Raw genomic sequence first — 64,736 nt, 5'->3', positions numbered from 1 at the left:
CTCCCACTTAGTTATTTAAAGTGAGGAATTTTGACTATGCTAGCCTAATTAACATGCATACTAACAAGCACACACAGCACAACATAAAAAGAAATAAATAGAAAAACTAATTTTCAACTATTAATCTATTGCTGTCCTCCGTGTGTCGCCATCCCTAGCCGCTACCATCTTTGGCCACCGCCATCGGGTCTAGTTGTCGCATCCATCTTGCTCCTTGTTCCGCTGTGCCTCTGATCCTCAAAAGGTTCCACACTTTGCAAGATTCGATCCGCGACATAAATATAATTTTATATTTTTTGATCCTATATTCCTCAAAGGAATGTACATGTATCTAGATCAAAAATAAAATCCTAATAAAACTAAATACAGCTCCTGCTGTATTTTATAATACAATCATGCACACACAATAAAATGCCCTTGACATGTCCAAGGGTCCAATGACACACACAATATCTATAAGCCATAATAGTTGGATCCTGCATCTACAAAGTTAGCACATCCTACTATTATCCTGCCTAAATTATGTATGACATGTGCATAATTAAACTAATACCAAATACACAGAGGCAAAACCCTAGCTCTGATACCAATTGTTGGTTGCTACTCGGAAAGCCTAATGGTTCCACTGTACAAAAATTTTGTACAAAGGTCTGAACCTTTTCCTAGCTACCATGTGTTCTTTTAAATTAAACTTGGATCGCCTGCGGAACTTAACACGTTTGATCCAAAGTTTAATTTATTTGTTCTTTTAGGTTTAGACTTGGATCTCCTGCAGAACTTAACACTTTCGATCCAAATCACGTAGGTTATTAATTTCATTAAATATTAATTTCCAAAATTGGCTTCCAGGACTGCATGGTGAGGCACATGGCCTTCTTGGATATGAGAACAACCACCACCGTATAGACAAAGTCTTTTAAGGAAAGATAATATTTAATTTCCTTAAATAACTTTAGGTCAACCGAAAAGAACAATCAAATCACAAGGAAAAGAAAAACAAAAGAACACAACATCGAAAATAAATTCGAAATACTAGAATCGCATGCCTCTTGTATTTGGTATTTTTACATTGAGATAAAACTAACATGATGCGGAAAACTATATTAGTTATACCTTCCTTTGTGAACTTTTAATGACCTCTTGATCTTCTACCGTATTCCTCTTCTAATCTCGGATGTTGTGTGGGCAACGATCTTCCAAGACGAGAACCACCAAGCACCTTCTTCTTCCTTGCAAGTTTCGGCCATCAAAACTTCTCCTAGGATGAAGACGTTCGGCCACCACCACCATGCTCCAAGGGATGCTAGAAACAAAGCTTTCTTTCTCTCCTTCTTCTTCTTCTTCTCTAAACTTGATCCGGCCACCATATGAATCTCCACAAGAAGGATGAGGTTCGGCCATCAAAGAGAAGAGATGAGGAGAGGATGGTCGGCCACACCAAGGAAGAAAAAGAGGGAGAAAAATAGAATAGAGTTCTTGTCATAAAGGCACCTCTACCCCCTCTTTTATAATCCTTGGTCTTGGCAAATAAGGAAATTTTAATAAAAACTTCCTTAATTCCTTTGCCATGAAAAATAAATTTAATTGATATAAAATCAATTTCTCTTTTATTAATCAACATGGCCGGCCACAATAATCTAAGCAAAGGAAATTTAATTCAATCAAGAATTAAAACTTTCCTAATTTGTTTCCGGAAAATAAAATTTCTCTAATAATTTTTATCCCTTCATGATTGGTTTATAAAAAGGAAATTTAATAAATTAAAATCTTTCTTTTAAACATGTGGATAAAAAGAAAGTTATCTCTAAAAATTAAAATCTCTTTTAATCTACAAATAAGGAAAGATATCAAATCTTTTCTTAATCTCTTATAGAAACTTATAAAAGAGAATATTTAATTTTTAAACTCTCTTTTAAATCATGAACATGGTTAAAAGGAAAGTTTTCTTAAAATTTAAAATCCACCTTTTAATCAACAAATAAGGAAAGATTTCAAATTTTATACAAATAAGGAAAGTTTTTACCAAAAATTAAAACCATCCTTTTTAATCTGCAAATAAGGAAAGAGATTAATCTCTTCTCTTAATCTTTTGTAGAAAGCTATAAAAGGAAATTTTTAATTTTTAAACTCTCTTTTAAAAACATGATATCCACATAAGAAATAATTTTAATAAAAATCCTTTTTAATATTCTAGTGGCTGGCCACCTAAGCTTTGGCCGGCCACCAACTTGGCTCATCCACTTGGTCTTGGCCGGCCCTAGCTTGGGTTCCAAGCTAGCTTGGCCGACCCCATTGGATGGGTAAGAAGGTGGGTATGAGGTGGGTATAAATCTCTATATATAAGAGGCTACGATAGGGACCGAGAGGAGGAATTGGTTTTGGTCTCCCGATGAAATTAAGCATCCCGTGTTCGCCCCCAACACATAACTTAATTTCATCAATAATAATTCATTCCACTAGAGAACTATTATTGAACTACCACACCAATCCCAAATTATATTTTGGGCTCCTTCTTATTATGAGTGTGTTAGTCTCCCTGTGTTTAAGATAACAAATGTCCACTAATTAAGTAAGTTACTGATAACTCACTTAATTAATATCTAGCTCCAAGAGTAGTACCACTCAACTTCATCGTCATGTCGGACTAAGTCCACCTGTAGGGTTTAACATGACAATCCTTATGAGCTCCTCTTGGGGATATTCTCAACCTAGATTACTAGGACACAGTTTCTTTCTATAATCAACAACACACACTATAAGTGATATAATTTCCCAACTTATCGGGCTTATTGATTTATCGAACTAAATCTCACTTATTGATAAATTAAAGAAATAAATATCAAATATATGTGTTTGTTATTATATTAGGATTAAGAGCACACACTTACATAATAACTGAGGTCTTTGTTCCTTTATAAAGTCAGTATAAAAGAAACGACCTCTAATGGTCCTACTCAATACACTCTAAGTGTACTAGTGTAATTATATAGTTAAGATAAACTAATACCTAATTACACTACGACCTTCCAATGGTTTGTTCCTTTCCATTTTGGTCGTGAGCTACTGTTTATAATTTATAAGGTACTGATAACATGATCCCCTGTGTGTGACACCACACACCATGTTATCTACAATATAAATTAATTGAACAATTACATTTATCATAAATGTAGACATTTGACCAATGTGATTTTTATTTCTAGATAAATGTTTATACCAAAAGCTAGACTTTTAGTATACATCCTAACATAATCAACAATTGGTATCAGAGCTAGGGTTTGCCTCTGTGTGTTTTGGTTTTAAAATAGATTATGCACATGTCATACATAATTTAGGCAGGATAATAGTAGGATGTGCTAACTTTGTGTGCAGGCTCCAACTATTATGGCATATAGATATTGTGTGTGATTGGACCCTTGGACATGTCAAGGGCATTATTTTGTGTGTGCATGATTGTATGTATTAAATACAGTAGGAGCTGTATTAGTTTTAGAATTTTACTTTTTTGTTCGATCTAGAATACATGTACATTCCTTCGTGGAATATAGGATCGATATATGTAAATTTCTATTTTTGTCGCGGATCGTATCTTTGCGAAGCGTGGTGCTATTGGAGGACCAGAGGTGCAGCGGAATAAGATGCAAGATAGATGCGACAACTTGACCCGACGACGATGGTTAAAGATGGCAGCAACTAGGGTTAGAGCACACGGAGAACAGTGACGAAAAATGTCATAATAGTTGGGAAATTAATTTCCATATTTATTGCTTTTATTTACTGTGATGTGTGTGTGTACATGTGATGTATGCTAGCATAGGTTAAAATTCCTCACCTTAAATAACTAAGTGGGAGAGGGATTTTTAAATAAATTCCACGGTCTCCATTACTAGTTTGTAAGTGATGCAACAAACTTGCGTGTTGGCTCTGAGTACCTCCCTCCACAACGGATGGGTTTGTTGCGGATCACTAGATCAAACTTCCTTTATGGATGGTTATAGGAAATTATTTAGGAGCGTGTGATCTTCTTCAACTGAAGGGGCACAATCCTATTTATGTATCAAGTAATGGTATAGACTTAGACGCATTCAATAGTATCCTCCCTAACGGAGTCACTGCTATTATTTTGTGTGACCAAAGGAAAATCAACTATTAATTTTATTTGTCATAAAGTTAGGATGACGAGATAATAAAATTAATGGGTTACACCCTCCTCTTACAAATGTTGAATTTGTATACGTCCACACTAACGTGGCATGCAATATTCACGGTGTTTTGAGGTGTTGGTAAATTTAAATAGTATTGTTTGAGGAATCAATATTATTTTAAATTTAGAGTCCTGACCAAAGTTTATTTTGTGATTCTTAGGATGTCTTCAACCCATTGGCTATTATACTGAAAGAGAATAAACTTACTGGTCAAAACTATATAGATTGGAAAAGAAACCTGGACATTGTTCTAACTACTGAAAGCTATAAGTTTGTACTGTCAGAGGTATGCCCAGATACACCTAATGGTGATTCTACCCCAGAGGAGATTGAGTATCATAAGAAATGGGTAAAAGCAGATGAGATGATGCGGTGTTACATTTTGGCTTCAATGCCAAATGTATTGCAACATCAGCATCAAGATTTACCAACTGCTTATGATATAATGAACAATATCAAAGAACTCTTTGGGCACCAGAGTCGGACTGCTAGGCAAGAGGCAATGAGAAAGTTAATGACAGCCACCATGTCAGAGGGGACACCCGTAAGGGATCATATCCTCAAAATGATGGCTTATCTGAACGAAATACAAGTCATTGGAGGTGAAATCGATGGGGAAACCCAGGTCGATATAATTCTCCAAACGCTACCCAGAAGTTTTGAGCAGTTCCGCCTGAACTATAACATGAATAAAAGGGAGTATACGTTGGCGGAACTTCTGACAGAACTACAGGCAGCAGAAGGTATATTTCGTCACAGTTCTCAGATTCACTATGCTGAAAATGGTTCTACTTCTAAGTCGAAAGGTAAGAAGAAGAAGAAACAGGTCTTTTAAGCAAATAAGGTGGATAAACCTCAGGGTACAAGACAAAAAGCTAGAATGAAGAAGCCGAAGGGAAAGTGCTTCATCTGCAAGCAGTCAGGACATTGGAAGGCGGACTGTCCTCGTAGGAATCAGAACAATAAAGGTATATCTCATTCTCTAGTAGTTGAAACATGTTTAGCGGTGTTATCTACCAACACCTGGTGTGTAGATATGGGAGCCACTGATCATGTCTGTAACTCTTTGCAGGGGTTCCAGGAAACCCGACGACTATTTGAAGGAGAGATAACCATCTACATGGGCAATGCTACTAAGGTGGCGGCTGTTGCAGTGGGAGACGTCTACTTATCTTTTGATAGGAATAGAAGTTTGGTTTTAAGAAATTGTCTTTATGTACCCAGTTTTAGAAAGAATTTAATTTTAGTTTCTAAACTGTATTTGGATGGATATTCTGTTTCTTTCAGTAACAATGTAGTTATAAAGAGAAATAGAGTTATTATCTGTTTTAGTGCATTGGTTGACAATTTATATACATTAAATCCAATTTCTCCCATAAAGCAATAAATGGAAATTAATAACGCATCTTTTAACTCTAATAAGAGAAAAGAACCTTCGAAATAAACCAAATATATCTTTGGCATCTAAGCCTTGGTCATATTAACTTAAGTAGAATTCAAAGGCTTATAGCCGATGGACTCTTGGGTACATTAGAGTTAGAAAACTTTCCAACCTGTGAATCTTGCTTGGAAGGTAAAATGACCAAGAGACCTTTTAAGGCCAGGGGTATAGAGCCAAAGATGCGTTAGAACTGGTTCATTCTGATTTGTGTGGTCCTATGTCTATCCAGGCAAGAGGTGGTTATGAATATTTCGTCTCCTTTATAGATGATTATTCAAGATACGGATACATTTACTTGATACGCCACAAGTCTGAATGCTTTGATAAGTTCAAAGAATATAGGGCTGATGTGGAGAAACGTTTTGGTAAAAGTATCAAGACACTACAGTCTGACCGTGGTGGCAAATACCTCTTTAGAGAGTTTAGGAATTAGTTATCAGAAGCCGGGATTCAATCCCAATTATCTGCACCTGGTACACCCCAACAGAATGGTGTGGCAGAATGAAGGAATATGACTCTTATGGAAATGGTTAGATCGATGATAAGTTATTCAGAATTACCAAATTCGTTTTGGGGATATGCTCTAGAAACAGCAGTGTACATTCTGAATATGGTACATTCTAAAATAGTTCCTTCTACACCCATGGAATTATAGAATGAACGTAAGCCTAGTCTGAATCATATCCGAATATGGGGTAGTCCAGCACATGTGCTGAAGGGAGATACTGACAAGTTAGAATCACGTACAGAAGTTTGTCTGTTTGTGGGATATCCTAAGGGAATGAAAGGTGGTTTGTTTTATAATCCTAAAAATTAGAAGATCATTGTTAGCACCAATGCTCGATTTTTAGAGGAAGATTATGTAATGAACCATAAGCCCATGAGTGAAATTGTTCTAGAAGAAATAAAAGAGGACACGTCTACTTTAGTACCAACAGTACAAGATGAAGTACCACAAGAGACTGCAACACGTGTCACAGATGATGCACAGTTACAGACAGTGCCTCGTCGTAGTGGGAGGGTTGTGAGACAACCTGAGAGATTCATGTTTTTGGGAGAATCTTCGGATTTGATCCCGGGTAAACATGAACCTGATCCCCGGACATATGACGAAGCATTCCAAGATAAAGATGCAGTATCTTGGCAAAAGGCAGTAAATTCTGAAATAGAATCTATGTATTCTAATAAGGTCTAGGAGCTTGTAGAACCACCAGATAGTGTAAAAGCCGTTGGATGCAAGTGGATCTACAAACGGAAAAGAGGGACAGACGGGAAGGTAGAAACCTTCAAGGCAAGGCTTATTGCTAAAAGGTACACTCAGAAAGAGGGAATCGACTATGAGGAGACCTTTTCGCCGGTACCTATGTTAAAGTCTATCCGGATACTCTTATCCATTGCTACTCATATGGATTATGAGATTTGGCAAATGGATGTCAAGACAGCTTTCCTTAACGGAAGTCTTGTAAAAAAATCCATATGAAGCAACTAGAGGGGTTCATTGAAAAGGGCAAATAACATCTAGTGTGTAAGCTCAATCGGTCCATTTATGGACTGAAGCAAGCTTGAAGATCTTGGAACATCCGGTTTAATGAAGTAATCCAGTCATATGAATTTATTCAATGTTCGGATGAGTCTTGTGTATACAAGAAGTGTAACAGAAACGTGGTGGTATTTCTTGTACTATACGTAGATGATATTTTGTTAATTGGCAACAATGTCAAAGTGTTATCGGACGTAAGGGTATAATTGTCCAAACAATTTGATATGAAGGACTTAGGAGAATGTGCACACATTCTTGGGATCAAAGTCATAAGGGATCGTAAGAAAAGGATGTTGTGCCTATCTCAATCTTCATATATAGATACAATCCTTACTCGTTATATCATGCAGAACTCCAAGAAAAGTTTCTTACCTTTTAGGCATGGAGTAGCTTTATCTAAAGAGATATCTCTGAAGACATCAAAAGAGATAGAGGACATGAAGGCAGTTCCTTATGCTTCGGCTGTGGGAAGCCTAATATATGCAATGCTGTGTACGATATTTGATATCTGTTTTACCGTGGGCATGGTTAGCAGATATCAGAGTAACCCTGGACAAGGACATTGGACTGCTGTAAAACATATATTAAAGTACCTGAGAAGGACTAGAGATTATATGCTAATTTACCAAGCAGACAATTTTGTAACACCCACTAAGCTTTTAAGATAAGCATATGAATGTAGGATTTTGCCTTAGAAAAATAAAAGGAAGTGGGTTGAAGCAAAAAGAAATAAAATGAAATAAAAAGAAGAGGAGGACAAGGATTGAACCTTGAACCTCTTATATTATAATTTATAGAATTAATTAGTGGAAACCAATTGGGATAGAGAGAAGATATTGATAGCAAAGAAGAGAAACTCATGATAAGGGTGAGAGTAAAAGCTAGCCAAAAGAAAACAAGAAAAGAGCAAGAGAAAGGCAACTTGCCTTCCTTCCTTCTCTCCCTCTTTCTCTCTTCTCTTGCCGAAAATAAAAGAGGCTAATTAAGGGGATTCATTCCCCCTTATTTCATCATGAATGATGAGAATAAATTAGGAAATAAAATAAATTAAAGAAAATAGAAAATGGGTTAAGGGAGAAGGAAAACAAAAACCAATTTTGCTACCTCTTCCCCCTTAACATAAAAGGGAGCAAGAAAAGAGAAGAATTCTAATTTTTCTCTCATTTCTCTCATTCTTCCCTCTCCATCACCGAAACCTCAGCCCCCTCTCCTCCATCTTCGGCCCCAAGCCAAGGTTTTCTCCTAAGAAAGCCTAAGATACAAGGAGGACTTAGCAAGAGAAACAAGGGAAGGGAACTAGAAGAAGAAGCTACTTCTTCCATCACCATACCTTAGATCCACAAGCGAAAAGGATGTAAGCTTCCCCTCACCTGTGGTACAAGGATTTTTATGTGATTTTTGGATTTTATGAGGATTATAAAACCTAGAATAGAATTTAAGAAAATTCGGCCAAAGAAGAGTTTTCAAGTCTAGGAAGGTTTGAACAAGTCCTCATTTCGTGATATTTTTCTATGCTATGTAGGAAGGTTTTCCTCCATGTTTTTATACCTATATGATGCTTGGTCAGAGGAGTACCTAACCCTAGAATTTCGGCCAAAAATATTTTAAAGAGGTTAGGGAAATCATTGTTTAACCAAACTAGTACAAGATTCCCTCCATGAATTACTAAGGATCTTTTATTGGTTTTCTTGCTTGAAAGTTACTTGGAACCAAAGGAAATCCCCTCATATGTTTCGGCCAAGAAAAGAGCTTAGGGTTAGGAAGACCTTTAAATTTAAGTAACCATGTTTATATGATAGAATATAGAGTTCTCTTAAAGAATTGCATGTTGAATATTGCTAGAAATTCATGAACTCTTTATTAAGATTTTCGGCCATGTTAAGATGGATAGCTTAGGAAAGCTTAAACCAAATTTTAACATGCTCAAGACCTCTGTGATATTAAGATATGAAAGTGGTTTAATGCTCTCATGCTTAATTAGGGTATAGAGAATTTAGTTACATGATATATGACTTGTAAGGTCACAAGGGTCCTAGCTTGTTTATGAACCAAATTTGTATATGATGTTCTTAGTAATTTTTGCCATGAAACTTACTTAGGTTTTCCATGCTTTAGGCCACTTAAAACCTAGTTTAGAGAATGGTAGGTTTCGGCCATGAGGAAAAATAAAAGAAAAAGGAAAGAAACCTAGGAAGCCTAAGACACAATGCACATGTATGTTTATTATGCTTGTCTTTATACATGCTATGAAACTTGTATGACTTCCTATGCTTTTAGACTATTTGAAGCAAAGTTAACCACTGATGGGTCTCGGCCAAGTAGGGTTTAAATGACCTAGAGGCCTTAGAATTTAAACCAATTGTGTTAAAAATGCTTCTTATGGAAATATGATAATGTGTTGATTGTGTCACATGTTTGTATAATTTTTTCATGACCTAAATGGACCATTGTAGGTATCAGCCATGAAGGGATAGATGCCCTAGAAACCCTAGAACAAAAATTAAATATGCTCATGTCACTCTACATGAAATATGATAAGTAGAAATCCAAAGTTCTCATGCTATATGTTGTTTAATGACCTAGAATGAGGCTAGGGTAAGTTTCGGCCATACCCTTTGTATGATGCCTTATTATAAATTTATACATGATGTTAGTTTAAGTTCACATGCTTGTATGCTTGTTTTTAGCCCTAATGAATACTTGTTAAATTTTGGCCATGACATATGTTAAGGGCTTGAAGAACTTAGGAACTAGCTCAAATATGCTTACTATGTTACTTGGAAAAAATGCTATAAACATGGTTTAAGGTTTCCATGCTTTCATGACATTTGGGACCTTGTTTCACACCTGATAGGGTTCGGCCACATGAAGTTTAGGGACTTGGAGAACTTAGAAACCAAGTTAATCATGCTTATAATGCTTCCTATGAAATTGATGTGATGATAATTTAGGTTCCACATGCTTGGAGGTTGTTTTTACCTAAATTGAGATCTAAGGGGGTTCGGCCATGATAAGAACCCCAGGGATTAGGAAGCTTAGAACCCAAGTTAACTATGTTACCATGTTTCTTATGATAGTATAATCACATGATACACCCTTATGCTTAAACATGTATGCTTGTGATTTATGCTTTCCATGATATGATATGTGCTTAGAAATATGCATGCTTTTATGATATACTATGTGGATAGAAATATGCATGCTTTGATGATATGCTATGTGCTTAAAATATGCATGCTTTTATGATATGCTATGTGGTGAAAATATGCATGCTTTTATGACATGATGTATGCCTAAGTGATGCATACCTTTATGATATGATGTATGCCTAAGTGATGCATACTTTTATGACATGATGTATGCCTAAGTGATGCATACTTTTATGATATGATGTATGCCTAAGTGATGCATACTTTTATGATATGATGTGTGCCTAAATGATGCATGCTTTTATGATGTGTGATATATATAAGTATGACATGTACTTTACTTTATGTGGCTTGTACCAAGGGTGGGCTCCATAAGCGCCCCGGGGTCGATGGAATAGGACTCGGGCCTCGTTAGGGATGGACTCCTAAGTGCCCCTAGGTCGATGGAGTAAGACTCGGGACTAGTATGTTTGCCTTGTAGGGTTCAGGACTTGCTACCTTGGACCTACATAGGTTGCGCGCAATATGTAAGTGGTACATAGCCGGGATCCCCTTTAAGTTGATAATATGTTCAAGTATATATGTAAGAAGAAATGATTTTAAAGATCATGAGACATACACATGTTTTTCGGATACATGTTTTCAAAATCATATTGCATATACTTTATGATCATGTTGTGATGATGCTATGATTTATGATATGCCATGATTAGATATGATTATGTTATGTTTCATGCTATGCTTTAAGAGCTTGATATGTCATGCTACCTTATGATGATGCTATGATATGCCATGATTAGATATGATTATGTTATGTATCATGCTATGCTTTAAGAGATGATATGCCATGACTAGTTATAATTTTGTTACGTTGCATGATATGCTTAAAGAGTATGATATGTTATGCCATGACTAGTTGTGATCATGTTATGTTGAGACATTCTTTGATCATGTGATGATTTTCGGTTTTAGTGAGTAGGAAAGGAACTTACTGAGCCATGAGTGCTCATAGCTTACTTTCCTTGTACCACAGATAAAGGAAAAAGCTGGATGAGCTAAAGGAGCAGCAGGAGAGGCAAGGAGATGTGTGTGGCGGTGGCTAGGCAACCAAATAAGAACCTGCTTTAAGAACTTTTTAAGAATTACGCTTTGGTTTCGTAAATTGTAGTACTATATGGGTGACTTGATGTTATATTTCTATTTATCTTGTTATCATGTTATGGAAACCATATTAGTGTAGTTCGGATTTGAAAACAAAAGAAAAGTTTTATTAAACTAAGAAAATTATTTTTAAGTCTTCCACTGTAATATGTACGTAGAGTATCGTAGCCCCGTCCCTTAGGGTTAGCAGGGAGGGCGGGCGTTACAAATTTGCTCCCTGTGGGTTACACAGATTCAGATTTCCAATCAGATAGGGACAACAATAAGTCTACATCAGGCTATGTGTTTACTTTAGGAGGTGGAGCCATTGCATGGAAGAGTGTTAAACAGAAATGCGTTTCAGACTCAACCATGGAAGCTGAGTATGTGGCAGCCTCTGAGGCAGCCAAAGAAGCTGTATGGCTCAGGAACTTCCTAATGAACTTAGTGTGATTCCTGGTTTGCCCAAAATCATCACAATTTATTGTGATAATAGCGGTGTAGTTGCAAACTCGAAGGAACCACGAGCCCATAAAGCAAGTAAACAAATAGAGTGCAAGTACCACCTGATACGAGACATCGTCAAGCGAGGAGAAGTTGTCGTCGCCAAGATTGCATCAACAGATAACCTGGCAGATCCTTTCACTAAGGCCCTTCTGGCGAAAGCTTTTGATCGACATGTGGAGGGGATGAGAATCAGATGTATGGCAACAGATATGGCAGCTTAGTCTTTTAGTATAAGTGGGAGATTGTTAGAGTGTATACTAAAAGCTTAACTTTTGTAAACATTTATTTATGAAATAAAAGCATCACATTGGTCAAATGTCTACATTTTATTTGTTAAGTGTAGTTGTTCAATTAATTTATATTGTAGATAACATGATGTGTGGTGTCACACACAGAAGATCATGTTATCAGTTCTTTATAAATTATAAATAGTTGCTCACGACTAAGATGGAAAGGAACAAACCATTGGAATAGTCATAGTGTAATTAGGTATTAGTTTATCTTGACTAATAAATTACACCAGTACACTCTAAGTGTATTGAGTAGGATCATTTTAGGTAAGTTCTTTTTATACTGACTTAATAAAAGAACTAGACCTTAGTTATTATGGAAGTGTATGCTCTTAATCCTAATATAATAACAAGCACATATATTTAGTATTTATTTCTTTAACTTATCAAAGGGTGAGATTTAGTTCGATAAATCAATAGGCCCGATAAGTTGGGAAATGATATTACTTATAGTGTGTGTTGTTGATTATAGAAGGAATCTATGTCCTAGCTATCTAGGTTGAGAATGTCTCCAAGAGGAGCTCATAAGGATTGTCATGTTAAACCTTGCAGGTGGACTTAGTCCAACATGACAATGAAGTTGAATGGTACTACTTTTGGAGCTAGATATTAATTAAGTGAGTTGTTAGTAACTTACTTAATTAGTGGACATTCATTATCTTAAATATAGGGAGACTAACACACTCATATATGAAGGATCCCATAATGTAATTTGGGATTGGTGCGGTAGTGCAATAATAACTCTCTAGTGGAATGAGTTATTATTGATGAACTTGAGTTGTGTGTTCGGGGCGAACATGGGATACTCAAGCTCATCGGAAGGCCAAAACCAATTTCTCCTCTAGGTCCCTGCCGTAACCTCATTAAAGCCTCAAGTCCATCCAAATAAAAGCCCTTCTTGGTGTCCAAGAGAGGGCCGACCCAAGGCTTGGTGACCAAGCCAAGGGCCGACCACCATCTTCTCTTAATGGGCCGACCCCTTGCTTGGTGCCCAAGCAAGAAGGGGTCAACCATATTAATTCAAAAGTGAAGGGGTATTTTAAAATTTTAAAATCTTCTCTTTGTAGAAAACTATAAGTTTTAAAAGAGAAATTTTAAAATGAAAAACTTTCCTTATTTGAATTAGGCCACATGGTTTAATAGAGAGTTTTAAAAGTTTTAAAACTTTCCTTTTTTAACCATCCTCAAGGTTTTAGAAAAAAAAGGAAGAGAAGTTTTAAAATTAAAATTTTTTATTTTTGTAACCATGTTAAAAAAGGAAATTTTTAGAAGAGAAGTTTTAAATTTTAAAACATGGTTTTAATTTTTAAAACTTTCCTTTTTTAACATCCACTTTAAGAAAGAGAGCTTGTAAAAATTTTATAAGAGGATTTCTTCTTTTATAAAATTTTATAAAATTTATTTTTCCTTCTTGATGATGTGGCCGACCACCCTTGCTTGGTGCCCAAGCAAGGGCCAACCAATCAAGCCAATCATTCCATGATTGATGATTGATTCAATCAAGAGGAAAGAAAAGGAAAAATAAAAAGGGAAAAGGAAAAACAAGAAGAAGATTTTATTTTTTGTAAAAAGTCTTTCCTTATTTGCCTTGGGCAAGTAATATAAAAGAAGGGGAGAGGAGGCCTCATGAGATAACAATTCTTATTCTCTTGTTGGTGATCCTCTTGTGGCCAACCCTCTCTCCCTCTCCTTTCCCCTTGCTCTCTTTTCTTTGGTGGTGGTGGTGGCCGGATTTTAGAGAAGAAGGAGAAGCTCTTTGGGCGGTGTTCATCTTGGAGGTTCATCACCCACACGACGTCCAAGGCTAGGAGAGGAATACGACAGAAGATCTCGAGGTCATTAGCATATAAAGAGAAGGTATAAATGTAAGATACCGTAAAATTAAATAATAAATGTTATTAGACGAAAAATCTTATTGGATTTTTCAGGAATTTTTAGAAATTTTTCGGAAATTAAACGGAGTCTGTATGACTTGTTTTGAGGGGATGGATTCGGGGTACAGTGGAAGCCTATTTGGAATACCCAATTAAAGTGGGATTTGATTGAGGAATTAACTTAGGTTTTAATTACCAAACCTAAGTTATATATTTTAATTAAATCTAATTTTTCTCTCTTCTACCGATTCTTCCCCCAACTTCTTCCTCGATTCATTTCGTCCCGAGCTTTCCAACGACCGATGATTTCGCCTCTTCTCTCGGTGTCGCCGGCGAGGAGTCGATCTGGAGCATTGAGGAGGGAAGGCAAGCTACAAGCATTCCTCTTCTTCCTCTCCCACTTGATTTCTCCTTGCAGACTACTGACGCTGATGGAGGGCGGTTCTGCTTCGACAATCTCAGTCTCACCGTGTCACTCGAGCGTCGTCGGAGGACGGTGGTTGGAATCTTGAAGGTACCATCGTTGTTCAAGCGTTCCTTGGTGAAGTGATCGTGAACGGTTGTTGCTCGGCTTCTAGGGCACGACGGAGCTAGGGCACAGCGGGGAGGAGTTGATTCGTGTCGTCCTCAGCTGATCGAGCCCTTTCTCTTCTCCTATACGATCTGCTCACTAGAGGGCATTTCGGATTATCATCGGCTGAAACGCAGCATGCGACACCAACTGTTGGCGTCCGATTGAGGTAAGGAGTTGCTGGGGAAGATCTTGTAGATTCAAGGATCGGTTCTATTGATTTCCAATTATGATATTCCTCCTATTTTGGACCAGGAGAAGGCATTGGATCAGCTAGTGATGGTTTTTCTTGAGTAGATCCTTATCTTCTTCATTCTTGCGTCATATTGAGGTTTTGGTTTCAGATCTGGGTTTGTTTGAGGTGAGTGTTACTTTGTTTGTTAGGAGTCCAGCAAATTCAATGCTGTGAAATTGTTTCCTGGACTGATCTTGGGCTGGATTGATGTAGGAATTCTTGGTGGTTGTGTGCAGAGGTTAGTATAGGGTTGTTGAGCTATTGGATTTGTTGCCTCCCTCAAGGTAAGTGTGTTTCTTCTGATCTATTATTGATCTGTTTTGTTAGGATTGCTAATGGTTATTTGATTTTGTCTAATTTAGATTACAAAGAAGCATGTGGAAGGATTATGAATAGGGATGATGGTGTTAGGTTTAGTAGTAAATGAGTTACTAATTATAGATGTGAATTGGAGGAGAAAATGATTTTTGTGGATTGAGGATTATTGGAATTGTAGGATGATGTATTGAGTTTTGATTTGTAATTAATTTGTGGGGATTAAGGAATTAGGTTAATCATTTCGATTAGGGCTTCCCTAATTAGATTTGGGAGTTTATTTAGCTATTTGCTATCTATGTAATTAGCTAAGTATATTATGTGATCACAGAATTTTGTTTCGAGGCGAGCGTCTCGACGGGGGATTGGTTTATCTGATACGGTCGACAGATAAAGGCGGATATTTCTTCCTTGGCCTCTATGTAGATTTTCTTGTGCTTAGTGCATGGTTGTTATTGGATAAATTAGGCTGCTTTATCTTATATCATGATCGGTTGCTGTTTTTCCTGCATGATACTTATGTTTGACCCTTGTGATGATCTATTTAATTCATATACAGTCTCCACTCTTGATATCTATTCTGTTGTGATTACACGTGTAGAGTATGTATTGTAGGGATTGTCGGGTTATTGGTATTCCCATGCTGATTGAGTATATGGTGTGGACTGTACATAGGTGGGTATGAGTCATCTTATTAACCGTGCATTTACATGTGGTGTGTACATACGTATTTGTCATGTACTTTTGGAGGAGTTGTGTTGATTGTATGTTTGGGGTATATACACATGTCTGTTGTGTTTTTACTGGAGGATACATGTTGATTGTACTTATATTTTGTGTACATGTGTCTGGTTGGATTATTGGAGATTTTTGGTTGATTATACATGTGTAGTGTGTACATATGTTTGGTGGGATACGTGGAGGTATCATGACGATTATACTCGTGTTGGAGGTATTTATAAGGTTTGGGGTGTTGCATGGATGATGATTATATATATATATATATATATCATGTTCATCATTCATTGCATCTGATGACCATTGTCTCCCTTGTGGTTGAGAGAGTCATCGGTTTGGTTTAGCGCCGCACACTCGGCCACTCATGGGTAGTGGTAGCTGGAGCAGTTGCCGCTCGTCCTGTCGTGCCACCCGGTCACGAGGTTTAGTGAGATCCGGCATTATGAGCAGTCAGGGACCCTGATGCTATGTAGTTAGATAACTTAGATAACTACTTAGCATTCCGTCTGCCTTAGTTGCTTTATAGCAGTTTAGAGTATGAGGATTGTACGGTTGTCACGGACCCAAGCCTCTCGGCCATACTGGGGTCGTGGTATCTGGAGAGGTGTCAGGGGTGACCATGGAGCATGCATACGCAGTTATTATTCTTGCATTTGATGCGCGGTGCATCTGCATTTGCATACATGCCTAGTAGATACTAGTTGCATGTGATTGTGATATGTTACACTTGTTTGAGATATGATTGTTGCATATGGTTGTCATGTTACATACATGTCATTTATTTTACATGTATATGCAGTCGTATTTATATTGCACAGGTGTCACGGGTATATCTATTGCAGATCCGGTGAGTTTACTGATCATTGTACCATATGTTGATTCCAGATTTGGTATGTATCTGTCATTATGTTAGTTGTGGTTTGTACGGTTTATATGTCAGGTTATTATGTCAGATATGTTTAGGTTCATTGATTATGATAGTATGATCATGTTCTTTATTCCCTACTGAGACTGTATACTTGTGATCTCCATATTTGTTTATGGACCGTGCACTGTCTTGTCTATTACCCGCTGAGTTACCTATACTCACCACCGCATGCATACATTTATGTTTTCAGGTAGCTTGTAGATGGTTGGTGTCGCTCGGAGTATCCTGTCTGCCGGGTCCTACGTCACATCCGAAGACCGTTTCAGGTTTTGTATATGTTTTACTTGTATTTGGTAATTGCTGTATTTGTGTGTTGTTGTATTTGTAGTTGTGGTTGTTGTATTAAGCCTAGCCGGCTAGCAGTGTGTTGATTGTGTTGTATTGGGCTTTTCGTTATCATTTTTCCACTGTGTTGGTTTTTATTGTAGCCGAGTGAGCTGTTCGTTGTATATATATAACTGCGGGGTTGTTGTTATATTTATCCAGCCGTGTAGGCTAAGATTATTAACTGCATGGTTGTGTATATATTTCAGTTGCATGTGGCTGATGTATATTTTGTTTGTAGTGATACTTCATATTGTCACCGATACAGGGGAGATGCTGCCGGATTTTTGTCTGGCAGGGACTCCTTTGGGGGCGTGACAATTTTTGGTATTAGAGCGGGTATGATGCCTGTTTTGTTTTTGTTTTAGATTTTCGAGAATTATCTGACACCGATTTTTGGTATCAGAGCAGGTATGATGCCTGTTATTTGTGTTTTTAGATTTCATGTTTCGATTTTCTTGATGTGACTTTTCGGGTTTTGGGACCAGGCAGCAGCAGGACATCTCCAAGCTATAGGAGGTATGTTTGCATATTGCTATCCTACATTTCTGTTAGTTCATGCATAGTTATGATGTGTGTTAGTACTCTCTTGTTAGTACTTGTCTAGTTGATTGTATCATGCATTTCATGTGTTGGATCAATTACTGATCACGGTTGATCCTATTGGTGATCAAGGATTACAGTCTCAAGGGATTCCTCATATCATACTACCAGTAGTGTTAGTGTCTGTTACTACTAGTTGGTTGAGAGTCAGAGTCACATACCAGTCTCTATTATTATTAGCTGGATAGTGGATGATATCTGTATACATATGTTGACTCAGTTTGTATTACTCCGGTTGGTTAGATCAGTTTAGGATTGATTTACCTGATCGACTTGTGCAGTTGTGGATTGATTTATCTTAGTTGGTTTCGTACTCCTGTTATTTTGATTAGTAGAGTATTGATTTACTCCTGTTGGTTAGGTTTGTAGATTACCCTCATTGACTTGGGTAGTGGTGGATCGATTTTACCTTAGTTGCTTTTGACGAGGATTGATTTACCCTTATTAGATCAGTTAGTTGACGACCGATTTAATTAGCAGTTCGATCATTAGGGTATCGTCATACTCTATTTTTAGAGATTCTGATCTTTGGGGTTACTTGTGCTTGGTTAGATATTTGGGAGATACATTTGAGTACATGACTTGTACCATCGTGGAAAAGACTGATGTTAGCCGTATACCATTGTCGGCTTGGTCAGCCTGTAGAGGATTGTCGTATCCTATTCCATGGGGACTTTGACCATAGGCTGTCTATACCTGGTAGGATGACTTAGAAGGTACATTCGGATAGGATACTCCACTGATGTGGAAAAGTGTAAAGCTACCTGCTCAACACTTATGAGATATAATCGTTACTAGGGTGTATGAGTTGGAGAGTACATTTGGATATATGATTTGTACTGACGTAAGAGAGTTGGAGTTAGCTGCTTAACCTTTACGTGGCCCAGTATCACGTGAAGGAAGAAGCAGAGAATGCTTTCTGGAGATCAGGTCATCACTTAGTGATTTCCTTGAGGTGTTTGGAGAGAGAGTAGTTATCTACTTCTTTCGTTAGCATGATGTATTTTAAGGCGATGACTAGTCGACTCGCCTAACGCTGTTCCATGGGAGATCCTGACTCATGGGACTATTGGATATGGTTAGATATCCATGATGTACCTAGTGATATATACCTCACAATGGTGCGGAGGAAGTGGTGTTAGTTGAGTAATACCTAGGAGGTCCGACCGTAACTAGGTATAATTTCAGATGATGATCTTCGAGGGGTAGAGCATCGATTGATAGATATTTTGATCAGCTATTTTGCTGTAGCGTTCTTCTATCTTTGTGTTCATTGCTTGATACTGGAGGTTGCTGAACCTCAGGGTGGAGCAATCACAGTATGATGGGGTACAAGACAATGGTTAGACGACTCAGCTAACATTATCTTTATCAGGTGGTTCAAGACCTTAACCACGTGATCATTTTACCAGATCTTGTGGTCTATATCTCATATTAGAGGGTTGACCTTTTATCAGCATTTGTCGAGGGACATATATAGGATGATTGGAGATTGGTGGATATTGTGAGATTAGGTATGGCGATATGATGTCTTTTGATGATTTATTAGTGGATATATGATTTGATGATCTATTATTTGATATTTGATGTTGATAGCGACATGAGGAGAAACACTTGTGTGATAATTATGGATTTGGTGATTTATAGTTGGTGATCAGATCATAGATTTGTTGGGGATCTTATGGTTGAGAGTGTCTGTTGTATGGATATTATGAGTCCTTGGTGTTACCATTTAGGCATATCGTGCCCTAGATGTTTTTATGGACTCGATGTATTTAGTATTCCTAGGGTGTTTGGATCAGTTTTCATTGTCTTTATTGGCAATGTTATGATCTATTCCCGATTTGAGGTAGATTACGTACACTATCTTTACATAGTTCTAGAGATGTTTCGACGGGAACATCTATATGTAAAGTTAGTAGTACGTATTGTGATTGTCTTTTATGAGTTTTTGGGACACGTTGTGTTTAGTAGAGGATATCGGTGGATCCACAGGAGATAGAGGTTGTTATCAGTTGGGAGTAGTCGTAGTCTATACAGGAGACTCGCAGCTTCCTTGATCTGGCTAGATGTTATCGGAGATTGATTGAGGGTTTCTCCAGTATTGTTATGCCGTTGACTGGACTATTCAGGATGAGTATGGAATTTTCCTGGATAGACGCTTACGAGATCAGTTTCAGGAGTTGAAACGAGAAGTTGTTAACTGCACTGTCTTAGTTGTACTTTCTAGTGTAGACGGATTTATACTTTACACAGATGTATCGTATCTGGGAGTCGGTGCAGTTCCGATATAGTATGAGCGGAGTAGTCTCGTGCTAGTAGTGGGAATTCTCATGTAATGAGAATGAGATTCTTTATTTTCGTGGGAGATCATGTGTGTTCTTGAGTCACTTATTATTCGGGAGAAGTGACCACCAGAAACACATTGGTCTAGATTTGTGATACATCCGGGTGACACCTAATGTATGGAGATTTGGAGCGTTCTTATTGGTGGATTGACATGAAGGAAGACATCGCGGATTTTGTAGTTTGATATCTAGTGTGTCAGCACATGGAGGTTGAATATCAGAGACTAGCAGGATTATCTCCGTTGATTTAGATAGTGGAATGGAATTGGGAGCATGATATGATGAACTTTGTTGTGAGATTACTTGAGATATGGAGAGGATATGGTGCATTGGGTAATCATTGATTGGTTGATGATTTTGCTCCCTAGCTAACGATTGGTAGGACGGATTCTTGTGGATTGAGTAGCAGGATTATACTCTAGAGAGATTACCGGACTTAATGGTATATTTCTGAGGGTTATATTGGATGGACATCAACGATTTCACCTCATGGTTTTGACTGTGGTTACAACATATTTTGGGTTAGGAGATTCGCTTTAGTATAGATTTTTACCCTCAAACTGATGGATAGTTTGACCGCCCTACACAGATGTTGGAGGATCTGATGATAGTGGATGATGGATTTCAGAGGTAGTTGATTTATCTGCAATGGGTTAGATAGTAGTGTGGAAGTAGCGGAAGCAGGGTGAGCTCATAACCCACAGAGTCATCCTTCAGGGTTGGAGATACGTTCATATTACTTGGATGATTGGCATATGAGTATGTTGATTGGTAGTTACCTTGGAGGAGGGTCCCTGAGTTTACCAGTAAATTTGGGGACCAAATTTTTATTAGTGGGGGAGAATGTAAGATACCGTAAAATTAAATAATAAATGTTATTAGACGAAAAATCTTATTGGATTTTTCAGGAATTTTTAGAAATTTTTAGAAATTTTTCGAAAATTAAATGGAGTCTGTATGACTTGTTTTGAGGGGATGGATTGGGGTACAGTGGAAGCCTGTTTGGAATACCCAATTAAAGTGGGATTTGATTGAGGAATTAACTTAGGTTTTAATTACCAAACCTAAGTTATATATTTTAATTAAATCTAATTTTTCTCTCTTCTACTAATTCTTCCCCCAACTTCTTCCCCGATTCATTTCGTCCCGAGCTTACCAGCGACCGACGATTTCGCCTCTTCTCTCGGTGTCGCTGGTGAGGAGTCGATCTGGAGCATTGAGGAGGGAAGGCAAGCTACAAGCGTTCCTCTTCTTCCTCTCCCCCTCGATTTCTCCTTGCAGACTACCGACGCTGATGGAGGGCGGTTCTGCTTCGAGAATCTCAGTCTCACCGCGTCACTCGAGCGTCGTCAGAGGACGGTGGCTGGAATCTTGAAGGTACCATCGTTGTTCAAGCGTTCCTTGGTGGAGTGATCGTGATCGGTTGTTGCTCGGCTTCTAGGGCACGGTGGAGCTAGGGCACGACGGAGCTAGGGCATAGCGGGGAGGAGTTGATTTGTGTCATCCTCGGCTGATCGAGCCCTTTCTCTTCTCCTATACGATCTGCTCACTAGAGGGAATTTCGGATTATTATCAGCTGAAACGCAGCATGCGACACCAACTGTAGGCGTCCGATTGAGGTAAGGAGTTGCTGGGGAAGATCTTGTAGATGCAAGGATCGGTTCTATTGATTTCCAATTATGATATTCCTACTATTTTGGACCAGGAGAAGGCATTGGATCAGCTAGTGATGGTTTTTCTTGAGCAGATCCTTATCTTCTTCATTCTTGCGTCATATTGAGGTTTTGGTTTCAGATCTGGGTTTGTTTGAGGTGAGTGTTGCTTTGTTTGTTAGGAGTCCAACAAATTCAATGTTGTGAAATTGTTTCCTGGACTGATCTTGGGCTGAATTGATGTAGGAATTCTTGGTGGTTGTGTGCATAGGTTAGTAGAGGGCTGTTGAGCTATTGGATTTGTTGCCTCCCTCAAGGTAAGTGTGTTTCTTCTGATCTATTATTGATCTGTTTTGTTAGGATTGCTAATGGTTATTTGATTTTGTCTAATTTAGATTACAAAGAAGCATGTGGAAGGATTATGAATAGGGATGATGGTGTTAGGTTTAGTAGTAAATGAGTTACTAATTATAGATGTGAATTGGAGGAGAAAATGATTTTTGTGGATTGAGGATTATTGGAATTGTAGGATGATGTATTGAGTTTTGATTAGTAATTAATTTGTGGGGATTAAGGAATTATGTTAATCATTTCGATTAGGGCTTCCCTAATTAGATTTGGGAGTTTATTTAGCTATTTGCTACCTATGTAATTAGCTAAGTATATTATGTGATCACAGGATTTTGTTTCAAGGCGAGCGTCTCGACGGGGGATTGGTTTATTTGATACGGTCGATAGATAAAGGCGGGTATTTCTTCCTTGGCCTCTATGTAGATTTTCTTGTACTTAGTGCATGGTTATTATTGGATAAATTAGGCTGCTTTATCTTATATCATGATCGGTTGCTGTTTTTCCTGCATGATACTTATGTTTGACCCTTGTGATGATCTATTTAATTCATATACAGTCTCCACTCTTGATATCTATTCTGTTGTGATTACACGTGTAGAGTATGTATTGTAGGGATTGTCGGGTTGTTGGTATTCCCATGCTGATTGAGTATATGATGTGGACTGTACATAGGTGGGTATGAGTCATCTTGTTGACCGTGCATTTACATGTGGTGTGTACATACGTATTTGTCATGTACTTTTGGAGGAGTTGTGTTGATTGTATGTTTGGGGTATATACACATGTCTGCTGTGTTTTAACTAGAGGATACATGTTGATTGTACTTATATTTTGTGTACATGTGTCTGGTGGGATTATTGGAGATTTTTGGTTGATTATACATGTGTAGTGTGTACATATGTTTGGTGGGATACGTGGAGGTATCATGACAATTATACTCGTGTTGGAGGTATTTATGAGGTTTGGGGTGTTGCATGGATGATGATTATATATATATCATGTTCATCATTCATTGCATCTGATGACCATTGTCTCCCTTGTGGTTGAGAGACTCATCGGTTTGGTTTAACGCCGCACACTCGGCCACTCATGGGTAGTGGTAGCTGGAGCAGTTGCCGCTTGTCCTGTCGTGCCACCCGGTCACGAGGTTTAGTGAGATCCGGCGTTGTGAGCAGTAAGGGACCCTGATGCTATGTAGTTAGATAACTACTTAGCATTCCGTCTGCCTCAGCTGCTTTATAGCAGTTTGGAGTATGAGGCTTGTACGGTTGTCACGGACCTAAGCCTCTCGGCCATACTGGGGTCGTGGTGTCTGGAGAGGTGTCGGGGGTGACCATGGAGCATGCATACGCAGTTATTATTCTTGCATTTGATGCGCGGTGCATCTGCATTTGCATACATGCCTAGTAGATACTAGTTGCATGTGATTATGATATGTTACACTTGTTTGAGATATGATTGTTGCATATGGTTGTCATGCTGCATACATGTCATTTATTTTACATATATATGCACTCGTATTTATATTGCACAGGTGTCACGGGTATATCTGTTGCAGATCCGGTGAGTTTACTGATCATTGTACCATATGTTGATTCCAGATTTGGTATGTATCTGTCATTATGTTAGTTGTGGTTTGTACGGTTTATATGTAACGACCCGCCTTCTACTAACTAGGCTGTAAGGCCGATCGCTACAGTTATGCTGAGCTAACTGTGCGGAAAAGTGATCTAATTTAAATTTTAGTTGCTAACTGATAACTATTCTTGGTTCTACATGTACTGAAGGATGTACTCTAGGGAATACCAGGTGTATCCTACATCCCCTATGAACTAGAAGCTGATCTACTAAGTTTCTGGGTCGAAACTGAACTTCCCAATCGATCCAGACTGAACTGGGCCGATTGCTCTCTGTTGGATCGATCCATGGATCGATCCAGACTGCTACTGTGCTCGGGTGATAATCTGGATCGATCGGCTGATCGATCCAGACTCACTGATCGATCCAGTGATCGATCCAGCGTGCTTCTGTGCACGGGACTTTATTTGGATCGATCGGCTGATCGATCCAACACAGGTCAATCGATCTAATGATCGATCAAAAACCTTTCTGTTCGTGGGGGATAGCTTGGGTCGATCGACCGATCGATCCAGAGGCCTTCTGTTCGCGACACAATGTGACTGGATCGATCGGATGATCGATCCAGAAGCCTTCTGTTCGCGGAATCAGCCCCCAATCGATCCATGGATCGATCGGGGACCCCAGATCGATCCACGGATCGATCGGAGTTTCTGATTTCGCACTGAAACTCTGATTTCAGCAGATTTCGTGCCAAAATCGGTGAAACAACTCCACAAATGCTAATAACTATTCTATCATGCATTGGGCAACATTCAAGACATAATATAATGCATGTTCACTAGTTCATACCATTAACCATACTAGAATGCGAAGCATAAGGGAAAGAGAACAAGACTTTAATAACTAGACTTGCTACAAGTTCTAATGCGTAGTAAAATAAAACTAGATCCCTAGGATCTTTATTCCAGTTCCTGCCACACACATCCTCATCTGCACTGACATCCAGCCTCCACTGCTAGTCCATCTTTCCTTTACCTTTGTCTGCAGTATAAGGGAAAGAAGTATCTATAAGCTTTCGCTTAGTAAGAAACCATCTACCTCACTAAATCATGCATACGATGCAAATATGATTTTAAATCATGCTGTTTGAAAGGATATGCTAAGTATACTGACTAGGCTAAACATGGCATGGCATGTGATCATACAAGCGTAGCAATCAAGAACTGAACATAAGCTATCATACTTGCAAAAATAGAGCTGAGCATGAAAACTGAAACTGAAAACAAATCATGGAACTGAACTAAACTGATCATGATCCGTACTAAACTAACTGAGCTGGTACCGAAACTAAGCTGAACTCACATAACTGATTGTGAATTTGAAAAGCTATACATATAATAAGTGAAAATACTAAACATGCTGCTGATGGGCCCTGGCAACTGTACTTGCTATGCGCGCATCCCTATCCAAACCTGGGGTTGCAAGTTTCGAATCTAGTAGGGTTTACTAGGTTAGCTAAACCTAGGGACGACTATGGGAGTCCAGCCCAGTGTGCCACTGCTGAAAGTAAAATACTGAATGCTATATACTTATTTTGCTGAATCTAGGTTATCTGAACCTAGAACTAGGTTGTCTGAACCTAGAGGCGACTGTGGGAGCCCATCCATTGGACTGTAGTCCTACATAAGTTGAATTAAACTAATTTGCTGTTTTAAATGCTTCTAGTGCATTTAATAAGTTATTTAAACTGTCTATTTCTGAGCTAGACATTTAATCGAGCCCCTAGGATGCTCTAACTCTTCTCCCTATTAGGGAGACCACCTCTAGGCACCCGACAACATCTAACCTCCTATCTGAAGAGGGAAGACGTGCCTAGCCCATCTAGAGGTGCTCAACTAAATCCCTAATATGCGAAGAGAGTTAAATACACCCTAGATATCGATAAAAATCCGCATACATCCCAACTAAAGCATAAAACTCGAACGGAAGCTATTATACTGCAGGTGAGGGGTTTCTTACATTGTGTGCTAGATTTCTTACAAATCTAATCGCTAGAAATTCCGGTGGAGACGACTTCTCGACGATTCGCTCGCGTCCACGTGTTCTACTCGCGGAGGGGAACGTCCTTGTGCTGAAATCGTCGCCGGAAAGTGACCTTGGGACCCTAGGGATGGAACCCTAGTTCTCCTTGTGGTTGGCGCCGAAAGAGGGAGGAGAGGGTGAGGTGTTCGGCGTGAGGGTTTGGAGGGGAAGAGGTTGCCGAACCAAACTCCAAAATAACCCAAACCAACTTAAGTTTTTAATTTATATTAAGTGGGTAACTAGGCCCAACTCCAATATAAATATAAATGTTTCCCTTTTCTTTCAGCACGGCCCTGCTGGGTTCACCGGTTACTAACATTATCCCAAAGCCATAGGTCTCGGGTTCAATCCCCGCTTAGGCTATCTTGCTTTTCTAATTATTTTTGCTACTTCCGCTACTCTAAAAATTCCGGAAAAATACCTAATAATTCCAGAATAATTACACTATATTTCTAAAATAGTTTTGAGAATTTTTGGGCGTTACAATCCCCCATACCTTATAAAAAGTTCGTCCTCGAACTTAGAACAATTCTGGGTACTTCTTTCTCATGCTGGCTTCTGTCTCCCAAGATGCCTCTTCTGCTGTGTGACTGTGCCAAATGACTTTGACTAATGGTACTTCCTTGTTCCGTAATTTCTTAACTGTCCGGTCTATTATCTGAATAGGCCAACTATCATAGCTGAGGTCTTCGCGGATCTGTACCGACTGGGGCTCAATCACCTGGGTGGCATCTGGGGTATGCTTCTTCAGCATAGAGACATGAAATACGTTGTGAACAGCTGACATTTCCTGGGGTAGCTCTAGCTCATATGCTACCTTGCCCACTCTTCTGCTGATAAGGTATGGTCCCACATATCTGGGGCTAAGCTTGCCCTTCTTCCCAAAACGCATCACTCCCTTCATGGGAGCTACTCTGAGGAACACTGTATCCCCAACTGAAAACTCTAAGGGTCTGCGCCGTGTATCAGCATAGCTTTTCTGGCGGCTCTGAGCTGTCTCTATCCTCTGGCGGATCTGCTGTATAGCTGCTGTGGTATCTGCTACTAGATCTGTCTGAAGTTCTAGTTCTTTCTGTTCACCACTCTCATACCAGCAGATTGGAGATCTACACCTCCGCCCATAGAGAGCCTCATAAGGTGCCATGCCGATAGTAGCCTGATAACTGTTGTTGTATGCAAATTCTGCTAAGCTCAGATATTTGCACCAACTTCCCTTGAAGTCTAGGGCGCACTCTCGGAGCATATCTTCGAGTACCTGATTTACTCGCTCTGTCTGACTATCTGTCTGCGGATGGAATGCTGTGCTGAACTTTAACTTTGTGCCCAATGCTGACTGTACACACTCCCAGAAGTGTGATGTGAACCTGCTGTCTCTGTCTGAAATGATGGTTCGTGGGACTCCATGTAGCCTGACAATCTCCTGAAGATACAATTGAGCTAGCTTCTCCATGGAGTAGGATATCTTGATAGCTAAGAAGTGGGCTGATTTAGTCAACCTGTCGACTATTACCCAGATGGCGTCAAAACCATTCGTGGTTCTAGGCAGTCCCACTATAAAATCCATAGAGATATCCTCCCACTTCCATTCTGGAATCTGTATAGGCTGCAGAACTCCTCCTGGTCGTTGATGTTCTGCCTTGACCCTCTGAAAGGTGAGGCAGATGCTAACATATCTGGCGATGTCTCGCTTCATCCCGGGCCACCAAAAATGTTTCTTCAGGTCTTGATACATTTTGGTGGAACCTGGATGCATCGCATAGGGAGTCTTGTGAGCCTCATCTAAAATCTGTCTCCGTAGCTCCTCCTGATCTGGAACACAGAGTCTGTCACCAAAATACAACACCCCGCTATCGGACACTCTGAATTCTCTACTTTCTGATTCTGCTAGCCCTTGCTTGATTTTCTGAATTTCAGGGTCCTGCTCCTGAGCTAACTGAATATCACCAAGCAAGGTAGACTCTAAGGTCATAGTAGAGAGCTGTCCAACGATGAGTTCGAGACCGAAATCTACAATTTCCTTCTGTAGGGGTGGTGACACGGCTGTAAGAGATAATAAGGTAGCACTAAATTTTCTGCTAAGTGCGTCGGCTACCTTATTTGCTTTCCCTGGGTGGTAGAGGATGTCTATATCGTAATCCTTGACCAGCTCTAACCATCTGCGCTGTCGCATATTCAGATCCTTCTGAGTGAAGAAATACTTCAGACTCTGATGATCTATATACACTCTGCACTGAGCTCCATATAAGTAAGGCCTCCAAATTTTGAGAGCGAACACTACTGCTGCAAGCTCAAGGTCATGAGTAGGGTAATTCTTCTCATAGTCCTTGAGTTGTCTGGAGGCATAGGCGATCACCTTACCGTCTTGCATCAGCACTGCTCCTAGTCCCAATTTAGAGGCATCACTATAGATGTCAAAGCTGCTGGTGTGGTCGGGTAGAGCCAAAATGGGAGCACTGGTCAATCTCCTTTTTAGTTCGCTGAAGCTGTTCTCACAGTTCTCTGTCCACTGAAATTTCCTGTTCTTTCTGGTAAGAGCTGTCAGTGGGGAGGCTATCCTGGAGAAGTCCTCTACAAACTTTCTGTAATAACCTGCTAATCCCAGAAAGCTTCTAATTTCACTGGCGTTCTTCGGTCTTTTCCAATTACTTACTGCTTCTATTTTGCTGGGGTCTACCATGACACCATCCTTTGAGATGATGTGACCCAGGAAGGACACCTGATCAATCCAGAATTCACATTTCGTGAACTTGGCATATAGCTGATTCTGCTGAAGTGTCTGTAGTACTGTCTTCAGGTGCTCTGCATGTTCTTCCTGAGTTCCTGAGTAGATGAGAATGTCATCGATGAACACGATAACAAACTTATCTAAGTACTCTCTGAATACTCTGTTCATGAGATCCATGAATGTAGCTGGAGCATTTGTCACGCCAAAAGGCATGACTACGAACTCGTAATGTCCGTATCTGGTCCTGAATGCTGTCTTGAGTATATCCTCCTCTTGAACTTGGTGATATCCCGATCCGAGGTCAATCTTAGAGAACACCGCTGCTCCCTTTAATCGGTCGAACAGTCATCTATCCGGGAAGAGGATACTGTTCTTGATCGTGACTCGATTCGGCTCGTAGTCTATGCATAGCCGCATGTTTCCATCCTTCTTCTTCACGAACACAGCGCTCCCCATGGTGAGTGACTAGGCCGGAGCCCTTGTCAGCAGCTCTGTAATTGCTCATGAAGTTCCTTCACTTTTGGAGCCATGCGGTAAGGCGCTTTGGAAATAGGATTGGTGCCGGGAAAAGCTCTATCTCAAATTTAATCTCCCTATCGGTGCTAGGCCTTCCTCAGGGAAGACTGCTGGGTAGTCACATACAACTCGGACCTCTGCTGTTGGTCCTCGTCCTGGCCGGTATTGACTACATGTGCTAGGTACCCGTACATCCCGAATCCATCAACTTCGTGCCTTCATAGCTTTTTTCGCTTTTCTCTTTGGTTCTCCGATGTACTTCTGCCTCGGGTTGGAATACGACTTTCTTTCGGCACTCTATGGAAGCACCGTATCCGATTAGGAAGTCCATTCCAAGGATGACGTCCGATCATTTCTAGCGTGATCAAGCCACAAAGAGTTCCTTTCGCTATAATGATCCATCGCTCTGAGCCGCGTGGATGCCATAACTTCTCCCGAAGGTAGTGTCGTCAGAAACTACCTCTGGAGCTATTGCCGACTTTGCGGCAAACGCCCTAGCTATATAAGAATGGGTTGCCCGATGTCGAATAATCTGATTGCTACTTAAAAATGCTAAGTCGACTGTAACAACCGCCGAGGCATTGCTACATCCTCTCGGTGAGTGAGTAGATCCTTGCATTCGCCATAGCTGGAGGGGCTTCTTGCCTGGCCGATAAGTGGACCTTCTAGAGCGGCATCGATATAACCGAGCCGCCGGCTGCATGAATCTGCGTGGCCGAGGAAGACCAGGTCTTGTTCGGCATCCTGCCATGTGCCCTTCTTGTCCACATTCAAGCATCCTCGTGTGCCCTTGCGACAAACCCACGGGTGGAATTTCCCACAAGTAGCACACTTTGGATAGGGGTCGCTTGCTAGATGGTCCTTCTTTTGGGTCACTCCCTGATTTGCGCTTGCTGTGGAGTTCCTTTCCAGTTAGAGCTGTGGCCTTGCTGCTTTTGAGTGTGAGAGTTTCCTTGGCCTTTGGACTCGAGGAGACTTGCTTCTGCTGCTTTATGCTATTATGCTCGTGGTCAAGGCACTACTCACTAACTCCTCCGTGGTTTGTGGCCTATGTATGCCACCACCCACGTTCATCGCTATCTCTGGCCTCGGCATCTTGAACATCAACCGATTCATTCCTTCTCTGGCCGACTAGCTCGGGCATGACGAGCCAACTGTTGAATTTCTTCACCTTCCTTAACGAAAGGTTGCCGATGAAACTTGGTGAACTCGTCAGATCGGCGGTTTGTAACCGTATGTGAAAGAACTCCTCAAGAATTCTTTCTCAAGTCACCCATAACATCTGGTTCACTGGCCGCTTCGTTCTGATTCTTTCCCACCACATGCGGGCGTCTCCTGTCAGGCAGAAGGAGGCACACTTCACCTTCTCGTGTTCTGGCCAGTCCAGAAGCTCCATCGTGCTCTCCAGTGTTTTGAACCAGGCTTGTGCATCCCATGGTTCACTAGTGCTTGAGAAGTTCTCGGGCTTGACTCGCTGCCACTGGATCAGATAGGCTTCCTTTCTTGGCTCAGCTGCTGGGACTGCTGGTGCTGGTGGAACCTCTAAGACTTCTGGAGTCGTCAGATTCGGTTCCGGGGTGACTGTGGGGGTACTCTGCTGATTAGCCTTTAAGGTGGCTATTTCCTGTTGCTGTTCAGCTAGCTGCTGCTGTAACTGAGCCACTAATGCTGTAAGGTCGGGAGGAGGCACTGAACTGTCTGCCTCTTGCTGGGGCTCAGTAGCTAGTGCCCTTCTAGCTGGGCGTCCTCGTGCCATTGCTAAAGACATAGAGAACATAACATAACTAATGTAATCACAGTTATACAACTATTGATATCATGTTTAAAAACTATCACATACTAACAAGCAGTAGGCATATAAACATGAACTGTAATAACAAAACAAGGAGCATAAATTAAGTAGAGGTATTCTTACTTGGAAGCTGTAGGTTCAATACTGATGTGTGTGTAGGAAGTATGGAACATTGCTCTGATACCACTCTGTAACGACCCACCTTCTACTAACTAGGATGTAAGGCCGATCGCTACAGTTATGCTGAGCTAACTGTGCGGAAAACTGATCTAATTTAAATTTTAGTTGCTAATTGATAACTATTCTTGGTTCTACATGTACTGAAGGATGTACTCTAGGGAATACCAGGTGTATCCTACATCCTCTATGAACTAGAAGCTGATCTACTAAGTTTCTGGGTCGAAACTGAACTTCCCAATCGATCCAGACTGAACTGGGACGATTGCTCTCTGTTGGATCGATCCATGGATCGATCCAGACTGCTACTGTGCTCGGGTGATAATCTGGATCGATCGGCTGATCGATCCAGACTCACTGATCGATCCAGTGATCGATCCAGCGTGCTTCTGTGCACGGGACTTTATTTGGATCGATCAGCTGATCGATCCAACACAGGTCAATCGATCAAAACCTTTCTGTGGGGGATAGCTTGGGTCGATCGACCGATCGATCGAGGCCTCCTCGACAGAATATGACCGGATCGATCGGATGATCGATCCGGACATTCGTTTTTGCACTCAAATCGATCCATGGATCGATCGGCGAACCCAGATCTACCAACGGATCGATCGGAGTTTCTGATTTCGCACTGAAACTCTGATTTCAGCAGATTTCGTGCCAAAATCGGTGAAACAACTCCACAAATGCTAATAACTATTCTATCATGCATTGGGCAACATTCAAGACATAATATAATGCATGTTCACTAGTTCATACCATTAACCATACTAGAATGCGAAGCATAAGGGAAAGAGAACAAGACTTTAATAACTAGACTTGCTACAAGTTCTAATGCGTAGTAAAATAAAACTAGATCCCTAGGATCTTTATTCCAGTTCCTGCCACACACATCCTCATCTGCACTGACCTCCAGCCTCCACTGCTAGTCCATCTTTCCTTTACCTTTGTCTGCAGTATAAGGGAAAGAAGTATCTATAAGCTTTCGCTTAGTAAGAAACCATCTACCTCACTAAATCATGCATACGATGCAAATATGATTTTAAATCATGCTGTTTGAAAGGATATGCTAAGTATACTGACTAGGCTAAACATGGCATGGCATGTGATCATACAAGCGTAGCAATCAAGAACTGAACATAAGCTATCATACTTGCAAAAATAGAGCTGAGCATGAAAACTGAAACTGAAAACAAATCATGGAACTGAACTAAACTGATCATGATCCGTACTAAACTAACTGAGCTGGTACCGAAACTAAGCTGAACTCACATAACTGATTGTGAATTTGAAAAGCTATACATATAATAAGTGAAAATACTAAACATGCTGCTGATGGGCCCTGACAACTGTACTTGCTATGCGCGCATCCCTATCCAAACCTGGGGTTGCAAGTTTCGAATCTAGTAGGGTTTACTAGGTTAGCTAAACCTAGGGACGACTATGGGAGTCCAGCCCAGTGGATATCTAATTCAGTACAGTGCCACTGCTGAAAGTAAAATACTGAATGCTATATACTTATTTTGCTGAATCTAGGTTATCTGAACCTAGAACTAGGTTGTCTGAACCTAGAGGCGACTGTGGGAGCCCATCCATTGGACTGTAGTCCTACATAAGTTGAATTAAACTAATTTGCTGTTTTAAATGCTTCTAGTGCATTTAATAAGTTATTTAAACTGTCTATTACTGAGCTAGACATTTAATTGAGCCCCTAGGATGCTCTAACTCTTCTCCCTATTAGGGAGACCACCTCTAGGCACCCGACAACGTCTAACCTCCTATCTGAAGAGGGAAGACGTGCCCGGCCCATCTAGAGGTGCTCAACTAAATCCCTAATCTGCGAAGAGAGTTAAATACACCCTAGATATCGATAAAAATCCGCATACATCCTAACTAAAGCATAAAAACTCAAACGGAAGCTATTATACTGCAGGTGAGGGGTTTCTTACCTTGTGTGCTAGATTTCTTACAAATCTAATCGCTAGAAATTCCGGTGGAGACGACTTCTCGACGATTCGCTCGCGTCCACGTGTTCTACTCGCGGAGGGGAACGTCCTTGTGCTGAAATCGTCGCCGGAAAGTGACCTTGGGACCCTAGGGATGGAACCCTAGTTCTCCTTGTGGTTGGCGCCGAAAGAGGGAGGAGAGGGTGAGGTGTTCGGCGTGAGGGTTTGGAGGGGAAGAGGTTGCCGAACCAAACTCCAAAATAACCCAAACCAACTTAAGTTTTTAATTTATATTAAGTGGGTAACTAGGCCCAACTCCAATATAAATATAAATGTTTCCCTTTTCTTTCAGCACGACCCTGCTGGGTTCACCGGTTACTAACATTATCCCTAAGCCATAGGTCTCGGGTTCAATCCCCGCTTAGGTTATTTTGCTTTTCTAATTATTGTTGCTACTTCCGCTACTCTAAAAATTCCGGAAAAATACCTAATAATTCCAGAATAATTACACTATATTTCTAAAATAGTTTTGAGAATTTTTGGGCGTTACATTATATGTCAGGTTATTATGTCAGATATGTTTAGGTGCATTGATTATGATAGTATGATCATGTTCTTTATTCCCTACTGAGACTGTATACTTGTGATCTCCATGTTTGTTTATGGACCGTGCACTGTCTTGTCTATTACCCGCTGAGTTACCTATACTCACCACCGCATATATACATTTATGTTTTCAGGTAGCTTGTAGATGGTTGGTGTCGCTCGGAGTATCCTGTCTGCCGGGTCCTACGTCACATTCGAAGACCGTTTCGGGTTTTGTATATGTTTTACTTGTATTTGGTAATTGCTGTATTTGTGTGTTGTTGTATTTGTAGTTGTGGTTGTTGTATTAAGCCTAGCCGGCTAGCAGTGTGTTGATTGTGTTATATTGGGCTTTCCGTTATCATTTTTCCGCTGTGTTGGTTTTTATTGTAGCCGAGTGAGCTGTTCGTTGTATATATATAACTGCGTGGTTGTTGTTATATTTATCCAGCCGTGTAGGCTGAGATTATTAACTGCGTGGTTGTGTAAATATTTCAGCCGCATGTGGCTGATGTATATTTTGTTTGTAGTGATGCTTCATATTGTCACCGGTACAGGGGAGATACTGCCGGATTTTTGTCTAGCAGGGACTCCTTTGGGGGCGTGACAATAACTAGTAATCTTCTTCCGCATCATGCTAGTTTTTTTTTTATGAATTCCAAACACAAGAGACATTAGATTCTAGTTTTTCGAATTTGTTTCGAAGTTGTGATTTTGTTTTTCAAATTTATGATTCGATTGTTCCTTTTGGTTAAACCTAGAGTTATATAAGGAAATTAAATATTAGCTTTCCTTAAAAGGCTTTGTCTAGGCGGTGGTAGATGCTCCCATACCCAAGAAGGTCATATGCCTCGTCATGCAGTCTTGGAAGCCAATTTTAGAAATTAATATTTAATTGAATTTATACCATAGGTGGATTTGGATCAATAGTGTTAAGTTCCGCTTGTGATAATGAGTCTGTCACACTCGTAAATCAAATTAATTCATTTATACTCAACCGAACCCCTTAACCTACACTAAGGTAGTATAGTAGAGGACCGGGTCGTCTCTCAAGTGGAAACAGTGATAGGACGTTTGCTCTCAGACGAAATCGAACAATGGAGTTTTGTTTTGGAATTTCTACACCTAATGCAAATAAGGAAATTCTAACTAAACAACAAATATAAACTCATAATGCAGTGTCACTCTACACTATGAGGATCCAAGAAACATTAATAAAGGAAGCAATACTCAAAGACAATTAACTAAAAAAACTTAATGACAATTAAACAAAATCTAATTATGTATAAAAGCTAAACTTGTACCATATTGTCACGCTATGATACAAGATCAACAATCATACATAATGAACTAAACAAAATACCAAAACTAATTAACATGCATCATAAGAAGATCGAACATGAAATTAAGCTAACAACTACACATTAAACAAGCATAAGAACTTAACTATAAAATGAAACAAGAACAACAAAAAAATCCTAATTAACCAATCCACTTCTCCACAATCAAACACACAAAGTATTCTGTCTGTCACTACAGAATCACCGAGGAAGAAGACCGCTGTCACTCGGAAAACCCCTGGATCCGGTGGACGACTGACTTTGCTAGTCGGAACTGCAATCAATGGTGGTGGAAGCGCGAAATCCTTGAAGAAACCTCTCCTTGGAAAGTTGCTGGAAATGAAGGAATAACTGCAGCTAAAACCCAATCTCCCTAACTCTGGACTCTTCACCGTTTGCCCAAAGAAAGGTAATATGAATCTGAGCTTGGAGATAGCTATGGAACTCCTCCAATAGAGGTGAGAACAGCCACCAAAACTCGAAGCTACTGCTTTCTTCACCGTGCCTGGCAGAAACTCGAGCTTTGCTGCTGCTATAGAGGGAAATGCCTAGTGGAGGAATGCTGAAAAAGAACCCAAACTCGAAGCCCTGTTGAGACGCCACTGCTTTCTCCACCGTGTCCGGCAGCAACTCGATCAAAGGCGAAAAGCTCGGAAGGAATAAATGAACCAAAGAACGGAAGTTCTAGTTGGTGCAAGGAGAGGAAATGGTGCTGGAGGAGAACCGAAGCTCGCTACCCGTCGGTGAGTCACTGCCTTCTTCACCGTTCCCGGTAGGGATACCGACTAGATGCGAGATGGATGAAGGACCGCACTGGAGAAACCTCTCTGACACTGTCCGATGATCGTCGTCGCTGTAGCTTCGCCGGAATTGTCGCCGACGTCTTCGTGTCTTCGATCGGGAGAAATGGATCGGGGGTGTCGGGGGAGAAACGCGAAATCCTATCCCAGCCGAGTGCTACTGTGCATCCGCGTGAGGGTTAAAGGAGAAGGTTTTCTCCTCCTTTAATCTCAGTCGTCCGATGAGATGGATGAAGATCCGACCGTCCATCTTATGAGGAGAAGAAGAGAATGTTTCTTAATGGGTTGTCGGATCCGGATTAAGAAAGCAGATCCATTAAAGATTGAACCCGGATCCATTATGAGAAGTGAAATTGGGCTATTATAATTGGGCTTGAGGAATGGGTTTGAGATGAGTCTTTACTTCTTTGGATCTCCTTGATGTCTTGATCATGGATCTTGATCAACGGTCCAGATTACTTCCCTATAAAAGAAGATGCATATTTTAGATAAAATATCAGAAAAATATAGGAAAAATTAGATCAACGCTCTAAATAAATCTCAACTCATAAAACATGATATAAATACAGAATTAAGCATATGAGAGGATAAAAATATCAAGTCCAAGATCCAAAATAACATATAAAAACGCTAGTTATCAACTCCCCCACACTTATTCTTGCTCGTCTCGAGTAAATCAACAAAAGAAGAAATAACTAAAATGTAATCCCATAGCAATTCTCAACCATATATAGGAAATAGAGAAAAGAGAGTTATCTAAGATTGTCAAATTCAAATAACCTAAGCATTCATGAATTCAATTCATACATTGATTAACAAATATGATAATTTCAATCCATAATCAATAAATTGAGAATGATTACAAAATAACCTCACAAGGTAAGTAATGATGGCTCTCCTCTAATATACATATAATAGTGGAGCTCACTCAAGCTACTCATGGATTCATGCCCTACCATATGCTTGCTTTACTTCTAATCTCCACCACTATATACACAAGAATGCACAATAAAATAATGAAGGCTTATTAAGATTTAAGGGAAACATAATCAAAGCGAATGATAGGATAAGAAAAGAAGCGAAGAAAATAAAGCAAATTATTAGTGGAAAATATAGATATATTGAAATGTTGCATAGATGAGTACAAGAAAATAATGCCCCCCCCCCCAAAAAAATCTCATCTAACTTCCTAGCTATTGGTTGCTACTCGGAAAACCTAGAGGTTCCACTGTACAAAAATTTTGTACAAAGGTCTGAACCTTTTCCTAGCTACCATGTGTTCTTTTAAATTAAATTTTGGATCGCCTGCGGAACTTAACACGTTTGATCCAAAACTTAATCTATTCGTTCTTTTAGGTTTTATCTTGGATCTCCTGCGGAACTTAACACGTTCGACCCAAATCGCCTTAAGTTATTAATTCCATTAAATATTAATTTCCATAATTGGTTCCTAGTACTGACGTGGCGAGGAGGCACATGGCCTTCTTGGATATGGGAGCAACCACCACCGACTAGACAAAACCTTTTATAGAAAGCTAATATTTAATTTCCTAAAATAACTTTAGGTTAACCGAAAAGAACAATCAAACCACAAGGAAAAATAAAATAAAAGAACACAACATCGAAAAACATATTCAAAATACTAGAACGTAAGCCTCTTGTATTTGGTATTATTTCCATAAATAACTAGTATGATGCGGAAAGAAAAATGACTAGTTATACATTGTAGAAAAACCTCTTAATCTTCTACCGTATTCCTCTTCTAACCTCGGACGTTGTGTGTGTTGGATCGAGACGCGCTAGAGGGGGGGTGAATAGCGCTCGTGGCTATTTTGATCGTATCGGAAAACTATCGGAGTTAAATACGCAGCGGAATAAAAGAAATAATCACACAGAGACAGGTCGATTTTACTTCGTTCGGAGCCTTGATCGACTCCTACTCGAAGGCCCGCGATCCTTGATCGCTTCCGGTGGACAACAACTATAAGCTCGATAATGATTACAATTTGAAGTACAATAAATGACAACAATTAATTATACCGACGACAATATCGTAATCTGAAAATTCGGAGCTCCGGGTCGTCGGTGTCTCGTAGCAGCACTTCGGAATCGTCTCGTGAGCAGCTTGTAGCAGAAAGATCGCTTGTAAGTGATTGATCCAAGAAGCTGCTCGAAGTCCCCTTATAAAGGGCATCCAAGGCGCATCCAAGGCGCCTCCACCGCTCCGATTCCATCGTGCAGATAAGCGCTGACCATTCTGCGCTTATCACAGTTGAAGGCGCCTCCATCACCACTCAAGGCGCCTTCAACAGGTCCAAGGCGCCTCCATCACCACTCAAGGCGCCTTGAACACTGTTTCGCAGCCAGCTCTTCCTTTGTACCCGAGGCGCCTCCAAGCTCCATGGAGGCGCCTCGGACACTGTTCATCCGAGGCTAATGTTGCTCTTTTGTCCCTGCACAATGTGTTAGTCCACAAAATACACACATATCCTGCAAGACAAAGTTAGCACATATAATATCATAAATATGAATGAAAGTTCGACAGTCTCCGAACTGTCCGAGTCTGACTTCGGGTTTCCAACCGGAAACCCTAGGTCGACCCGACGCCTACTGTTCCCTCTACGGGGAACGCGTCCTCACCTACTCCACTCAGGAGATTTACCTGTTGCCAGTACGATCCTCCAGATCGACTGGACTTTCCGCCTAGGGTTACCACCCCCTAGGACCTAGGGTTACCGCCCCCTAGGGTTTTTCTCCACCTAGGGTTACCGCCCCCTAGGACCTAAGGTTGCCGCCCCTTAGGGTTTTCCTCCACCTAGGGTTACCGCCCCCTAGGACCTAAGGTTGCCGCCCCTTAGGGTTTTCCTCCACCTAGGGTTACCGCCCCCTAGGACCTAAGGTTGCCACCCCTTAGGGTTTTCCTCCACCTAGGGTTACCGCCCCCTAGGACCTAAGGTTACCCCCCCCCTTAGGATTTTCCTTCACCTAGGGTTACCACCCCCTAGGACCTAAGGTTACCCCCCCTTAGGATTTTCCCTTACCTAACCGTAGTTAGGACTTTCCTGAAACCTTATTTAACCACGTTAGATCACAACACACCTTAACTTTGAATCCTTTGTCATTATCAAAACTCAGGTTCGATTATTAGATGCTTCCCGCACCAACAATCTCCCCCTTTTTGATTATGGCAACAAGAAATTCAAAGTTAAGAAAAAAACATGCGATAACAAATAGATGCATTAAGTTTTAACCAAGCTTAAGAAAGTAAACTTTAAATGCAAGCATAGTTAAGCTGGAAACTTTTAACTTTGTAATAGTAAACTCCCCCTTAATAAAAGCCCTCCTTTTTGTTTTTTGAATTTTCCTACTTTTGAATTTTCCTACTCTCCCCCTTTGCCATATATCAAAATATACCAGTGTGAAAGAAGTTTGAATTTTTCAGAAGAGCAAGTTAGTTTGATGCTTAACTTTTTAAAGAGGGATAAGAGTAGACAAGATTTGAAAATTTATCACCTTTTTTAAAAAAAATCTGAAATTTTTAAACACTAGTAATACTTAGAAAAATTTGAAATTGCTTTTATAACACTTAGCTTTGTTATAATTAATTTTCATTGTTTAACTTTTTGCTAAGTGAAATAAAAATTAAAAAATAAGAATTTTTCTTTTGATACATTGACTTAGCTTTTAATTTTCATTGTTATAGAAATCACTTAGCTAAGCCTTTTGCAAACTTGACTTTTGAAGGAGTCTTCAAGGGTGATTTTGAAAAGATGTAAAAGTTAGAAAATGTAGCTAAAGTTTTTAGCTTAAAAACATTCTCAAGTTTGAAAGATATTTAGTTTAAAGTCTTTTGTTAGCAAAGAGGGAGTAGCTAAATGTTTAGTTAAGTTAAATTCAGTTTGTCGTTAAGTCCAAGTATGAGTCAAGTTAATTAAATTTTAAATTTGATTTGATTAGGTATCAGAGCCCTAAATTACAAGCATGCTAAATCTAAATATTTCTATTTGAAAAGTTTTTTCAAAAGATATTTAATTAAATTTGAAAAGCTCTTCAATAGAAACTTGATAATTAGTTTGACTCCGTTCACTCCCCCTTAACTAATGCAAACATGAATCCCTATAATGAGTCCTAGAGTCCAAAAATATAATGGGTCTTTTATATTTTGTTGAATTTTTCATCTCACCCATTCTAGGTTTTCAGGCATGTTTGGCGTATGAGTAGATAAAATAAACTTTGTCAATTAAGATTATTGAAAATATAAGTTTGAATTTCAAATTAGTAAATATTAAACTTGAAGACTATAGTGAAAATTAATTGGAGTTAACATTTGCAGTCATAATATGATTTAAGAAGAAAAGATTTTTAAACCCTTTTAATATTTTGAAATTAATTGAATAATATTTTGAAAAAGTTTAAATGATTTTGGAATGATTTTTCAAAGATTTTGAAATAATTTTAAACTGATTTAGAAATGATTTTTCAAAGATTTTTGAAATTAAGTTTAAAATGATTTTGAAATGATTTTTGAAATAAAAAGATTTTGAATAATTTTAAAATGATTTTGAAATGATTTTAAAAGAATTTTGAGAAGATTTTTAAAATGATTTTGAAAGATTTTTGAAATGATTTTGAAAAGATTTTTAAAATGATTTTGAAAAGATTTTAAATTGATTTTGAAAGATTTTAAATTGATTTTGAAAGATTTTAGAAATGATTTTTAAATAATTTTGAAATTGATTTTAAAAAGTTTTTTTTGAAATGATTTTTAAATAGTTTTGAAATTGATTTTCAAAAGTTTTTTTTTGAAATGATTTTTAAATAGTTTTGAAATTGATTTTCAAAAGTTTTTTGAAATGATTTTTAAATAATTTTGAAATTAATTTTCAAAAGATTTTTGAAATGATTTTTAAATAATTTTGAAATTGATTTTCAAAAGATTTTTGAAATGATTTTTAAATAATTTTGAAATTAATTTTCAAAAGATTTTTGAAATGATTTTTAAATAATTTTGAAATTGATTTTCAAAAGATTTTTGAAATGATTTTTAAAATTAAGTTTTAAAAGATTTTGAAATTAATTTTGAATTAACTTGATTTAAGTTAATTTTAGTTTTAATTTCTTAGTCATCTCACCCGATCTAAATTTTCAATCAGGTAATCCTATAATTGAGGTGAGATGAATTGTGGTTCAGTTTAAGGGGTTGGTTTAACTTTGTGTTAGATTCAGGTTTAGCTTTGGGTTCAACAAGTAAGCATTCTTTGGATAAACTTCTGGGCTATGGTGAGTCACACGGAACTCATTAAAGTAACCATGCCTTCGAGGTTTTCCAAATAGTCTTACCCATTGAACTTAATACTAAAACTTGGTCTAACTAGTTAGGATCCATTTAAGGGTAGCTTCGGTCAGTTTCACTTGGCCAAATACACCAGGTCGAAGCCATATCTTCCTAGACATGCGATGCCCAAGCTTCCCTAACGTACTATCATCCAAAAACTTCACCAGTACTGTTAGTAAAGTTAAACCTAGCCTATTTTATCTAACCTTAATTACCCTGCCGGGTAGTCTACTTTTACCCATTTCGGGTAGATTAAGTTCGGTTACCCAGTCGGGTAATTTAGTTGGGAGTGCCAGCTATTCTGGATTCTCCTTCTATTGAATTTTAAATTTCAAATTTTGAATTTAATTTTGAATTCGAATTTTGAATTTGTAATTTGAATTTTGAATTTTTGAATTTTAATTTCGAATGTTGAATTTTAATTAAATTTCGAATTTTAATTTAATTGTGAATTTTAGATTTATGAATTTTGAATTTAATTTATTAAAATTGTTTTCCTTCTTGCTCCCCCTAGATCATAGCCTCGATATGGTCTATCGAGGTAGTGGACCTGATCCTTGGGGACCCAATATTGTCCAAGTCCAATCTGATTAACTAGGTTGGACTTGGGGACCCATGCTTGAATTATGTTCCTTTTATTTCTATTTACCAACGACAGATATGATCTATATTTAGTTTTGGGCTTGAATCCAAGTCCGGATTTGTTGTAAACGGCACGCTGTTTTCCAAGAATCAGATCCAAATTTTTGGAACCCAACGTAAAGCGTTCTAACGTATCCTTGAGTTCTTTAATTTGAGTTTTCAAATTGGAATTTTCTTCCTCAAGTTGTTGGACTTGAGTTGAATTTCCAACTTGAACTCGCTCATTAAAGAACTCGAGTCACCGCTTCCTTAAGAGCTATTACTTCCTTTTGGAGCGACCTAACCCGGATGTTGGATTTAGCCAATTTTTAAGCAAATAAGGAACTAAATTTCTTAAGTCATCTACTTGAGTTTCGGCGAGAAAAGAACTTACAGTGGGGATCGGGCCTTCGGAAACGGATGCGGATCCGTGGCTTCGCTCGGACTCTGTTACGAACCCTAATCCTCACCTTTCTCAAGAATGTTAATTGAGACTAGTGTTTGCTTCTTTTCATGATCGAATACTTAACTGACCAGTTGCTTTCAATGCTTCCTAATCAAGAAATACAACAATATATCATTAGGTGGAATCGGTTATATGGATCATTCTACGCCATTGTGCTCTATCCCCTACTATATTATCAATTATATTTAATTTATCTTGTTTTATTATTACCAACCAAGTGTATTTTTGAGCTTGCTTTTCCTCGTTTGATTTGTATATTTACCATAGTTTCATATCGTCTAACTAGGTCATTTATTGATCGTTTAAGTATCTATTTGTGCATCTTAAAGTGAGTCTGGAGATACGCCTCCATCCGACCCTTCCAATCTCCGGAGAAGAGCGGTGGGCGAGCAGTGTTGTAGCCTTCTTGATGGGCCATTTTAAAAAGACGATCTCGCAAAATAAACACAATAAAACTTGTTCCAAGACTTAGTCTTGGATTAGTAGTGCGGGAGAGAAATAAAGATAGTAATTCAGGAATTTCAAAAAAAAAAAATAAAATATTATTAAAAAAATATTAAAAAATATTACCACAATTTTTGAAAACGCAATATTTTGTTAATTCCAACCAATGGTGAAAAGATGAAAATTAATTTTTCAAAAACAGTTTTGGAGGGAAAAAACGAAAGGCGTTGTGGCACAAGGTTAAAAAACAGTTTTATTTTTAACCTATATAAACGACAAAGCCACAAGGTTGCTTTGAACTGGTGGTTATTGTTGGTGCGGGAAGCATCTAACGATCGAACCTGAGTTTTGATAATGGCAAAGGATTCAAAGTTAAGGTGTGTTGTGATCTAACGTGGTTAAATAAGGTTTCAGGAAAGTCCTAACTGCGGTTAGGTAAGGGAAAATCCTAAGGGGGGGTAACCTTAGGTCCTAAGGGGCGGTAACCCTAGGTGAAGGAAAATCCTAAGGGGGGGTAACCTTAGGTCCTAGGGGGCGGTAACCCTAGGTGGAGGAAAACCCTAAGGGGCGGCAACCTTAGGTCCTAGGGGGCGGTAACCCTAGGTGGAGGAAAACCCTAAGGGGCGGCAACCTTAGGTCCTAGGGGGTGGTAACCCTAGGTGGAGGAAAACCCTAAGGGCAAACCTTAGGTCCTAGGGGTGGTAACCTAGGTGGAGAAAACCCTAGGGGGTAACCCTAGGTCCTAGGGGTGGTAACCTTAGGCGGAAAGTCCAGTCGGCCGGATGGCATCAAGTAAATTCTTCCGAGTGGAGTAGGTGAGGACGCGCTCCCGTAGAGGAAATAGAAGGCGTCAGTCGACCTAGGGTTTCGTTGAAACCCGGACAGTTCGGAGACCGTCGAACTTTCATTCATATTTATGATATTATATGTGCTAACTTTGTCTTGCGGATATGTGTGTATTTTGTGGACTAACACACTCGAGGACAAAAGAGCAACATTAGCCTCGGATGAACCCGAGGCGCCCCATGGAGCTTGGAGGCGCCTCGGTACAAAGGAAAGCTCGGATGAACAGTGTTCAAGGCGCCTTGAGTGGTGATGGAGGCGCCTTCCTGTTGAAGGCGCCTTGAGTGGTGATGGAGGCGCTTCAATCGGATAAGCGCGACATGGTCAGTTCTACGATGGAATCGGAGCGGTGGAGGCGCCTTGGATGGCTTTCAAGGCGCCTTGGATGCCCTTTATAAGGGGACTTCGAGCAGCTTCTTGGATCAATCACTTACAAGCGATCTTTCTGCTACAAGCTGCTCGCGAGACGATTCCGAAGTGCTGCTACGAGACACCGACGACCCGGAGCTCCGAATTTTCAGATTACGATATTGTCGTCGGTATAATTAATTGTTGTCATTTATTGTACTTCAAATTGTAATCATTATCGAGCTTATAGTTGTTGCCCACCGGAAGCGATCAAGGATCGCGGGCCTTCGAGTAGGAGTCGATCAAGGCTCCGAACGAAGTAAAATCGACCTGTCTCTGTGTGATTATTTCTTTTATTCCGCTGCGTATTTAACTCCGATAGTTTTCCGATACGATCAAAATAGCCACGAGCGCTATTCACCCCCCCTCTAGCGCGTCTCGATCCAACAATTGGTATCAGAGCTCGGACTGCCAGAAGGTTTAACCACCGACTGTGCACAAGAGCTATGGTCTGATTAAGCCATGTGGGTACAATATTGACCTCGAACAAAGAAAGTGGGGGCTCCTATGTTCGGATCAAGAGGACCAGACACCAGGCAGGAAGTCCTAGTTGCGACTAGGCAATGAAGTCCTAGTAGGTCGGGTAGACCGAGGGGCAGGAAGACCTGGTGGGTTGAGGATCAGATGTGGGAAGCCTATGGTCCTTTGTTTGAGAGGGGATTGTTGGGGTTGCAAGGTTGCAAACATAGTCCCATATTGGAAACACATGGGAAAGATTATGGGTTTATAAGAGAAAAGATATCTCCATTGGCATGAGGCCTTTTGGGGAGAGTCCAAGAGCAAATCCATGAGGGTCTAGGCCCAAAGTGGACAATATCATGCTATTGTGGAGATATCTAAAATCTTTTCGATCCTACAGTGTGGGCAACGATCTTCCGAGATGAGAAACCACCAACCACCTTCTTCTCCTCCTAGATAGGTTCGGCCAAAAAAAGCTTAACCAAGGATGAAGAACAAAACACCAACCAAGCTCCAAGAGATGCTAGCTTTCTCTCCTTCTTCTTCTTCTTCTTCTCCAAGTAGTATCCGGCCGCCACAAGAGCTCTAAGCCTTTGAGAGATTCGGCCACCACAAAGAGGGAGAGAGGAAGAGGATGGCCGGCCACTCCAAGGAATAAAAGAGGGAGAGAAATAATAGAGGTTGTATCTCATGAAGGCACCCTCACCCCTTCTTTTATATTCCTTGGCCTAGGCAAATTAGGAAATTTAATTACAATAAAATTTCCTTAATTCCCTTGACATGATTTAATTGAGAAAAACAAAATAAAATTTCCCCAATTAATCTCTAATGGCCGGCCACATCAAAAGAGGTAAATTAGACAAATTTTAATCAACAATTAAAATTCCTAATTTGTTTCCGGAAATTTTAAAATTAAAATTTCTCTTTAAAAATCTCTTCATGGTTGATAAAAAGAAATTTCTATAATTTTAATTTTATCAACATGTGGATAATTTTAAAGAGAAAATAAAATATCTCACCAATCTACAAATAAGGAAAGAGATCTAATCTCTTTCTTTAATTTTTTGTAGATCTTTAATAAGAGAGATATTTTAATTTTAATTCTCTTTAATAAATTATTTCTTCCACATAATAAAAATTAAAATTAAAATTCCTTTTTAATTTAATTTGGCCGGCCCCCACTAGCTTGGGTTCAAGCTAGGGCCGGCCACCCCAATTTATACCTAGGCCGGCCCTAGCTTGGTTCCCAAGCTAGCTTGGCCGGCCCCCTATTGGTGGGTATAGAAGGTGGGTATAGGTGGGTATAATACTCTATATATAAGAGGCTACGATAGGGACCGAGAGAAGGAATTGGTTTTGGTCTCTCGATAAAATTAAGCATCTCGTGTTCGCCCCGAACACACAACTTAATTTTATCAATAATAATTCATTCTACTAGAGAGCTATTATTGAACTACCGCACCAATCCCAAATTACATTTTTGGGCTCCTTCTTATTATGAGTATGTTAGTCTCCCTGTGTTTAAGATATCGAATGTCCACTAATTAAGTGAGTTACTGACAACTCATTTAATTAATATCTAAGTCCAAGAGTAGTACCACTCAACCTTATTGTCATGTCGGACTAGGTCCACCTGCAGGGTTTAACATGACAATCCTTATGAGCTCCTCTTGAGGACATTATCAACCTAGTATCTCTAGGACACAGTTTCCTTCTATAATCAACAACACACACTATAAGTGATACCATTTCCCAACTTATCGGGCTTATTGATTCATCGAACTAAATCTCACCCATTGATAAATTAAAGAAATAAATATCAAATATATGTGCTTGTTATTATATTAGGATTAAGAGCACACACTTCCATAATAACCGAGGTCTTTGTTCCTTTATAAAGTCAGTATAAAAGAAACGACCTCAAATGGTCTTACTCAATACACTCTGAGTGTACTAGTGTAATTATATAGTCAAGATAAACTAATACCTAATTACATTACGACCTTCTAATGGTTTGTTCCTTTCCATTTTGGTCGTGAGCTACTGTTTATAATTTATAAGGTACTGATAACATCATCTTCTGCATGTGACACCACATACTATGTTATCTACAATATAAATTAAATGAACAACTACAAACAAATGTAGATAATTTGACCAAATGTGATTCTTTATACATAATGAATGTTTACAAAGCTTAGGCTTTCAGTATACACTCCAACACTAGCTAGCTCTAAAAACTCAATAAAAATGTGAACAATCTCTACAATAGCTTTTCAATAAACGTCCACTCATGATCTACAATAAAATCCAAATTTTGCTACCATAAAGATTGTTACTCACAAAAAATTCTATCACCTTTCATCAATACAATAAAAATGTGAACAACTCCTACTCTAGCATTTCAATAAACATCCACTCATAATATACAATAAAATCTAAATGTTGTTAAAGTAAAAAATTATCACTCACAAAAATTCTACCACAAATGAATAAAAATGACACAACATGTTAATCATGATTTTTTTTTGTTGTTTTTCTTTTTTTTTTTCTTTTTTTTTCTTTTCTGATTTTGCTTATTTTTTCAAACATGTTGTGCATTACTATTCAATATCATCAATAGGCAATAGCTCAAATAAAAAGATAACTAGCATGGCTCACCTATGGTGATCAAGCATGGTTCACCTATGCTTCTCTTAAATCCACTAAGCTATATCTCTCCCCCCACACTTAAAATTTTGTCCGTCTCGGGCAAAACACTCATCATGTAACATCCAAGATATCCACATCCCAAAGAAGAATAAAAGGAAGTAAATGGGGGAAATAAATGGAAGGAAGAAAAGAATAAAATGACAAATGATATGAATTTATTCAAGAAGTATGTGATAACAAAAGGAATGAATAAAAGAAAGTGAGATAACCTTCATAAAAATCATGCAAACCTATGATAATGTGGTCTTGAAAGAATTAAGCAAGTTCTAGAGTAGCATTAACCACAAGTGCATCACACATCAATAGGAATAATAGGCTCAAAAATATCCTCTCTAGGTATATCAAAAATTATCATCTCAATCTACCAACATGAAATCCATCATCAAGTTGTAATCACATGCAATCTAAGAATCCAATCATGACAATAAATCATCAAATTTGACAATCAAATTTAACTGGCTTTCATAATTTCTAAAATGATAAAAGAAATGCATAGGGAATTTATTATGAAAGATGACTAGACAAGCTAAACATGAACTACCCAGCAAAAGCAAACCAAGCAAACAAAGCAAAGAAATAGATACAAGCATAAAGGAATAGAAAAAGTAATATAGAATAGACTCCCCTGACATTCTGGAGGTCGGAGTCGATTCAGGTCCAGAAGCCAATCTGGAAGTGGAATGGTTGTAGATGAAGTGAGAATCACTCCCTCCACCTTCGACTCCTAAAAAATTTTCTCCGGTGGCCGAAGACGGTTCAATTGGAGTGTCCACTCCAGGAGCTTCATTATTGCATACAGTGTTAGAGCTTTCTTCAAATGGTAGACTGCATCCTTACATGATTAACTGCAAATAAAATGTCTGAAGAAACCCTGTGCACTAAAAAGAGGATGCAAATCCTACACACATGCTGAGTAAGATGTACTAGAAATAATATCCAAAGCAATAGAGCATGAATTAAAAGATGTGTCATATTCATTACAATTAAAATGAGCTATCTCCATGGTATTTCCTAAAGATTCAGAAGAAATATCAACTTTACCATCCTGAAAGGTACTTGGAGGCTCTAGAACAGTGAATGTGACATCCTCTAAATCAGGTAAAGGTACTAGCTCTGGTTCAGGTTCAATCAACGGAAGTGATTCTTGAGACGTCCCTACACTTCCATTGTCACTAAATACAATCACATTAGACTCAACTGGCTCAAAGGGTAAAATAGTCCAAGGAAGCGATTCTTGGGTCTCCCCTACACTTCCATCATCATCAATAACACCTGCAACATCAAGAATACCTGGAACAAGAATATCATCAACAATAATATCATCAGAATCAACTACAACATCACTATGCAAAATACTAGAAGAAGTATATAGAGTAGCAGAATCAAAGTCAGGAATATCACAAACTCTACAATCTATCTCTTCGGAAATCGATGCGGTAAGATGCTCTGATTGTAACTGTAGCTGTGTCAATGATTGTGTCCTTTCCTGGAATTGTGTTTCTTGATGTTGTCCAAATTGTTGCAATTGCTCCCTAAAATCCTGCTTAGGCTGATGTTGAAGATATGACTGATAATGTTGAGACCACTCAGAATTCCCTTGTTGTGTGCTCCTATACCCGAATCCTGCAACGAAATTATACCTATCCTGCTTATGAATCTGATAAGACTGAGGATCAGGCTGGTGATATTGGATCCTGGTCGAGAATACACTGGCAAAAGAATGAACATCTTTAGCAATCATTGGTCTAATCTCATACTGCTGATAATTTGCAGCCATAATCTCGATAAGTTCTCTGGCTTGAGCAGATGTCTTGTTAACTAGAGCCCCTCCACTAGCTGCATTAACCATACTCCTGTCCATGGGACACAATCCCTCATAGAAGTATATAATCAGAAGTTGATCGCTTATCTGGTGCTGAGGGCAACTAGCAACAAGTTTTTTAAATCTATCCCAATAATTTTGAAATGGTTCTCCTGTGAATTGTTGGATTCCACAAATACTCCTCTGAATAGCTGCAATCCTAGAAGAAGGAAAGAACCTCGCCAAAAATAATATCTTCATCTCGAACCAACTAGTAATAGAGTTGGGTAGGAGACGGTACAACCAATCTTTTGCTGAATCCACCAATGAGAATGGAAATGCTCTAAGTTTGACATCTTCATCTGATATGCCACGTGGATTCCATGAAGAGCACACCGTATCCAATTCATGTAGATGTCTGTTCGGATCTTCACTAGAAAGTCCATGAAACTTCGGTAATAAATGTGCAATTTTCCATAACTCAAAATCTGCGTACAAATCAGAATGATGAATGCAAAAAGAATCCTTTGACAAATTTGGTGCCCAAAGCTCTCTCAGAGTCTTTTTAGTGTTGTTCTCCATATTACTTAACAGATCTGAAGTCCTGAACACACTGAAACTGATTACACAAACGAGATTCCCTGTCTAACCTGAAACACTCATGCAAATATAATCAAAAGACACAGGAAATATACAAGATAGCATACGTGCATACAAACAATGAATAATAAAGCCCTAACAACATTTTTGAATTTTTGCAACCACTAAAGAAATAGAAATAAGAGAGAATAAAATCGGGAAAAAAATGAAGTGCAAAATATAGAAAAATTAAAACGGTGGTCTAAATGATGAAATTGACCAAAATAGGTCTTTATTCACGACATACTGTAGTATTACTTCTCTCACTCCTTTCCTTCAACCTGCAAAGTTTCAGAGCAAAAGGAGATACTAACAGTTAAGTCTAAAGAAAAATAAAATAATAAAGTAGAAAAGCAAGAACAAAATAAAAATAAAACTATATACAGTCTAAAAACAAATGAACACCACTATCTCCCCGGCAACGGCGCCAAAATTTGATAACGAGTCTGTCACACTCGTAAATCAAATTAATTCATTTATACTCAACCGAACCCCTTAACCTACACTAAGGTAGTATAGTAGAGGACCGGGTTGTCTCTCACGTGGAAACAGTGATAGGACGTTTGCTCTTAGACGAAATCGAACAATGGGGTTTTGTTTTAGAATTTCTACACCTAATGCAAATAAGGAAATCCTAACTAAACAGTAAATATAAACTCATAATGCAGTGTCACTCTACACTATGAGGATCCAAGAAACATATAAAAAGGAAGCAATACTCAAAGATAATTAACTAAACAAACTTAACGACAATTAAACAAAACCTAATTATGTATAAAAGCTAAACTTGTACCATATTGTCACGCTATGATACAAGATCAACAATCATACATAATGAACTAAACAAAATACCAAAACTAATTAACATGCATCATAAGAAGATCGAACATGAAATTAAGCTAACAACTACACATTAAACAAGCATAAGAACTTAATTATAAAATGAAACAAGAACAACAAATAAATCCTAATTAACCAATCCACTTCTCCACAATCAAACACACAAAGTATTCTGTCTGTCACTACAGAATCACCGAGGAAGAAGACCGCTGTCACTTGGAAAACCCCTGGATCCGGTGGATGGCTGACTTTGCTGGTCGGAACTGCAATCAACGGCGGTGGAAGCGCGAAATCCTTGAAGAAACCTCTCCTTGGAAAGCTGCTAGAAATGAAGGAATAACTCCAGCTAAAACCGAGTCTCCCTAACTCTGGACTCTTCACCGTTTGCCTAAAGAAAGGTAACATGAATCTGAGCTTGGAGATAGCTATGGAACTCCTCCAACAGAGGTGAGAACAGCCACCAGAACTCGGAGCTACTGCTTTCTTCACCGTGCCTGGCAGAAACTCGAGCTTTGCTGCTGCTATAGAGGGAAATGCCTAGTGGAGGAATGCTGAAAAAGAACCCAAACTCGAAGCCCTGTTGAGACGCCACTGCTTTCTCCACCGTGTCCGGCAGCACCTCGATCAAAGGGGGAAAGCTCAGAAGGAATAAATGAACCAAAGAACGGAAGTTCTAGTTGGTGCAAGGAGAGGAAATGGTGCCGGAGGAGAACCGAAGCTCGCTGCCCGTCGGTGAGTCACTGCCTTCTTCACTGTGCCCGACAGGGATACCGACTGGATGTGAGATGGATGAAGGACCGCACTGGAGAAACCTCTCCAACACTATCCAATGATTGTCGTTGCTGTAGCTTCGTCGGAATTGTCGCCGTCGTCTTCGTGTCTTCGATTGGGAGAAATGGATCGGGGGCGTCGGGGGAGAAACATGAAAACCTATCCCAGCCGAGTGCTACTGTGCATCCGCGTGAGGGTTAAAGGAGAAGGTTTTCTCCTCCTTTAATCTCAGCCGTCCGATGAGATGGATGAAGATCCGGCCATCCATCTTATGAGGAGAAGAAGAGAATGTTTCTTAATGGGTTGTCGGATCCGGATTAAGAAAGCAGATCCATTAAAGATTGAATCCGGATCCATTATGAGAAGTGAAATTGGGCTTTTATAATTGGGCTTGAGGAATGGTTTTGAGATGAGGCTTTACTTCTTTGGATCTCCTTGATGTCTTGATCATGGATCTTGATCAACGGTCCATATTACTTCCCTACAAAACAAGATGCATATTTTAGATAAAATATCAGAAAAATATAGGAAAAATTAGATCAACGATCTAAATAAATCTCAACTTATAAAACATGATATAAATACAGAATTAAGCATATGAGAGGATAAAAATATCAAGTCCAAGATCTAAAATAACATATAAAATCGCTAGTTATCACTCCCATACCCAAGAAGGCCATGTGCCTTGTCATGCAGTCTTGGAAGCCAATTTTGGAAATTAATATTTAATTGAATTTATACCATAGGTGGATTTGGATCAATAGTGTTAAGTTTCACTTGCGATCTAAGTCTAAACCATTAAGAACAGATAAGTTAAATTTGGAATCAATAATGTTAAGTTCCGTTTGCGATTCCTAATTTAACTTCTAAAGAAAACAATAGGTTATTTAGGAAAGATTCGACACTTGTACAAAATTTTTGTACAGTGGAACAGGTACGATCTTCCTAGGACTAACCAACAGTCATGCCCCACAGACCCAACTGAACTTTCCATCAGATATTGGGCCCCACAAACCTATTTGGACTTCGCACCAACTATCGAGTTCCGCGGACCTAGCTAGATTTCAATATTGTGTCAGGTCTTCCAGACCCGTCAACTCTTGTATACTTGGTAAAACAATTAGACTACAAAATGATCTAATTTTAATTTCCTTGTCATTCATCAAAATTTGAGTTAGATCATTAGTACAAATTGCACCAACATGATCTTGGCAAAAGTTAAAGTCCAAGTGTGACTGGGTGAGGTTGAAGTCTCGAAGGTGAGGAACCCCTTGGCAATGGAAGATCTGATAACAAGGATAAGACCGAAGAAAGATCTTGAAAGTAAAATGTGAAGGATGGGAAACATCTGAGAGACGCAAGGCTGATGGAGGAGACTAAAATGCAAGGTTAAGATTGTGTGGGAAAGGATGAGTGTATGAGTAATTATACTCAGGGTTAAAACCCTTATGCTAGAGTTTACCAGTCGACTGGTGATTGAGAAATAGCAAATTCAACAGTCGAGCTTCTATTTGCTCAGTGATCAGTTGACTGGGAGAGAACATAATGTTTCCATTCTCTCAACCAAAGTGGACTAGTCGATTGGCCCTTACACTAGTCAACTGGTATTGAGCTATTAGGGTGTAACCGTCAATTTTCCATAGAGGCCAGTCGACTGGTGACTTTACCAGTTGATTGCTAAAAGGAAAATAACTTTGATATTTTCCCCCAAGCTCTATATAATGGAGCTTGGGATGGCTAGTTTGGGTGACAAAATTAGAGGTGGTTAGCCCCTAATTAGAGTCACTAAGCTCTCGTGTGATTCTCGTGCTCTTGATCGAGTTGTGGTGAGGTTTCTCCACCGATAATAAGGTTTGAGCTAGCCGAAGTTTGCCAGGGAATCATCCACCGACAGATAGGGAGTGCCCACCTTACGGACACACTATAGAGTAGGAGCCCTAATCTCCGAACCATGTTAAATTAACGTGTTAGGTTTACTTTCTTGTTTTAGTTTAGCCTTTATATTTATATTTCCACTGTGCGCTAAGGAGTGTAGGAAGCAAACGAACACTTTGGAGTGGATCGTCTATTTTCCCCCTCTAGCCGGTGATCAAGGTCCTAATAATTGGTATTAGAGTGAGGTCGCTCTTCATTGGACTAGTTGCTAAGAGGAGCAAGTGCTTCAGGAAGAAGATGGAGTCGAAAGGACAGGCTGGGATATCCGAATCTCACCTCCATAGAGTAGGAGCCCAAATCTCCGAACTGTTGGTGCAATTTTCCTAGGTCAAAGTTGACCAGTTTGACTAAGCTTGAATTGACTCAAGTTTGAGTCTTGATGTTCGAGTTTTAATGTTTGACAATTGATGTGTGTAAATATTATAATCGTTTATGCATGTTTTAAGGCACATTCAATTGCTTTATACGTATATATTCTTTGCATGATCATCTTTTTTATCATATACTCTTCATATATACTCTTTTGTTCAGATATCTGCTCTTTATTTGGTTTTGTATTGACAGGGACAACTTTTAGAGTGAAAAATAGCGATTGTCGATGCACCAGAACGAGCCAGAGAACACGGTCATGCAACCTTGCACGACCGTGTGGCCAAACAGAAGAGGAACAATGCATGGTCGTGCAACTCTTGCACGGCCAACCAGAGGCAAATCAGAGCATGGCCGTGCAAACTTGCATGGTCGTTTCCCCCACAACCGAAGCCAAGCAAGGAATGGTCGTGTAACCCTGCACGATCGTGTCCCAGGAGTCGAGCCCTAGATCCACACGGTCGTGCCAATTGGCATGGCCGTGCAGCGCGGCCAGAACAGAAGGAAGACACGGCTGTGCGAATCTCGCACGACCGTGCCACTCAACCCGAAGGGAGGATGCACTTGGTCGTGCGGATCTCGCACGGCCGTGGCACGGGTCGTGCGGTGCCCGTGCGGTGCCCGTGCCCTAACTTATATAAGGGTCAAGAACCCTATTCTTGGGATCATCTTTGGTTCGAGACTTCGTTCCCCTTCGGGGGAAACCCTAGAGCTTCATCCACCATCATCCCTTGGCATTCCGTCCATCTCCAGAGCAAGGATGCATCCCTAAGACATCAGAAACCTCGGCAAGCATCTCTTCTTCCCCTTCTTCTCACATCAAGGGTTGTAAGTATGCTTTACTTTATGTTTTGGGATTGTTCTTCCCTCGCAATGGAGTAGATATCCTTTTCTAGGATTAGGGAGTATTTGTAATGTGATGGAGATGTAAGAACTATGTAGATTCGCCATATTTCTATTCAATGACTTGTTAATGCCTTGCTCATGATGAATTGTGTGTGTGACATATTTATATTCTTTTGCATGCTTTGTTGATTAATGTGGATGATTGTTAATCACGCAAAGGGGATGCTCTAGAGCGTATTAACCAAGGTGCCCTAGTGATAGGGGTGACCCTTTCCGAGCGTCTAGGATGTTCCCTTAAAAGGAGAAACAATCCCTTAGAAATTGCTGTTCTCGTAGAAAGAGTGTTCTAGATCGTATACCCGAGGGGCCCTAGTGATAAGGGTAACCCGTTCACGAACGTCTAGGACATTCTCTTGAAAGGAGAGGCAATTCCTCCATAAGGAAGTAGGAAACCGTACCAAATCTCTACCTTTATCCTTATTGTTAGTTACTAGACATGTATTCCGGTGATCTACCGAGGCACCCTCGTGACAGGGGTTAACCGTTACAGGATTTTACGGGAATCATCTCTATTCGATACTTAGGGATATTGACCAATTTAACTTCCTGCAAGAGCATGGACATAGAAAGCAGAAACTAAACAATCTATGTAATATATCCTAGCATTACAATGAAACTGAAATCCTAGAATCCATCTCCCAAAGCTCATTCCCTCCAAGATTAATTCTCTCTCCTCTCTCTTCGTCTCAACCTTCTTTCCCTCTCTTTAATCACACTAGTTAGTTCATAAGCGTCAAAGCCATCTTTCGACCATCTAGATAACTTACTTTGTTACATCTCTGTTAGGATGTATATAAAAGTCTAGTTTTTTGTATGAACGTTTATTGAATGAACATTTATTTTGTAATAAGAATCACATTGGTCAAATGTTTGCATTTAGTAAAATACAATTGTCCATTTAATTTATATTGTAGATAACATGGTGTGTGGTGTGTAACGCTCGAAAATTCTCAAAGCTAAATTAGAAATATTCTATGATTATTCTGGAATTTTTAGATATTTTTCCGGAATTTTTAGAGTAACGGAAGTAGCAAAAATAATTAGAAAACGAAAACGGCCTAAGCGGGAATTGAACCCGAGACCTATGGCTTGGGGATAATACTAGTAACCAATTGAACCCAGCAGGGCCGTGCTAAAAGGAAAGGGAACCAATAAAATTTATATTGGTATTGGGCGAATTAACTCCTTAATATAAATAGGAAACTTAAGTTGGTTTGGGTTATTTCTTTTATTTGGTTCGGCAACTTCTCCCTCTCCAAACCCTCACCGACGCCAACTCCTTCTTCCTCTCTTTCTCTCGGCGCCAACACCCAAGCAAGCCTAGGGTTTCATCCCTAGGGCCATAGGAGCACTTTCCGGCGACAATTTCAGCACCAGGACGTTCCCCTCCGCGAGTAGAACACGTGGACGCGAGCGAATCGTCGAGAGGTCGTCTCCACCGGAATTTCTAGCGATTAGATTTGTAAGAAATCTAGCACACAAGGTAAGAAACCCCTCACCTGCAGTATAAGTAGCTTCCGTTTGGTTTTCTATGCATTAGTTTAGTTATATGCAGATTTTTCGATGTATAGGGTGTACTTAACCCTCCTCGCAGGTTTAGGGATTTAGTGAGTACCTTTAGATGGGCCGGACACGTCTTTTCCCCTTCAGTTGGAGGTTTAGATGCTGTTGGGTGCCTAAAGGTAGTCTCCCTAATAGAGAGGGGAGTTAAAGCACACTAGGTGTTCGATAAAATAGCTAGTTAAGTAAAAATGCAAATTAGGCATTTTAACAGCTCAGTTGAATGCATTAGAAGCATTTAAATCAGTAAATCAGTTTATTCTAGCTTATATGGGACTACGGTCCAATGGGTGGGCTCCCACAGTCGCCTCTGGGTTCAGACAACCTAGCTCTAGGTTCAGATAACCTAGAAACAGCAAGACAATAGTTATTAGCTATACTCAGTATTTTACTTTTCAGTGGCACTGCACTCGATTAGATATCCATTGGGTTGGACTCCCACAGTCGTCCCTAGGTTCAGATAACCTAGTAAACCCTACTAAATTCGGGACTTGCAAGGTTTAGTTAGGGATGCGCGCACAGTAAGTACAGTTGCCGGGCCCAAACAGCAGCATGATTATGTATTTTCACATATTATGTATATAGTTTTCAAAAGTTCATAAAATAGTCATATGAATTCAGTACAGTTTTAGTATCAGATCAGTAATAGCTTAGCTCAGTATCATGCTCCAGCTTAGTTTTTCCCTGTGAATATGCATGATAACTCTATGTTAGTTCGATATACATGTTTGGATGATTGTATGCCATGCCATCTTTTACATGTTCAGCATATGTTTTAAATAACATGTTTTAAAAGCATGAATGCATCGTATGCATGTTTTTGTGAGGTAGATGGTTTCTTACTAAGCTTTAAGCTTACAGATTCTATTTTTCCTTATACTGCAGATAAAGGTAAAGGAAAGATGGACTAGCGGAGGCTGGAGGTCAATGCACTGATGAGGATGTGTGTGGATGGAACATGGAATAAAGATCCTAGGGATCCAGAAATTTCAATTAAGCATATGAACTTTAGTATTTCTATTACTCTTTGTTCTAGTATGTTAAACGCCATGAGCTAACGAACCATGCTTTAGATTGTGCTTAGAATGTTAGATACATGATGTTAGAATGTTAGTTGTCATCGTTAGAGAGTTTTCTAGCCATCTTAGAACTGGAAATGTGGTTGAGGCACGAAACAGTGTTGAAATCAGACATTTGGCACGAAATCAGTAACTCGAATCGATCAGCTGATCGATTCGAGGGCTCCCAATCGATCAGCCGATCGATTGGGCAATCTGTTCCATGAATAGTAGGCCTCTGGATCGATCAGCCGATCGATCCAGCCATTTCCGTCGCAAACAGAGAACTCTGGGATCGTTCAATGGATCGATTGACCAGCCTGGATCGATCAGCCGATCGATCCAAATTATTGCCCCGAGCACAGTAGCGTGCTGGATCGATCACTGGATCGATCCAACTTATGTCCCGCATACAGTAGCTGTCTGGATCGATCCCTGGATCGATCCGACTATTCCAATTGATCCGTGGATCGATTGGGAGGTTTGATAACAGCTGGGAAACATATATTTCAGTTCCTTGACCATAGGGGATGTAGTACATGTTAGGTATACTTAGATTACACTCCTTAGTACATGTAGCACCAAGAAATGTTAACAGCTTAGCAAAATTTTAATTAGTACAGCTTCCGTGTCTAGTTTTAGTGATGGTCAGGGAATAGTTTAGCACAGCATAATGTGACGATAAGCCTTACAGCTTAGTTAGTAGAAGGCGGGTCGTTACAGAGTGGTATCAGAGCAGTGTTCCATACTTTCTACACACACATCAGCATTGAACCTGCAGCTTCCAAGTAAGAATACCTCTACTTGATTTATGTTTCTTGCTTTCTTGTATAGCTCATGTTTATAGATAAACTGCTGCAGGATAGTATGTGATAGTATATAACATGATAACGATAGTTATACAATTATGATTGTAATAGTTATTCATGTTCTGTCCCCTATGTCTTTAGCAATGGCACGAGGACGCCCAGCTAGAAGGGCACTAGCTACTGAGCCCCAGCAAGAGGCAGGCAGTTCAGTGCCTCCCCCAGACCTTACAGCAGCAGCTAGCTGAACAGCAACAGGAGATAGCCACCCTCAAGGCTAATCAGCAGAGTACCCCCACAGTCACCTCGGAACCGAACCTGACGACTCCAGAAGTCTTAGAGGTTCCACCAGCTCAGCCTACAACGCCAACGCCAGCACCAGTACCAGCATCAGCAGTCCCAGTAGCTGAGTCAAGAAAGGAAGCCTATCTGATCCAGTGGCAACGAGTCAAGCCAGAGAACTTCTCAGGCACTAGTGAACCATGGGATGCACAAGCCTGGTTCAAAACACTGGAGAGTACGATGGAGCTTTTGGACTGGCCAGAACACGAGAAGGTGAAGTGTGCCTCCTTCTGCCTGACAGGAGACGCACGCATGTGGTGGGAAAGAATCAGAATGAAGCGCCCAGTGAACCAGATGTCATGGGTTGACTTCGAGAAAGAATTCTTCGAGGAGTTCTTTCACATACGGGTTACAAACCGCCACTACGACGAGTTCACCGAGTTTCGTCAGGGCAACCTTTCAGTTGAGGAAGCCGTGAAGAAATTCAACAGGTTGGCTCGTCTATGCCTAGCCAGTCACAGAGAAGGAACGAATCCGGTTGATGCTCAAGATGCCGAGGCCGAGATAGCAGTGAACGTGGTCGGTGGCATACATAGCCACAAACCACGAGAGGAGTTAGTGGGCGCCTTGACCACGAGCATTACCGTAACAAGATAAAGCAGAAGCAAGTCTCCTCGAGTCCAAAGGCCAAGGAAACTCTCACACTCAAAACAGCAAGGCCACAACTCTAATGGAAAGGGAACTCCAGAAGCAAACGTGGAGTGACCCAAAGGAGGACCATCTAGCAAGCGACCCGGCTATCCAAAGTGTGCTACTTGTGGGAAATTCCACCTGTGGGTTTGTCGCAAGGGCACACGAGGATGCTTTGAATGTGGACAAGAAGGGCACATGGCCAAGCAAAGGCTCGAACAAGACCGGTCTTCCTCAGCCACAGCAGATTCAGTATGCAGCCAGCTCAGTTATATCGATGCAGGCCGCTCTAGAAGGTCCACTTATCAGCCAAGATTAGAAGCCCCTCCAACTATGACTAATGCGAGGATCTACTCACTCACCAGAGAGGACGTAGCCAATGCCTCGACAGTTGTCACAGGTCGATTAGCATTTTACAGATAGTCTATCTTATTTGATATTGGGGCAACCCATTCATATATAGCCGGATGTTCTCCGAAAAATTAGAAAGACCCCCGAGGTACTCGGTGGCGGCACTACCTTCAGGAGAGGTCATGGCATCCACGCACTGGCTCAGAGCAGTGCCATTATAGCAGACAGAGAGCTCTTTTGTGATCCGATAGTGCTAGAGATGACCGACTATGACGTTATCTTGGGAATGGACTTTCGATCGATACGGTGCTACCATAGAGTGCCGTAAATGGAAAGTCATCTTCCAACCTGAAGGCAGTGCAATTTGAATACAGCGGTGAACCAAAGAGAAAGGCCAAGAAGTTTCTCTCACCATGAAAGCACGTAAGCTACTGGATCTGGGATGTACAGGTTCCTAGCACACGAGTCAATGCCACCTGGGCAAGAACCAACACTAGCAGAGGTTCGAGTCGATGTGACTACCAGCAGCCTTCCCTCAAGAGTTACCAGCTTAGCACCGCAGTGAGATTGACTTTGATATAGAGTTCATTCCCGGTACAAATCCTATCTCCAAAGCGCCTTATCGCATGGCTCCAGCAGAACTGAAGGAACTTCAGGAGCAACTACAGGAGCTGCTCGACAAGGGTTTTATACGCCCGAGTCACTCACCATGGGGAGCGCCTGCATTGTTCGTGAAGAAGAAGGATGGAAGCATGCGACTGTGCATAGACTACAGATCACTGAACCAAGTCACGATCAAGAACAGGTATCCCCTTCCCATAATCGATGACCTGTTCGACCAACTGAAGGGAGCAGCAGTGTTCTCTAAGATAGATCTCAGATCAAGTTATCATCAGGTGAAGGTTAAAGAAGGGGATATACCCAAGACAGCATTCAGAACCAGATACGGACACTACGAGTTCGTAGTCATGCCCTTTGGCGTGACCAATGCTCCCGCTACATTCATGGATCTCATGAATAGAGTATTCAGGGAGTATTTAGATAAGTTTGTTATTGTGTTTATCGATGACATCCTGATCTACTCAGGAACTCAGGAAGAACACTCAGAGCACCTAAAACTAGTATTGCAGACCCTTCAGCAGAACCAGCTATACGCCAAGTTCACGAAATGTGAATTTTGGCTAGATCAGGTGTCCTTCCTGGGTCACATCATCTCCAAGGATAGGATTATGGTAGATCCCAGCAAGATAGAAGCAGTAAGTAACTGGAAGAGACCTAAGAACACCAGCGAGATCAGAAGCTTTCTAGGATTAGCAGACTATTACAGAAAATTCGTAGAGGACCTCTCCAGGATAGCCTCCCCACTGACAGCTCTTACCATAAAGAACAGGAAATTTCAGTGGACAGGGGACTGTGAGAACAGCTTTAGCGAGCTAAAAAGGAGATTGACCAGTGCTCCCATTTTGGCTCTACCAGACAACACCAGCAGCTTTGACATTTATAGTGATGCCTCTAAGTTTGGACTAGGAGCAGTATTGATGCAAAACGGCAAGGTGGTCACCTATGCCTCCAGACAACTTAAGGATTATGAGAAGAATTACCGTACTCATGACCTTGAGCTTGCAGCAGTAGTGTTCGCTCTCAAAATTTGGAGACATTACTTATATGGAGCTCAGTGCAGAGTGTATACAGATCATCAGAGTCTGAAGTATTTCTTCACTCAGAAGGATCTGAATATGCGACAGCGCAGATGGTTAGAGCTGGTCAAGGATTATGATATAGACATCCTCTACCACCTAGGGAAAGCAAATAAGGTAGCCGATGCACTTAGCAGAAAATCCAGTGCTACCTTATTATCTCTTACAGCCGTATCACTGCCCCTACAGAAGGAGATCGTAGATTTCGGTCTCGAACTCATCGTTGGACAGCTCTCTACTATGACCTTAGAGTCTACCTTGCTTGGTGATATTCAGTCAGCTCAGGAGCACGACCCTGAAATTCAGAGAATCAAGCAAGGGCTAGCGGAATCAGAAAGTAGAGAATTCAGAGTGTCCGATAGCGGGGTGTTGTATTTTGGTGACAGACTCTGTGTTCTAGATCAGGAGGAGCCGCGGAGACAGATTTTAGATGAGGCTCACAAAACTCCCTATGCGATGCATCCAGGTTCCACCAAAATGTATCAAGACCTGAAGAACCATTTTTGGTGGCCCGGGATGAAGCGAGACATCGCCAGATATGTTAGCATCTGTCTCACCTGTCAGAGAGTCAAGGTAGAACATCAGCGACCAGGAGGAGTTCTGTAGCCTATACAGATTCCCGAATGGAAGTAGGAGGATATCTCTATGGATTTCATAGTGGGATTGCCCAGAACCACGAATGGTTTTGATGCATCTGGGTAATAGTCGACAGGTTGACTAAATCAGCCCACTTCTTAGCTATCAAGATATCCTACTCCATGGAGAAGCTAGCTCAGTTGTATCTCCAGGAGATGATCAAACTACATGGAGTTCCACGAACCATCATTTCAGACAGAGACAGCAGGTTCACATCACACTTCTGGGAGTGTGTACAGTCAGCGTTGGGCACTAAATTAAAGTTCAGCACAGCATTCCATCCTCAGACCGATGGTCAGACGGAGCGAGTAAATCAGGTACTCGAAGATATGCTCCGAGCGTGTGCCCTAGACTTCAAGGGAAGTTGGTGCAAATATCTGAGCCTAGCAGAATTTGCATACAACAACAGCTATCAGGCCACTATCGGCATGACACCTTACGAGGCTCTCTATGGGCGGAGGTGTAGATCTCCAATCTACTGGTATGAGAGTGGTGAACAGAAAGAACTAGAACTCCAGACAGATCTAATAGCAGATACCACAGCAGCTATACAGTAGATCCGCCAGAGGATAGAGACAGCTCAGAGCCGCCAGAAGAGCTATGCTGATACACGGCGCAGACCCTTAGAGTGTTCCTCAGAGTAGCTCCCATGAAGGGAGTAATGCTTTTTGGGAAGAAGGGCAAGCTAAGTCCCAGATATGTGGGACCATACCTTATCAGCAGAAGAGTGGGCAAGGTAGCATATGAGCTAGAGCTACCCCAGGAAATGTCAGCTGTCCACAACGTATTTCATGTTTCTATGCTGAAGAAGCATACCCCAGATGCCACCCAGGTGATTGAGCCCCAGTCGGTACAGATCCGCGAAGACCTCAGCTATGATAGTCGGCCTATTCAGATAATAGACCGAGCGGTTAAAAAATTGCGGAACAAGGAAGTACCTTTAGTCAAAGTTATTTGACACAGTCACACAGCAGAAGATGCAACTTGGGAGACAGAAGCCAGCATGAGACAGAAGTACCCAGAATTATTCTAAGTTCAAGGACAAACTTTTTATAAGGTATGGGGGATTGTAACGCCCAAAAATTCTCAAAGCTAAATTAGAAATATTCTATGATTATTCTGGAATTTTTAGATATTTTTCCGGAATTTTTAGAGTAACGGGAGTAGCAAAAATAATTAGAAAACGAAAACGGCCTAAGCGGGGATTGAACCCGAGACCTATGGCTTGGGGATAATACTAGTAACCAGTTGAACCCAGCAGGGCCGTGCTGAAAGGAAAGGGAACCAATAAAATTTATATTGGTATTGGGCGAATTAACACCTTAATATAAATAGGAAACTTAAGTTGGTTTGGGTTATTTCTTTTATTTGGTTCGGCAACTTCTCCCTCTCCAAACCCTCACCGACGCCAACTCCTTCTTCCTCTCTTTCTCTCGGTGCCAACACCCAAGCAAGCCTAGGGTTTCATCCCTAGGGCCATAGGAGCACTTTCCGGCGACGATTTCAGCACCAGGACGTTCCCCTCCGCGAGTAGAACACGTGGATGCGAGCGAATCGTCGAGAGGTCGTCTCCACCGAAATTTCTAGCGATTAGATTTGTAAGAAATCTAGCACACAAGGTAAGAAACCCCTCACCTGTAGTATAAGTAGCTTCCGTTTGGTTTTCTATGCATTAGTTTAGTTATATGCAGATTTTTCGACGTATAGGGTGTACTTAACCCTCCTCGCAGGTTTAGGGATTTAGTGAGTACCTTTAGATGGACCGGACACGTCTTTTCCCCTTCAGTTAGAGGTTTAGATGCTGTTGGGTACCTAAAGGTAGTCTCCCTAATAGAGAGGGGAGTTAAAGCACACTAGGTGTTCGATAAAATAGCTAGTTAAGTAAAAATACAAATTAGGCATTTTAACAACTCAGTTGAATGCATTAGAAGCATCTAAATCAGTAAATCAGTTTATTCTAGCCTATATGGGACTATGCTCCAATGGGTGGGCTCCCACAGTCGCCTCTGGGTTCAGACAACCTAGCTCTAGGTTCAGATAACCTAGAAATAGCAATTTAGAACAGTTTAGCTATACTCAGTATTTTACTTTTCAGTTGGCACTGTACCGGATTAGATATCCATTGGGTTGGACTCCCACAGTCGTCCCTAGGTTCAGATAACCTAGTAAACCCTACTAAATTCGGGACTTGCAAACCCGGGTTTAGTTAGGGATGCGCGCACGGGCCCAAACAGCAGCATGATTATGTATTTTCACATATTATGTATATAGTTTTCAAAAGTTCATAAAATAGTCATATGAATTCAGTACAGTTTTAGTATCAGATCAGTAATAGCTTAGCTCAGTATCATGCTCCAGCTTAGTTTTTCCCTGTGAATATGCATGATAACTCTATGTTAGTTCGATATACATGTTTAGATGATTGTATGCCATGCCATCTTTTACATGTTCAGCATATGTTTTAAATAGCATGTTTTAAAAGCATGAATGCATCGTATGCATGTTTTTGTGAGGTAGATGGTTTCTTACTAAGCTTTAAGCTTACAGATTCTATTTTTCCTTATACTGTAGATAAAGGTAAAGGAAAGATGGACTAGCGGAGGCTGGAGGTCAATGCACTGATGAGGATGTGTGTGGATGGAACATGGAATAAAGATCCTAGGGATCCATAAATTTCAATTAAGCATATGAACTTTAGTATTTCTATTACTCTTTGTTCTAGTATGTTAAACGCCATGAGCTAACGAACCATGCTTTAGATTGTGCTTAGAATGTTAGATACATGATGTTAGAATGTTAGTTGTCATCGTTAGAGAGTTTTCTAGCCATCTTAGAACTGGAAATGTGGTTGAGGCACGAAACAGTGCTGAAATCAGATATTTGGCACGAAATCAGTAACTCGAATCGATCAGCTGATCGATTCGAGGGCTCCCAATCAATCAGCCGATCGATTGGGCAATCTGTTCCGCGAACAGTAGGCCTCTGGATCGATCAGCCGATCGATCCAGCCATTTTCGTCGCGAACAGAGAACTCTGGGATCGATCACTGGATCGATTGACCAACCTGGATCGATCAGCCGATCGATCCAAATTATTGCCCCGAGCACAGTAGCGTGCTGGATCGATCACTGGATCAATCCAACTTATGTCCCGCATACAGTAGCTGTCTGGATCGATCCCTGGATCGATCCGACTATTCTAATCGATCCGTGGATCGATTGGGAGGTCTGATAACAGCTGGGAAACATATATTTCAGTTCCTTGACCATAGGGGATGTAGTACATGTTAGGTATACTTAGATTACACTCCTTAGTACATGTAGCACCAAGAAATGTTAACAGCTTAGCAAAA

General features: G+C 40.1%; 1 long non-coding RNA gene across 1 annotated transcript; it reads left to right on the top strand.

Moving 5' to 3' along the window:
- Positions 1–21,331: 21,331 nt before the first annotated feature.
- Positions 21,332–22,622, top strand: LOC122021832. The gene is made up of 5 exons (XR_006122651.1): positions 21,332–21,585; positions 21,650–21,827; positions 21,914–22,019; positions 22,107–22,177; positions 22,540–22,622. It is a non-coding gene; the product is annotated as an uncharacterized LOC122021832 (long non-coding RNA).
- Positions 22,623–64,736: the final 42,114 nt, after the last annotated feature.

The sequence above is a fragment of the Zingiber officinale genome, chromosome 9A (assembly GCF_018446385.1).
Source record: "Zingiber officinale cultivar Zhangliang chromosome 9A, Zo_v1.1, whole genome shotgun sequence".
Taxonomy (NCBI): domain Eukaryota; kingdom Viridiplantae; phylum Streptophyta; class Magnoliopsida; order Zingiberales; family Zingiberaceae; genus Zingiber; species Zingiber officinale.
This window is presented reverse-complemented; position numbering and strand designations above follow the sequence as displayed.